This window comes from Nothobranchius furzeri, chromosome 10 (assembly GCF_043380555.1).
Source record: "Nothobranchius furzeri strain GRZ-AD chromosome 10, NfurGRZ-RIMD1, whole genome shotgun sequence".
Lineage (NCBI taxonomy): Eukaryota > Metazoa > Chordata > Actinopteri > Cyprinodontiformes > Nothobranchiidae > Nothobranchius > Nothobranchius furzeri.
In genome coordinates, this window is record NC_091750.1 from 36834589 (window position 1) to 36899588 (window position 65000).

General features: G+C 43.5%; 7 protein-coding genes across 15 annotated transcripts in view; 4 read left to right on the top strand and 3 right to left on the bottom strand.

The window, feature by feature from the left end:
• LOC107386300 (dematin) overlaps window positions 1–1672 on the bottom strand; it is a 23842-nt gene extending 22170 nt beyond the window's left edge. The window contains exon 1 of one of the 4 annotated variants that reach the window (XM_070555604.1): window positions 1509–1672. In XM_070555604.1, the coding sequence (XP_070411705.1) occupies window positions 1509–1657 (149 nt within the window). In that variant the 5' untranslated portion in view covers window positions 1658–1672. The remainder of the gene's footprint in view (window positions 1–1508) is intronic. The other 3 variants (XM_070555606.1, XM_070555609.1, XM_070555608.1) reach the window with 3 other exon arrangements.
• A 1483-nt stretch (window positions 1673–3155) lies between these two features.
• Window positions 3156–7715, bottom strand: rsph14 (radial spoke head 14 homolog). The gene is made up of 7 exons (XM_015960339.3): window positions 7597–7715; window positions 6872–7494; window positions 5950–6052; window positions 5020–5138; window positions 4644–4872; window positions 4437–4573; window positions 3156–3583 (listed from the first exon to the last, which is right to left on the bottom strand). Exons 2-7 carry the CDS (start codon window positions 7029–7031, stop codon window positions 3321–3323), a joined length of 1011 nt encoding a protein of 336 aa, XP_015815825.3. The 5' UTR covers window positions 7032–7494; window positions 7597–7715; the 3' UTR covers window positions 3156–3320.
• A 2853-nt stretch (window positions 7716–10568) lies between these two features.
• Window positions 10569–12561, bottom strand: srp19 (signal recognition particle 19). The gene is made up of 5 exons (XM_015960338.3): window positions 12362–12561; window positions 11564–11639; window positions 11410–11481; window positions 11226–11334; window positions 10569–10999 (listed from the first exon to the last, which is right to left on the bottom strand). Exons 1-5 carry the CDS (start codon window positions 12397–12399, stop codon window positions 10869–10871), a joined length of 426 nt encoding a protein of 141 aa, XP_015815824.1. The 5' UTR covers window positions 12400–12561; the 3' UTR covers window positions 10569–10868.
• A 1891-nt stretch (window positions 12562–14452) lies between these two features.
• LOC107386136 (serine/threonine-protein phosphatase 2A catalytic subunit beta isoform) lies at window positions 14453–29610 on the top strand. Its single transcript, XM_015960337.3, has 8 exons — window positions 14453–14844; window positions 15949–15987; window positions 17749–17919; window positions 24640–24813; window positions 24933–25022; window positions 25849–26010; window positions 26359–26477; window positions 28925–29610. The coding sequence occupies exons 1-8, from the start codon at window positions 14743–14745 to the stop codon at window positions 28995–28997; spliced, it is 930 nt and encodes a 309-aa protein (XP_015815823.1). The 5' UTR covers window positions 14453–14742; the 3' UTR covers window positions 28998–29610.
• Window positions 29611–32894: 3284 nt separating this feature from the next.
• Window positions 32895–39479, top strand: shld3 (shieldin complex subunit 3). The gene is made up of 3 exons (XM_015960336.3): window positions 32895–32968; window positions 33557–34261; window positions 39136–39479. The coding sequence occupies exons 2-3, from the start codon at window positions 33713–33715 to the stop codon at window positions 39337–39339; spliced, it is 753 nt and encodes a 250-aa protein (XP_015815822.1). The 5' UTR covers window positions 32895–32968; window positions 33557–33712; the 3' UTR covers window positions 39340–39479.
• A 3925-nt stretch (window positions 39480–43404) lies between these two features.
• On the top strand, window positions 43405–59694 carry LOC107386134 (phosphatidylinositol 3-kinase regulatory subunit alpha). Of its 4 annotated transcripts, none has more exons than XM_015960333.3 (16): window positions 43405–43828; window positions 47758–47887; window positions 50428–50520; window positions 52536–52607; window positions 52680–52817; window positions 53221–53419; window positions 54053–54135; window positions 55309–55414; window positions 56257–56355; window positions 57674–57854; window positions 57936–58061; window positions 58136–58278; window positions 58537–58713; window positions 58786–58860; window positions 58941–59111; window positions 59372–59694. In XM_015960333.3, exons 1-16 carry the CDS (start codon window positions 43637–43639, stop codon window positions 59559–59561), a joined length of 2175 nt encoding a protein of 724 aa, XP_015815819.1. In that variant the 5' UTR covers window positions 43405–43636; the 3' UTR covers window positions 59562–59694. The 4 variants fall into 4 exon arrangements, with proteins under 4 accessions (XP_015815819.1, XP_015815820.1, XP_054586343.1 ...); XM_015960334.3 differs by having other exon boundaries at window positions 52680–52796; XM_054730368.2 differs by having other exon boundaries at window positions 52536–52796.
• Window positions 59695–62237: 2543 nt separating this feature from the next.
• Window positions 62238–65000, top strand: part of ccdc180 (coiled-coil domain containing 180) — a 10023-nt gene continuing 7260 nt past the window's right edge. For all 3 annotated transcript variants that reach the window (XM_070555610.1, XM_015960330.3, XM_070555611.1), the window contains exons 1-10: window positions 62238–62429; window positions 62705–62790; window positions 62863–62945; window positions 63273–63382; window positions 63588–63707; window positions 63866–63976; window positions 64078–64173; window positions 64251–64414; window positions 64498–64605; window positions 64701–64780. In XM_070555610.1, coding sequence (XP_070411711.1) covers window positions 62376–62429; window positions 62705–62790; window positions 62863–62945; window positions 63273–63382; window positions 63588–63707; window positions 63866–63976; window positions 64078–64173; window positions 64251–64414; window positions 64498–64605; window positions 64701–64780 — 1012 coding nt within the window. In that variant the 5' untranslated portion in view covers window positions 62238–62375. The remainder of the gene's footprint in view (window positions 62430–62704; window positions 62791–62862; window positions 62946–63272; window positions 63383–63587; window positions 63708–63865; window positions 63977–64077; window positions 64174–64250; window positions 64415–64497; window positions 64606–64700; window positions 64781–65000) is intronic.

Here is a 65000-nt window from a genome sequence, read left to right on the forward strand (position 1 = left end):
TTTTACCCAGCGGTCAGCCCGGCGTATCTCTGTTTCAGAAGCTCTGGTGTTGTGCAGAGTTAACTCCGGTTGTAGCTAGGTGGCTAGATCCGTTAGCTTAGCTCCCACCTCCGCATTAGCTTTGGGTTAGCTTCAGGTTAGCTTGTAGCTAGTTCGACCGGGTGTCGTCAGTTGATCCCAGCCTTACAGCCCCACCCTCAGCTCCACCTCTCTTCCCTTTTGTGGAATTGTCTGGGCTTGACAGAACCTGTGACACGGTCAAAATGGCGGTGGTGGCCACCTCCCATTTGTCCTCAAAAACGTGTTATTGGAGCCTATGGAAATGAATTGTCCAATATTTATGTTGATGGTGTGATCCCACCTCAGCTCTAAATCTGTTCCTTTGGAGTGTTTTTTTAATCTCAGGACGATCAATTATCATTAAAGAGATTTTTTTCACTAAATATAAATAAATATTTCCGCCAGATTATCGGAGATTAAATGAATCAGTTTGTTGTTAAATAAATAAACCTGATAAATTAATTCTGACAGAAGGTTTGAGGGACCCTTCTGAGCGTCGGACATTCGGATGGTCCAGAGGAGAACCTCAGAGCACCAGGATGGAGTCGGACATCACAAAACCAATCAGCTGTTTTCCTGCTGTTTCCATGCCGATGCCTTTTCACTCCCTCCCAGCAGAAGCTGTCGTCTATTAACCTGCTGTGTTTCAGTAACAAACTGCACTCGTAGTTTAAAGGACTACAACTCTTTTTTTATCGAAGGTTTGAAGTAAAAAACTTTATTGATAAAATCAGATTTGACGTGTTTATTCATCCAGCGGATCTAAACACTCAGATAAATAAGATTAAAGGTGAATTCTGGGCTCCACGTTGTAGGAACAGACCAGTTCTGGTCCAGAACCCTTCAGGCCCAGGTGTGATCGCTCTGAAACCAGTCAGGACCATTTACTGGTTTCTGACTGGGAGGACTGGAAAAGGCCCAGTCAGATAAACACAGAACAGTTTCTACATTCTGACTTTACCAGAAGGTCCAAAACAACAACAGCAGCTGAACAGAACCACTACAGAAGCTCCAGGATCTGATGGCTCACCAGCATCTGAGTCAGAACCAGAACCAGAACCACCAGAGACAGAAAGACGAGAAAAGGAGAAAAATATGAATAAAATATAATAAACGTGTGTGTGTGTGTGTGTGCGCGCGCGCGCGTGTGTGTGCGTGTGTGTGTGTGTGTGTGTGTGTGTGTGTGTGTGTGTGTGTGTGTGTGTGTGTGTGTGTTACATAAAACCATCCTCCCTCTCTAATCCACCCCCTCATCCAGCAGCTTCTTACATAATTTCATCTCGTACCTGACCGAAAACGCCGGTCGGACCCGCAGACTGGTACCGGGCTCCAGAACCGGGAAAGGGTCTGAGGCCCACGCAGATTCCAGATCAGTTCTGAACTTATTCGCGCACAAAAACAGACGCGCGTGAGCGCGCGCAAAGAGGAGGCGTGAAGGTGAGTCTCACCTGCTCGGTCTCGGTGTTCGTGAGAAACATCCAGCAGCTCCTCTCCTCGCCGACTGCTGCTCTCCGCGTTCACTCCCACATAAACGGCACGTGCGCGTGCATGCGCTCACGGCGACGGTAACCCCCGCCCCCTCTCCGGACTGATCCATGTGCAGCGGGGTGTGTGTGTGTGTGTGTGCGTGTGTGCATGCGTGCGTGCGTGCGTGCGTGTGTGTGTGTGTGTGTGTGTGTGTGTGTGTGTGTGTGTGTGTGTGTGTGTGTGTGTGTGAGTGTGTGTGTGTGTGTGACGCTGTTGTTCACCTGTATGATGTCATTATCTGACAAAAATATTAGTTTTAGTCTTTAGTTATCGGACTGTGTGTGTGTGTGTGTGTGTGTGTGTGTGTGTGTGTGTGTGTGTGTGTGTGTGTCGGGTGGGGGGGGACAGTCTAACTACGGTGTTATATAAAGAACATTCTCAGGTCACAGGCAGATATCTACACACATCCAACATATATTATATTATATTATATTACATTATATTATATTATATTATTATATTACATTATATTATATTATATTATTATATTACATTATATTATATTATATTATATTATATTATATTATGTTATATTATATTATATTATTATATTACATTATATTATATTATATTATATTATTATATTACATTATATTATATTATATTATATTATATTATATTATATTATATTATGTTATATTATATTATATTATTATATTACATTATATTATATTATATTATATTATAACTGATTTTATGTGTTGAAGTAAAATCAACAAAATGTTAAAACACTTAAATGTCCCTCCTAAACCTTCACAGGTCAGAGATTTATCCTTTGTCCAAGCTAATCTAGTGTGTGTGTGTGTGTGCGCGCGCGCGCGCGTGTGTGTGTGTGTGTGTGTGTGTGTGTGGTGGGGAACCATGCAGGACCTGACCCACTCAGTCAGTATCATACAGATCTAAGCTGGCGTCGGTGACCTTAATGTGACCAAAGAGCAAATTCATTCAGAGCAGCAGGTCAGAGACAAACTCAGGACTCGGAGAAGAAAAGAGATTTTTTTACAGCGTCTATCAACATAAAAACCACACGGCGCGTCACAAGCAGAATAATAGATAAAGGATGGTTTTAAGATAGACGGATGGATCCGGATCCAGTCATTCAGAGCAGGACGTTCACAATGACAGGATGAGGTTTTCCCAGGATTTCAGATGCATTTAAATATTATTCAATTTAAACAACACGTTCTAATGTATAAGTCGCTATCGTTATGTAAGGAGTACAAGCAACACGGCAGAAAGGGCTCCAGAAAAACATTTCCTACTTTAATTAAAATATCTATAAGGCCATCATCCATCACATTTAGATTCAACAGCAAGTCAGAGACCCAGAAGTTCTTTATGCACACGCGACAACAAATAAACAAACAAAAAACGAAATAAAAGTCAATCATTTCTTTTCCGACTTTTAATGAAACAATAAACTTTGAATCTGAAGCGTCAGATGGATTCTTTTGCATCAAATCTGCTGATTTAAACTTAATAAAGCTGTTAGACTAACAGAAAAAAGGGGATATTTGTTCTGAGAGGATGAATGCTCATGAGATAAATAATAATAAAGAGTTACAAAGGAAACTTGAGCATTTAATAACTTTATTATGTTTTTATGATTAAATCTTAGTTTTCATGTTTAACGTTAAAAACTCCCAAAACATTTTAAACCAAATTTTAAAGAAAAAGCTAAACTAAGAATATTAATCATGTATCCAGCTGATTTTAACCCCGGGGGTCAGAGGTCAGGGAGTCCAGGTCACGACCCTGATGGTGGTCTGAGCGACCCTCTGGATGTCCTGGTCCTGGTCCCGACTCCTCCGCTCCAGCAGGGGGAGCTGCTCCAGCAGGACTCTGCGTCCGCTCGGAGCTTCAGCCAGAGAGGCCAAGGTCTGTAGGCAGTAGAGGATCAGAGCCTTCCTCCCCCTCCTCTCCTCCTCCTCCTCCTCCTGGCTCAGAAGCTCCAGGAGGATGGGGAGGACCTTCAGCCCCAGAATCAGATGTTTACCTGCAGGGGGAGGAGCTTAAGGTCAGTTGATGCAGCTTGGCTCAAGTCTTTGCAGGTTTTGGGCTAAAGTTGTTTCACATCAGAACCGACCCACTCTTCAGCTCAAGTCCTTTAGAACTCGTAAAAGATTCTGGAAACGTCTACTTTTCACTTGTGTCCCCGCTTACCCGGAGCAGCTTTTTAAAATCTAAAATGTTCTCAATCAAAAGCTCAGCTGGTGATCAGAATCGGCCGACAGCCGGGGTGATCAACCAATCCAGATCTCAGAAATCTATTTTTGTTTTAGCCCATGAATACATCGTTGCCAAACAGCAAGAAAAATCCAACATTTTTCCTGCCTGTGAACTCACCGTCACTAAACATTAAAGAACAAGTCACCCCCCTACCAGAGTCTCACTCCACCCACATTTGCTGTTTGAGGAAGTGCTTGTTTTCGACAGGCGGGAAAACTCATTTCAGGTTTAGTGTAAAAACACGTAGAGGACTGTTACTGCTCGTCAGCAAACCCGACGCGGTGAAGAGGAAGAAAACCGTCCGAGTTTAGCGAGCGTCACATCCTTCTTCCAGGATGACAGAAGGAGCATCAAATGTGGAGAAAGCCACTGTAAATCTGGCCGTGTGTTAAGTAGCAGCTACGCTGGGGAAGAAGAGACTCTGCAGTGATGTCATACATGTCACAGCTGACATGTATGACATCATGACAGCAAAATGAGTTCGCTCTGGAGTAGCTGGGTTCTTTAAGTTGGCCAGAATCTTCAAACAGATCAGAAACTAAATCAAGTCTGTTGGTTATAAAAATCGATATCGGCCCTTGAGGACTTGGGTCGGGGTCTCTCTGACGGACACCAGACACCTGAGGTGAGGATCACAACATTCATGATGACTCCTGCTGCGTTGGTCTGGAGCTCCACGTCTTCGTCCTGCAGCAGAGACACCAGGACAGGTAGGAGCTGCTGGTCACACACCTGTCGCTTCCCGTCCTCAGGTACGCTGAAACCAGCAGGAGACAGAGTCAAACACACACACACACACACACACACACACACACACACAGCTGAACCTGAGCTCCAGCAGCACTGCACACGCCTCCCTGCGGATGTCCAGGGAGTGGTGGGACAGTCTCTGACCCATGAGATGAACTCCGTTCAAAGACAGAGTTGGCAGAGGGTCAACTCTGGAGCAGCTGCTGAGGATGGAGAGGAGTAGCACTTTCTCCTCCTCCTCCTCTTCCTCCTCCTCTTGGAGCTTCAGCATCAGTCTGGGGACCAGTGTGTGGAGGACGTCTGCTCCTGTGGACATTTATGCTGAATCAGCAATTTTGGGTTCAGGTTCAGACCCAAACTATAGCAACAGTTCTAAGAACCTGATTGGACCTCCTCAGCAGCTCCTTCTGCAGCTCAGCTAGCTTCTTAAATTTCTGGTTGTTGTTGATTTACCTGCAGGAAGCTCAGCCAGGTGGGTCAGAACCAGGTAGACGTTTCTCCTGCAGGAGGACGAGGGGTCATCCAGCAGCTCCCAGAGAGGAGGGAGGAGAGAGGAGGAGATCAGGAACAGTCTGCAGGACCAAATAGATGAGGATTGATTTCTGGAACCTCAGACTGAACTTGTATAACAAAACTCCCCGAGGTTAAAGGTCACATAGTTTACTTTAGTTGTGACCTATTTTTCTGGAGCTCAGGAGAGAAAAATCTTTAAAACATGATAATCCAATAAAATCAGCTCCTAAATGGAAGTCTTATGCTCCAGGTCAAACAGGTGAGTTCAGGTGTGACCAGTGGTGTGTGAGTGCTGCCCTCTGCTGGTGAGATCCTGGTTCCACAACAACAAACAGCTTCAGTCAAACTGGTATTGAATTGTATTCAACACACACACACACACACACACACACACACACACACACACACACACACACACACACACACACACACACACTTTATTGTCTAGTGACTTTATAATATTCTATATAGCATTAGGATTTATTTATCTGTATTAATAAACTTTAAGGAAAGCCAACTTCATATATAAAGCACTTAAAAAACTGGCAACACTGAACAAAAAGCTTTCAGCTGTTTTGTTTTGATTTAGTTTTTTTAATTAATTTAGCAGTTATTTAGTAGATAAAATGTTTGATCTTTTTAGTCGTTTTCTCGTCAAACGTTTATCCCAATTTTTTTCTGACGTCATTTTGGATTACGTTTTTATTCTTAATTTTTTTTGTTTAGTTTTTGTTGTTTTTTCATGTCTATGATTTCTGTCCCTGGTTTAGCCTTCTTGACCTTTGTGACCCAGCAGTTTGTGGTTCTGATGGACGAGTTTCTGTCTCAAACATCGCAGAACCAACAGTGGACCGGTCCCGAAGGACTTACCTGCCCAGGCTGCGGGTCGTCAGCAGGCAAAGCAGCTCGCAGGTCTTTGTTCTCACTGATGGATCCTGATCTTCTAATAAAACCTTCAGCTGCTCCAAAAATCCTGCAGAAGAAGAAGCTGGAGCTGTTTATTCATTTTGTTAATATCTGGTATCAAAGGTTTCTTAGTTCTCATTCAGCCATGAAAAATAAATGTCACAACAAAATGTGTAAATGTTTAAATACTGGCACGAGCGACCAAATAAAAACGTTAAAATCATTTCTGTTAAAGATGGTTTTACTCAGATTTGAGCTGCTGGAGCTTATAGAAAATAAAATAAATTATTTATAATTCTGGATGATTTTATCAGCTTTAACAATGATAAACTTATTTTATGAGTTTATTTGGTTTCTGAATCACAATGAAAATAAAATAAAAGCAAATTCATAGTTATTTTTATTAACTCATCAGAATTCTTTAATAAAGAAATGTGATCAAACACGTTTGTCTGAGAAGAATTCCCAGAAGGTCGATTGTTCAACTGATGTGACATAAATAAAAATACAATGATAAGTCAGTATTTACATAGCCTATCTATGGTTTCATTGTTATTAATATTAATATGGATTTAAGGGTTTTCCTGTGTGGATTTAAAATGTGATCTAAGTTAATCTCATGTCCCGATCCGAGTTCGGCCCCGTTTCATTTGCTCTTATAATCTATAATGTATTTACTTTATAAATAAACATTATGGGCTAAATAAACTTTATTAATGAGCCAAAGAATTTTGAACATTTCTTATAAAATAATTTGATCTGAAAAGAGTTTCATCTTTCTGAAGTTCACCTGGAGCGGATCCGCCTGTGCTCCAGGTTGCTATGGTTACGCAGCGCGATTCTCACACATGAATAACCGACCGGGTCTGTGGTGGTTCGGGTTTACCTCCGGTAATGGTCTGGTAGAACCGCTCCGGCTCGTGGACCAGGTCACAGAGTGACGTCAGAGCCCGCAGTCTGCCGGAAGTCTCCGGTTGCTGCAGCTGTTCAAACAGCTGGGGAACGGCCCGCCGGCCGTAGGCCACCGAGGCCCGGTCCGGGTCCATCGAGATTCAGTAAAGTAAACCAGAACCAGGTCCGACCGGTGGGAGAGCCGCGGATGTTGCCATGGAAACAGGAAACTCCAGTGCTGCGTTCAGGGTCCGGGTGGAAGTCCGGCATTTCAGCACGACTTCAGTCACACACACACACACACACACACACACACACAGACACACACACACACACACACACACACACACACACACACACACACACACACACACACACACACACACACACACACACACACACACGTGCGCGCCACTCTCACATGATGAGCTCCGGGTTAGATCCGGATTTGGGCCATGTCAACAATCCACCAATGACAGCCCACGAAGAAGGTATCAGGAGACGAAACTTGGCAGGTAAAGAGATTTTCACATCATATTTCTCTTATAATAGATGACCCGCACTTCCTGGGAACCCTGCACCCGCACAAACGGGACGGCCACCACCTCCTGTCCCAGCCTGCGCAAAAGAAAAGAGGAATTACAAACGAATTTAAAATCACTTAAAGCAGCTGTTTTCCTCTCTGGACTCCCGCGCTGAGAGTTGGGACGCCTCCGACACCTTGCAGAGGTCCGTGCAGAGGCGATCACCCACTGAGGCGCAGTTTGAATACAGCAGCTGACGCCAGAATGCAGCGCTCCGTTTTACACCCACGGCGCCCTCATGAGTACGGAAGCCGGTATGCGCCAACCCACCTAATTTGAAGCAGGCTTATGTCATCCATAAAACACACAAACAAATAAATAAATAAATAAGTTTCCGTTTCCGCTAAGTAGGAACCGCCCAGGGACCCAAAAGGACCTGTAAAACCATGTGTAAAACGGAAATCCCCTCTGGGGCGCCAAACAGGAAAGAACGAGCAGAGACATCACCGCTTTGCTGGTGGACTAATGAGCGCCAACAGAAGTTGTACATCGAAAACATCAAAAGAAAGACTTTTTAATCAAGAAATCTCACGCTTCGGGAACTTCGACATGATGATCAAAAGAAAGACGGTGGAAGTCGGCAGGAATGAAGAGGTAGAAAGAGTTATGTCAAGTGAGTCCGGTTCAGGTGGCGCGCGCTGGCCGTCAAAGCCAGAATTATTTATTAATTCCGCATTATATCCGAGTGTTGACGGTACACGGAACAGTAACGGTGAATCGAAATGTCGTGAAAATGTCGAGAGACTTCAGGTTCTCACTTTGTGCCTTTTTTACGCCGATCAACCCAAACCAGCGACCGTCGACACCAGCGCGCCAGGATTCGACGCGCATAATTATTTAATAGGAGAATACAACAACGGGAGCATAAAATGGTTAGATGAAGCGCCACAAAAAACAAACGCGCTTAAAGACTGTTATGTGCTTGGTTCCGGACGAGACATCAGAAACATAATTCGTCACTATGGAAAGAACGTTGAAAACAAACCCGCCTATCTGATGATAAATGCCTGGATATTTGAGATTGAGCCAAAATCTCTCTATGTGTATCTAGTCGGAAAAAAACTTGGAGAAGAAAATATGAACGAAACAAAACACCAAATAGAAAACGTTTTTAAAACTCCAAAAGCAGAGTCTTATGCTAATATTGTTGAAAATATTTCAACAAATGATCAAAAACATTTCATTTACCAAGTTGAAAACACATTTAAAGGTCAGTCTTCAAAAGCTGGGATGTATGCTACCTGGTACTTAGCTGCTTCAGTTATTTCCGAATCTGCCAGAAACTTTAGAACATTTCCTTTAACTCTTATGGCCCTCGATATGAATGATAAGAATTTTTGGTTTGAGACAAAATCATCATCTGATCAAACTCTAAATCCTAAAACCCATCCAATGGCCAGAGGAGGAACCTGGATCAACCTCATGAGAGGATTCAATGGCGCAGCAGAAGACTCACAAAATCTCGTTGACGTTCTAAAAAGAGAATATGATGTGATTAATAAATGGGTGAATAGAGATCAAGAGAATATAGAGAACATACCGATCAGATTTACTACAGTAGCTCGCGAATATGCGATACTGGCAGAAACAGAACAATTCCAAGATGAATACAAACACTTGATGAACACCGTAGCATCTGGAGGACCTAAAGGTAGCGATGGTGAGATGAAGTCTCGTGATTGTCGAAAGAACCGCTCCGCCAGCGATCGAACCGCCGACGAACGAACCGCTCCGCCAGTGATCGAACCGCCGGCGAATAAACTGCTCCGCCTATGAGGTTCCGAATGTGCCAAAAATGTGTCTATATGAGGTTCAAACTGCCGGCGAATGAACTGCTGCGATCGAACTGCCGGCGAATGTACTGCTGCGAATGTACTGCCGCGATCGAACTGCCGGCGAATGAACTGCCGCGATCGAACTGCCGGCGAATGAACTGCTGCGATCGAACTGCCGGCGAATGAACTGCTGCGATCGAACTGCCGGCGAATGAACTGCTGCGATCGAACTGCCGGCGAATGAACTGCCGCGATCGAACTGCCGGCGAATGAACTGCTGCGATCGAACTGCCGGCGAATGAACTGCCGCGATCACACTGCCGGCGAATGAACTGCCGCGATCGAACTGCCGGCGAATGAACTGCTGCGATCGAACTGCCGGCGAATGAACTGCCGCGATCACACTGCCGGCGAATGAACTGCTGCGATCGAACTGCCGGCGAATGAACTGCTGCGATCGAACTGCCGGCGAATGAACTGCTGCGATCACACTGCCGGCGAATGAACTGCTGCGATCGAACTGCCGGCGAATGAACTGCTGCGATCGAACTGCCGGCGAATGAACTGCTCCACCAGTGATGGAACCGCCAGCGATGGAACCGCCAGTGAACAAACCGGTCTGCATAATCAAAACAAGCCTATGATGATTTGACATGATTGTTATCTTCATTATATGTGTTAAATAAAAACTTTGACTCTTTTGATTGTTTTGGATGTTCTTGATCACATGGCTCAAACAGAACAAAGAACAACATTTATATTTATGCAATCAGAACATTAAGCAGCAGTAAAGTGTTTTGTGGTTTTAGGAAGTTGAGATGAAAACAAAAACTCCCAAAAAATAATCCAGACTGCCACAAGCTGCAGGAATAAACAGACGAAACTAAAATGTTTGCAGCTGAAAAATGAACCCTGAAGAAACTCAGAAGTTCAAGATCTGACCCAGTCCAGTTCTCATCCCAAAGATCAGCCGTCTTCTGGTAGAAAATAAAAGATCATCTGGAGGACCTAAAGGCGAGACATCCAGAAGATCCAACAGGCTCCACCTTCCAGCAGCAGCAGATGTTCTCCTTTCATCTTGAGCTGTAATAATTTGACCTGAGCATCCTCAGCGCATCTTCATCAACACCAGTGCCAACTACATTAAACGCTTTTTTCATCTCTGATTCCTGTTTTGGTCAAATGACTCAAACAGCTGAACAATGAAGAAAATTTTCTTCTTTTATGTGAAATGTTATATCGGTTTTATTTATCTAACCAGAACACAGAGGAGCAGTAAAATGTTAGTAAGCATTAAAAACTCCAAACAAAAATAATTCAGACTGAAACATGCTGCAGGAACAAATATTACCCAGTTTATTATAGACAGGTGGGTTCTGGTCCAACAGAACCAAAACAACAAAAAGGACCAGCATAAGGAACCAAGTGTGACTGATCTGGAACCAGGAGACTATCTCAAAAGTTAAATCTCGTTATTTTCTCACATCCTCTCTGCTCTTAATCAACTTTAACTGAAAAAGAAAAAACAGGTGAAACTAAAACGTTTGCAGCTGAAAAACAAATCCTGAAGAAAACTCCGAACTCCAAGATCTGACCCCGCCCAGTTCTCATCCTAAAGATCGTCTCTGGGAGTTTATTTCTTCTTCTTCTTGCTTTTCTTTCCTCCTTCTCCCTGCTGAGAGCTGGTCTCGCCTCCTCCGCTCTTCTGGGTTCGGGTCTTCAGTTTGGGGATCATCTCGGCTACGTAGAACATCACGTCTTTACCTGATGGGGAGAAAAACGTTTAATCTGTCGGTTCTGTAACAAAACCAGCAGCAGGCAGAGCTGCCCCCAGCGCTTTATAAGGATGGATAAGGACATGCATAGAACTGGGCATAAGCAGAGCTCTGTCAGAGAAGCTTAAGTTGGGTTTTAGTAAGTATTCTATGTCAAGTTTTTGAATGATTCCCCAGGTGATGTGTTTGGTAACAAAATATTCTGACAGACTCACGAGACCCAAATTTGTCCTGACACAAGCTTCCATCTGCCTGCTTGAGCTGGACTCTGACCCGGCCCCTGAACTGGACGTCCCTGTTCCACTCCCGAGGGTGCATCTTGTTCTGGAAACCGCACAAATAAAGTCCAGTGAGATCACACAACCTGTGTGTGTGTGTGTTTGTGTGTGAAGGCTTTACTTCTACGTAGACGTTCATCCCTGCAGCCGCCAGAACGTCTCTGATCTCAGCGCAGGATGGATTCTCCACCGCCTAAACAAACCAACAAACACACACACACCTTTATTTTTGATGATCAATCAGACTGAGACAAGAAGAAAGCAGCCAGCATCACCTTCCCAGAGGGGATCCGGCGTCCTTCAGCGAGTGTTTTCTTACTGTTGATGTAGATGGGATAGAGGCAGATAAACCTGAAACACACGACAGTCTGGTCACATCCAGTCCACCAGCACATCCTGGTTACATTTTTATTCTGTTCCTTTAAAGTGCTCTGATGTTTTATTGTTATATTGATGTTCATTATTTAATGTTTTAACTAAAAAGCGGTTTCTTCGAGTTTTGTTTTTAACACAAACACATTTACAGAGCATGGTTTAAAACATTTAAATAATCTGAAAAATTTAACCAGGTAACGGACACATACACAAACACACACACACACACACACACACACACACACACACACACACACACACACACACACACACACACAAAAGAAATCATCGTCATAAAAAAATCACCGGATTTAAGCAGCAGCATATCTGATATTCCGTATAAACTTATCTGTTCAGTAGCTATACTCATGCTGTGTCCAAAACAATACAAAAATAATCAATCCAAAAAATATTTACAAAAGAACGAAGACTAACTTTTACACGTCATGCTTAAAAGCAGACCAACGGAAAAAACTTAGTATAAAACTCTTAACTTTGTTGCTATCTGCGGGATTAAACTTCAACTAACGCATACCGAATTGTAGAGTCGCTGTTCCCCGTTAATATTTGCCCAGTAGAAACACTCGTTTACCTAAAAAACACCGGACAGTCTTTATTTTCCGTAGATTTGTTTAGTTTTGAATGGAGGTTCGCCTGAGCCAAAGGTTAGCTATTAGCTTTAGCTAATCGAAACTTACCTCTCTTTATCAGCGGGGTTTTGGGTAAGATGCGCCATTTCTGGAGTCAGACCACTCAGGAAACTATTAGCGCCTTGATTTGTTAGTTAAACTAAACACAGAATATAAATATGTTCATAATATTCTGTTACTTATCAGCCACGGCTAACACACAGCACAGCGCTACTAATCATCTTCTTCTTTGACTTTTAAAGCGGATGATGACATACCGCCATCTACTGGCATCAGGGGGTTACGTCAACCTCCATCGTTGATATGAGATGGTTCCCCCAAACTAAATAGGTAAAAATTATACTAACTTGTTTAAACTACACAGAGTGGCTTTTTTACAGGTAATAAATCAATTTGAAAATAATTTCCAAAGGATTATAAGCTTGTTTACCTGTAATGGAACAATATTTGACAGTTCTCCTCTTGACATTATAAATATACAAAACATATGCTTTCCTTTTACTAAAACACCTTGACATTGAAATGTAGGATTGTTGCGTAATAAAACTGATGGAAATCTGAAGAGTAGTTTAATCAAACAATGTAGGAAACCGGACTGAAATTCAGAAAACACAATCTGTATAACTGCAACATTTCCTCTCACAGTCACCCTGTTTGCCGGGTATAGTTTGATTAATGAATTTCAGTCACAGACAGTGGACACAAAAACATGTTTTTATTGTGGTTTAAAATATATGGAATTATTTTATGTTATTTTGTGGCAAAAAAAAGTTGCAGTTTCTCATTCTGTCTGCAGCCTGTGTGTTCCCATAATGTGTTGCCCATGCATACATGGATTGCCTCCCACTGACCAAAAACTCAAGACTCAAGACAACTTTATTAGTCCCCGAGGGGCAATTTGAGACAATTCATGTAAACCTTTGGCTCACACACACACACACATACACACACACACATGCACACACAAATACACATGCATACATGTAACTATATGCACGCACACATACAAGTTATGCACACTCCTATCGGCACTAAGAATTAAGAAGAAGCACAGCTCTGGGAACAAAGGAACTCCTCCTCTGTGTTTTACAGCATGGACATCGAAGTTGGCGTTTGGAGGGCAGCCACTCGAAAACAGTATGAAGAGGGTGTAATGGGTCTTTAATTATTTTCTATGCTAACTTCCTGTATGCTGGTCACATTGAGAAGTTAAGTTTTGCAGTGGTAGTCCAATGATCTGAGAGCACACCTTGACGGTGCTTTGTAGACGGTTTCTATACTGCAGGCTGACAGAATAAAACCAACAGGGGATGGAAAATGTGATAACACTCTCTATAAAAGAATAATAGAAAGTCAGTAAAATGTCCTTCCTGTCTCCAAATGAATTCAACTTCCTCAGGAGGTAGAGTCGTTGCTGGCATTTTCTGAGGATGTCCTCAGTGTTGGAAGCGAATTTCAGGAGGTGATCAAAGGTGGTCCCTAGATATGTATACTCTTCAACCAGCTCCACTGGCTGTCCATGAATGATAGTGGAGGCAGCGGTAACCAGCGCTCTCTGTTTGTTTGAGAAGGACACCATCTCCTTAGTTTTGGTCACATTCAGCTCCAGGCCTGCTGTGTCACACCAATCCACAAACTCCTGCAGGACCTGCCCGTGCTAAACAGTAGGGCCTGACAGAAGCGACAGGAGCACAGTGTCATCAGCGTATTTTACCATATAACTGTCAGGCTGGATGGATCTACAGTCATCTGTATGGAGAATGAAGAGTAGAGGAGACAACACACAGCCTTGTGGGGTGCCAGTGGAGGTGTAAAGAAGGTCTGTTAACTGGAGACAATAAACTGTCCCTAGATGTAATTGAATGTGTGACTGGTTGTTTGCCTTTATGTGTCCCTGTGATGGACTGGAGGCATGTCCAGATGTCCTCTGTCTGTCCCCTGGTGACTGAAGTGGGTAAAGATGAGTGAGTGAGTGAGTGAGTGAGTGAGTGAGTGAGTGAGTTACAAATAAACCACATAATGTGTACCTAGAGCAGCAAGCCCTGGTCTAGGATCAGCATCCCGGAAAAGACGATGAACTTGTTGTAGTTCGTTACTTCCCCGCGTGGTGTCGCTGGTGTTCCGAGTCTGCGCGCTGCTGAAGTGCCCGGATGTTGTTGCAGCTAGCTCTTTTAGCCTCTGCGACGCCGCTTCGATCTGCCGCAGCGGAGACTTTCGAAGATTTCGACTCCACTGGCTCATTTAAACTGGTTTTAATGTCGGTAACTTAACATTGGTGGTTTATCATGAGAGAAGTTGTCTGAAAGGGTCGTTATTTTTAGGACTAATCGAATATTTTTCAACCGGACTGGATCGGGTTAACAATACGACAAGCTAAAGGCTGAATCAGTTCGCGTAGGGACCGGACGCCGTTTTTTATTACAGCTGAAATGGAAGATAAATCTTTTACTAAAGAATTAGACCAATGGATCGAACAGCTCAACGAGTGCAAGCAGCTAACGGAAAACCAAGTGAGGACCCTCTGTGAGAAGGTAAGCGCTCATTTGATTCCGCTGACCTCAATTTATAAGCGGCCTGGTTCTCAGCGGCCCCGACTAATTTCTGGAAAGGAAGTAACGTGTATTTTGGTTTTTATCTCCCTATTGACCCGTCAGCCGCAGGTCATCCCTGTTTATTAGTACTAGAAATGAGAAATTATTCGTATTGTTTTTGGTGTTTGAAGATCAGAGGCTAGTTTTATCAGTGATGACGGTTAACCAACAGTCGTAGTTTGAGCACCAACAGGCCGAAAATCGCACCTTAAATGTCTAGTAAATAGATGCAGCCCTCGTTACCATCCACCCGTTTTTTTATTTGACGTGGTTTCCCTCGGTTTGTTCCATGCGAAATATTATGTTAAAATCAGTATTAAGTCAGCGTCTTTAGAATTGGTTTGTTTGCGTACGTGCGGGGTTTCGCACCGCACCCTGTCTGTATTGATTTATCGTTTATTGCATAAACCCATCCTACCTCCCAGTTATTAGACGCGTCCGCATTTTTGCTGTCGCATAATAAATTAGTTCTTATGACTTTTTGCATCGTGTTATTTTTTTAAACATACATTATTATAATTGAGTGACTTTAGCGGTTTTTCAGCTGAAATCAGGAACCAGCTGAGGATTCAACAGGCCAGATAAACGTGGAAACTTATGGAGCTGCAAAAGATGATTTTTATTTATTACTAAAGTAAATAAACAGCTTTTGTGTATATTTATGTCGTTTTGCTGAGCAACACTTTGAACTAAAGAGTTAAACTATCAATCGATTTTGATGCCTTTAATTATGTTTCCTTTTCATAATTAAAGCTTTTTTTCCTGTATTATTTTGTTATTATTGTGAGCTTACCAAATATAAAGAATCAAAAACTGAACCACTGCAGAGAGGCTCTTTATTCTGATGTTTTTGCACATAAACAACAACAAAAAACCAGGTTTCACCATACATCCTGTTTGTTATTCTACAGGAACTGGGGTCTTGCCTGGCTTCCAGCATGTTTTCACCCATGATGCAATAATTCTGTCCTTTTTAAACTTTTGGTTATGTAAATAAAAACACACAAATGTGACCAGTTTAATAAATTTTTGTGTTCTTTTCAGGCAAAGGAGATTCTGACTAAGGAGTCCAACGTTCAAGAGGTGAGTTTGGCCCAAAAAAATCCTAATAAGTCGCCTTCTTCAATACTGCATACATCCGAGTTAATTTGCAGTTTTTGTTCCTGTTGGGGGGGGGTTATCTATGAGGAAATGGAAATCCATTTGAAGAGATTATTCCGTTTGTTTCTAAAACGGTCAGGGTCAGTTTGTGTTATTTTATCATCTTGTGTGTTCCAGTCACACCAGAGTCTCTGGGTTGTATGTTCAAACTTTTAGTAGAACAAACCAGAGGGGCTGGCTTCCCAAACTCAGTTCCTCTTTAGTACCGACCAAATATTTAGTAGGAACTGGTACGGAATAAATATGTATTTTTTGTTGTGAAACTTCAGTATTGTCTTGATAAATTGGCCCTAATAATGAGCCGAACAGCTCCGCACGCCGTGTGACTAAAGGAAGCTGCTCTCTCACACACCATTTATGGCAGGAGTTAATGTAACATTTCAGATAAGATTTGTGTTGCTAAATATGACAAAACAGCAATTTAATAAAGCGCAGCGTCGTTCCTGGTGTTGGTCTGTGAGCCGAAACATGAACCGATTTCATCTGCTGCTGCCAAAAAAAAACAACCAGACTCAAGTCCACAACCCTCCTGCGCTGCAACAGCAACACGGCGGCGTCACCAGGATTGTTTTTTGTTCTGCCTCTTTAAATTTGTATGTTCTAGGGCTGCACGATATTAGGAAAACCTGTGATATGCAATAACGGTGATTAATATTGCAATGACGGTATTACTTGCGATAAATATAAACTTAATTCAGGAACAAAAATAATCAAAAGCAAATAAATAAAAAAGTGACAAAAATATCATAGAAATGAAAAAAGCTAACTTAAAAAAGTTTACTTTTGATTTGGACTAAAAGGTAAAAACTAACTTTTTTTTATTCATTAACTGCCAACCATTTCCTGATCAGAAAAGCCCTTCACTTCCAGCATTTTTACTCCTTTTTTTTATAGAGTGACAGAATGTTGCACGCTAGGATGATGTCGACACCAAAACAACCAAAACAAAGCGGAGACTCACCTCTTACATCAGGAAGAATCCGCGTGTTTCGAGCGTTATCCGTTCTTTAATAATACGTTGTTGAATTGTGATCGTCAGAAGCTTTTCCGGTTCACGCCTCACTTTTTTTACAGCAGCGGCCCAAAACGATCTCCTAACACGTGGATGTTCTGCTTCCTGATCACGTGACGTATGCGGATGAAGATCGGCTTTAGAGCTGAGATGTTTGTTCTCACGGTGCGGGGGCTCGTCCGACGCCCACACAGTAAAAACATGCAAATGACGACTGGCAGTTAATGAGTTAATCTTATAGTTTACTGTTTGCATTGAAAGTTTGCCATTTAGTTGAGTCTAATAAACATTTAAGTACTTTTTATTAATGATGCGTACGTTCTGACCCTTCGTCTCTCCGAGCGCGTTAGGAAACTTGGCCACTTTAGTCGCTTGTTTTGGGTTGTAATGCGAAACTTAAAAGGTCAACGTATCAAGTCGGAGACTCTTGGATAAGTGAATCGATTTTTCTTCCAAATCAGTGAACTGGAACAGGATCGGGGGTCCAATAACTGATCTGGTGGAGCTCACCACCACACAAGAGGTGATGTGCAGCAAAAAGCACAGAAACAGTAATTAAGGTAGTTTAGGCCTTCTACAGAGATCATCAGCAGCGTTCTGTATTCATGCTGAGTTAACTGCCGTGTGGTGGATGTTGGAGTGACCCTGTGATGGTGTGACACCCCCTCCAGGTGAGATGCCCGGTGACGGTGTGTGGGGATGTCCACGGTCAGTTCCACGACCTGATGGAGCTGTTTAAGATTGGTGGGAAGTCCCCCGACACCAACTACCTGTTCATGGGAGACTATGTGGACAGAGGCTACTACTCTGTGGAGACGGTCACTCTGCTGGTCACGTTAAAGGTAAATCACAGGTTAATGAGCCACATTCTGCCGTTTGACCAGAAACTAAACAGTTTTTAATCGTCAGAAAAAAACTTTCATATTTTCTAAGTTCGTAGACGTTTGTTTTTCTCCTGTTTTTGATCAGATTTAATGTTCAGAAACGCTTTAAAGCTGTGAGGGTAACAGATCTGATGAACAAATGTCTGAACTCGTTCTTCCCACCACTCCAAATCTTCTAAAAATAATCCTCGTTAGTCTGATTTTCTTTGAGAGGCGTCTCTGAGGTTTTGGGTCAACATGAAAACAACCTAAAGCCAAAAGGAGGCCTGTTGCTGCATTTAAATCTGTTTCTCGTGAGGTGGTCCCAGGTGGGCCGAGTTACGGGCTCCACTTTGTAAACCGTCGGGGTCGATGTTATTTCTGACATGCAGATAAAATCTGTTTTATTCAGTAAATCTACAGTTCAGTGCTGCAAAGTTCAGAGTTTTTCACCCAGACGGTCACCAACGCCAACATCAGACGCTTGTGGGTCTGATGTTTGTGTTGGATGCTGCTGTCGGTGTGTTGATGGGTTTACCGTCCAGCTTTACTGTATCGGTAATAGGGTTGTCACGGTAACCGGTGTAGCGGTACACCCTGGTAAAAAAAAAAAAAGTTGACAATAATAACCGTCTTGTTTTTAAAACACATATTATCTCGGTGGGTTACCGTGGCTGCGGTGTAGGCGCGGTGACCCTTACCAGCCACCGTATCATCTGCTGAAGTTGCCGGCGGCACATGCGCACTTTGTTGTTTACAACCAAAACTTTCTTGAAGCTAAAGCTGAAATAATGTCCAAAGGAGGAGACGGCAGCACTCAGGACATTTATTATCCCTCAAAGAAGACAAAGTGGGAAGTACGGGCATCTTTTGGATATCTGAAGAATGCCGAGGGACAGTTGATAGAAGACGGCTATCCTGTTTGCAGCACGTGCAGAAAAAGTGTCTGTGAAAGGCAGCAACGCTTCAAATCTCATGACACATCTGCGTGACCATCGCCCACAACTCTACAGTCAACGCAAGGCAAGCTAACGTTAGCGTTTCAGCTAAAATGCGTGATCCGAGGATTTGGGTTGAGGGAGAACGCAACGAGTCGCTATATAAAGCAGCCGCAGCGCCGCTACCTGCATATAAACCGTGTCGCGGACACCCCCATGTTGAAATGACGCTATGCATTACGGGGCTCCCAGGGGCAGATAAGAGTTGGTCTCTCTCCGAGAGTAATTATGAATTTAACAACGATTACTGCCTGATGACATTTTCCCACATCTGCAATATCTTGCAAATACTGACAGCAAGAATTATACAGTGGCATTTATAACAAATAAATGCAAATAAATTGATGTTCGCAAAATGTTGCATAACATTTATTGAGTCGTGTCAAGGTGCTGTAGGAGCGTGCACTAGCACCGTGTCCTCAGAGATTAGTTATTAGTTATCAGCGTGAGGAACTTATTCTACCTTATTTATAAACTATTTATTTACAGGTCCATCAGTTAATGTAATAATTGTCCCAACCACAGCTGCACCCCCCAACCCGGTCTCACAGCAATCAGTAGGCAAGCTGCACGCGCACATTTAGCCATTTTTAGTGGCCCAGGAGTCGGCAGGTGCGGTGTGTGTCACTCACTCTGGTTAATCCAACAGGAAGCCGACTCTGAGAGCCGTTTCTTTAGCGACCGACACATCACCACATCATTCTCTTTCCTAATGTCCTGAAGAACAGTCCGGAGCACAGGCGGAGTGTTTAGCTAACCTGCAGGAAATGTCAACGACAGTTATCCAGAAAGTAGCTAAGGGTTACCAGAGATGTTTCTGAGGTGTTCGCTAGGTACTTTTAAGATTTAAAAAGTCAAGAAGGGAGTCTGAAAAGCTGCTAGAAATTAGGGCTGTTGCGGTTGAGGAATTCCCCCTGCGGTGATTCAGGGTGGCTTAATATTGCGGTGTGCGATATTATTGCAGCACTTTTTTTTATTGCAGTACTATCTAAACATAATGTTTACACATTTAAAAAAGGTTAAAAACTGCCGTGCCTTCTTTTATAACACTTTACCGAATGCAGATCAAAGGGCAGTAACAACACAGATCGCAGTAACGTTTGTTTCTCCGACAGTCCGACTGAACTTAAAAACAACAAAATTCAGGACAAGGTTAAACTTTTAAATGCAAATTTGGCTGCAGCATCTAACAAATAAGAAACAAGTCCCCATTTTGTTTAGTTGTTTAAAATCAAGCATAAAAAATTACATGTACCGGGCGCGGGGCACTATCATTTCACTTTCACACACACAAATGACGGTGCTTTATAGCTCGGTCACGTCCTTGTTACCCACAAGGAAAACCAGCATGTTAACCATATACGGTTTGAGAGAGGATCTGAGAGTGGGGGCAACATTTCCAGCAACATTGAAAACCCTCTCGGATGGTGCGCTCGTTGCACTAACGCACACGTACTTGCGTGCGACTCTGGCGAGCAAAGGGAATCTCTCCCGGTTGTTGCTCCACCATGTCAGGGGGGTTTCTTTAGGGTGGATGCATTCCTCCTGCAGGTAGCGAGTGAGCTCCAGCTCGCCTCAAACTCTCTTCGGGACGGTTGCAGAAGCAGTGCTTGTCCGGGACTTCAGTGGGTCTCCGAGCGTTTATTATTACTTTTTTGCCGCTGGTGGCAGCTCTGTCTCGGCCAAGGACTCTGGCTGCGCAGCAGCTGACGTACTGAAAACCAAAGTGCTCCCAAAGGAGCGAAGTAACGTTTCGTTTTGATACCAGTGCAGCCATCCTTCTCAACATGCATCATTGAGTTGAACCAAGTTCAGTAATCGCGGTGGGTTTCTTCATACTGCGATATTTCATTTTTGCGGTTACCGTGACAGCCCTACTAGAAATAGCGTCAAAGTCACTGAGGCCTAGTCCACACGTAGCCGGGGTTTTTTAAAAACGAATATCCGCCCCTCCAAAAACTTGCATCCACACCACCGCGTTTTACAAACAAACTCTGTCCACACGTACCCGGATAAATACGTTGTTAAGTACATGCCAGACCTGTAGGCGGCAGTACTTCCCCCGTTCTTAACCTCGTCCTTCATCTGTGGTCTTCCGCAAGGAGCAGTAATTCCGCTTGCAAAAACAAACAAGCAGAAAGCGCTTGGACAATTGATGGATCGGGTAGTGACAGAGCGCAGCTCTGAAGGATGCCGGCTAGTGTAAACACAGGTCGCACACGTGATGTCAGCATTTTTTTGTCGCGGAAAGTGACGTTGCGGACCTTAAAACTCCGGTTTTGTCCGTCCACACGCAGACACCCAAAACGGAGAAAACGCAGATCTTCACTTTGGCCGGAGTTTTTAAAAAGATCCGTTTTCGTGTGAAAAAACTCCGTTTTCGTGTGGATGACAGGCCAAAACGTAGAAAAATATCTATGTTTTGGCAGATCCCCGGCTACGTGTGGACAGGGCCTAAGTTGGCAACACTGTGGGAGGAGCGCTTCATTTGCAACTCAGGGCAGCACAAGTGGGAGAAGCAAATAATCGGCTTGTTTGTATAACCGTTCAAAACTCAGATCGTAATTGTGATTAAAATTTGATTAATTGAGCAGCCCTAATCTCTCTTCTGATTGGCTAACAGCAGCACGACTCTACCACTGACTGTTTGCTCTGCAACGTTGATGTTTTATCTCTACAAATAAAACAAGCCTGGAGGAGTTCTGCTGTGTAGTGGAGTTGCTAATGCTAATGGTTAGCTTCTACTAGCAGAGACTGTTTCCTGGACTAAACCAACAACAGCCTTCCCCGTCGTGAGTCAAGATGGGTGAGTCCATGAACGATAGTGACAGTGTGACATAGATCTGTCGGGATTTTCTAATCCTAGAGTTTCACCGTCTGTTTTTTATCAGCAGCTAATGCAAGAGATAGGTGTAGGAGACTATTCTCATTAGCGATGGGTACCGAATTGGTACTTTTTAAGGTACCGACCGAATTCCATATTACCGACTTAGCACAGATTCACGTCAATTGAAATGGTGCCTCGTTTCGGTACAGGGTCCGAAATTAAATTTTTTACTCACCGGCCAAGTTAGCTGGTAGATGATGAAAATCTACCGGCCAAAATTCTAAATGATTTAGATCTACCTAAAGCATGTTATTCTATATTATGATGATTCCAAACAAGAGTGCCAAAATAATTAAAACATCAATTCATAAAAACAACTCTTATGTCATTTTTACTATTTATTTATTTATTTTTAGAGATGTTTTTATGAACTCTTTCATTGAAATCTAGTCAGACTCCTTGTTTTCTCTGTCCATGAAGTCTGGCCTCCTGCTTCTGACACCGTCTTTGTGCCAAAGCATTACAGCCTCATTTGGGTCCTAGTCCTTGACCTCTGGAGAACACAGCTGCAGCATGAGAATATCTGAAAATGTGTCAGGGCTAGGGTTGTCACGGTAACCGGTGTAGCAGTAAACCCCGGTAAAAAAGTTGTCAATAATAATAACCGTCTTGTTTTTTTTTTTAAATTATCTCGGTGGATTACCGTGGCTGCGGTGTAGGCGTGGTGACCCTTACCAGCCACCGTATCATCTGCTGAAGTTGACGGCGGCACATGCGCACTTTGTTGTTTACGACCAAAACTTTCTTTAAGCTAAAGCTGAAATAATGGCAGGAGGAGACAGCAGCGCTCAGGACATTTATTATCCCTCAAAGAAGACAAAGTGGGAAGTACGGGCATTGTTTGGATATCTGAAGAATGCCGAGGGACAGTTGTCTGTGAAAGGCAGCAACGCTACGTGGCCATCATAATGTAGCCAGTCTCACGACTCCGCCATCTCCAGTTCGCCACTTTTCACAAAATCTTCTGGTTGCCACTGGTCCTGCTGGTTTTTCTTCCAGTTCGACGAGTTTTGCTTTGGAAGGCTGGCTGACTCCAGTTAAAAACCGCCACATTTCACCGCTAGTTTTAACACAAAGCTAACTTGATAAACTGATTGAATGGGATAGGTGGAAATGACATTGGATGCAGCGTTCACGTTTCGCGTACGTTTGTGTACGTTGCATGCAGGCAGGAGGAGTATCAGAAGTTCATGGAAGATGACTGATAAACATAACTAACTTGGTGCAAACATTTACTCGCCAGGTGGCAGATAGAGCTCAAAAATTTACTCGCCAAATGGAGAAATTTGCTCGCATTTGGCGAGTGGCGAGTGTTAATTTCGGACCCTGTTTCGGTACCCGTCCTTCATAACGAGAACTTGCCAAGACAGCTGCGCATGCGCAAGAGCGTTATGTCGTCGGTCGCTGTGAGCCAGTTGTAAACAGAGCAGCATGGTAGAAAGAACGCACGCTAACGCTTGGGTCCACTTCACTAAATGTGATGGGTAACTGGGTGATGATGAAACCAACGACAACGATCTAAGTGAGACATCCTCATCTTAATCTGCTCCGGTAGGTAAATAAACTGTTTAAGATAACGTTAGCTTGATTTGTTAGCTTCCGTTTCGCTAATGGTGCGTTCGCTTTCTCCTCGGAACTCTGAATTTCCGACTAGAAGAACATGAATGCGCTCTAAAGTTTGGCTTCACTTTACTAAATGCGACGGGTGATTGGGTGAAGATGAAACCAGTGACAACGATCTAAGTGTGAGGCATCATCGTTTTAATCTGCTCCAGCAGCTAAATAAACTGTTTAAGATAACGTTAGCTTGATAAATTAGCTTGCATTGCTGCCATTGTTATCAGCCAATGGTGCGTTCGCTTTCTCCTCGGAAATTCTGAACTTCCCAGTAGGAAAAATCAAATGAAAAAAGATGGCAAAAGGAATGAAGATACACAGTAAATTTAGTTCACAGTAAAGATGTTTGCTTCAGTTTAATTATCAGCTTATAAAACTACAAGGACGACGTTAAAATACAAACAGTTGTATGTTATTTATCGTGATATTTATCAAATATGGTTATATATTGAGAAAAATATATATTTAGTTATAAAAGAGAATTAAAATATTAAACACTCAAAAGTATCGAAAATTGGTACCGTTAAGTACCGGTATCGATTCCTAGGTACCGGGAATTAGTACCGGATCGATTCCTAGGTACCGGGAATTAGTACCGAATCGATTCAAATGTCAAAGGTGCCCATCCCTAATTCTCATGTTCATCCTGCATGAAACACTCAGAATCAGAGATAATCATAATAAAAATGGTTTCTCAGTGAGGGACTTCTAAAACGGGCGCAGAAACAGCTGACTGCGAGGAAAGTATCAACACTCAGAGGACTGTTTGTTCTGCACACACTGGATGGAAACACATTTGGTCATGTGACTCATAATGTTGCTAGTTTACCTACCCGAGAACATAAAAGACTCAGAAGTTCAGATTGGAAAAGGTTTAATAAAATAACAGTTCAGCGACGGAAACCATTACTGGATTTTTATTAAAACCTGTGGTGTTTGGATCAGCTGATTCTGGGATGTCGGGATTGGCTGTTAGCAGGACGAGTCGAGTCATGTCAACCTGAATGGAGCCAATGTTCTGGGTTTTAGCTCCAGTTTAAGGCTCTCAGCTTGTGGATTGAGGGATCAAAACAGTAATGCCTTTAGTTTCTGGTGGAGAAGGTTACAGGAGGTCATCTGTTCCAGCGTCAAACATTTCATGAGGACAAGCATTTGGCTCCTTCACAATAAAAGCGGGGTGCTTGTCTCTGTGTTCAGGTTCGTTTCCCGGAGCGAATCACCATCCTGCGAGGAAACCACGAGTCTCGACAGATCACCCAGGTGTACGGATTCTACGATGAGTGCCTGAGGAAATACGGCAACGCCAACGTGTGGAAGTACTTCACAGACCTGTTTGACTACCTGCCACTCACCGCGCTGGTGGATGGACAGGTGGGACGGCCAATGGGGGCGTTGTCTGTATCTAACTCTTTTCACACGTGTTGAATGGAGTTAATGAACGTAAGAAATGAGAGTGGAGGGAAATTCAAACCTGTTTGTTTTTATTTCAGATCTTCTGTCTCCACGGAGGCTTGTCTCCTTCCATAGACACTCTGGATCACATACGAGCTCTAGATCGCTTGCAAGAAGTCCCACACGAGGTAGGAACACACGAACGCACCTTTCTAGTCTCACAAACGCAGAACCCCACCATGTTCAGGGGCCTGAAGTCCGAAGCACAGAGGCCACGTGTGCTTCAGATGGGAGTCTGACCTAAAACCACATGAACCTGAGTCGCTTAAAGGTGCACAGAAAGGATAGCCCACGGTCAAAATAAGACTCAAGGTTTCACCACAGCAGGGTATCCGCGGGTCCTTAAAAAGTCTTAAATTTGCTTTTCTAAATTTAAGGCCTTAAAAATCCTTAAAAATGACAAATAATCCTTAAATACAGTTTTCAAAGGTCTTAAATTACCAAAGACCCAATGAACAAGAATTTCTAGTTAGTCTTCAGCATTTTTTGTGTACGATGTTGGCGTAAGCGGAACCGTACACATGCAGTTGGTTGTGAAAGGGGGCTATTTTTAGATGAGCACATTAGCTGGTTAAGCTAGTGGGAGCTTGCGCCATGGGGAAGGGCAAGTTTAATGGTAACTGGATGGCTAATCCCACGATCGTGGCGTGGTTAGCACCAGTTCCAGGCAATAGCTGGAAATTATAGCTTAAATTTAATTTTAATAAATAGCTTAAATTTGGTCAAATTGGCCTTAAAAAGTCTTAAATTTGGCTCCCTTAAACCTGCAGATACCCTGCACAGTCTGACGTTTGTTAACTCACTCTTGTTTTTACACAACACAACATCGGTCTAGTCCATCTGAAAGCAGGAGGAGGTTTGGAGACGAAGGCTCTAAAAACCGACTCCGGAGATCTTCTCCATCTCAGTCAAAGACCTTTGTTCAGCGCTGACTTCCTGTCTGCTCTCCCTCAGGGTCCCATGTGTGACCTGCTGTGGTCCGACCCAGATGATCGCGGTGGGTGGGGCATCTCCCCCCGAGGTGCCGGCTACACCTTCGGACAGGACATCTCTGAAACCTTCAACCACGCCAACGGCCTCACGCTGGTGTCCCGCGCCCATCAGCTGGTCATGGAGGTAAAACTCGTGCAACAGAAGGACATGATGTCCACTGCGTGTCCTTCAGTCAGACTGGACAACTGATGTTTGTGTTTTAGTTGCAGATGAACCGGTTTTATTATAAATATGTTCAAATGTATCATGATGGATTTATTTTTTTTCAGATCCGCCAGATTTGAAGCTTTAATCTTTTTAAATGTTCTGACTTTTAAGTTCTTTTACTCTGAAATCAGGGGCACGTTTATTTATAATTAATGAGCTCTGAGAAACAAGCCTCAACTTCCTGTTTCCTGTCTGACACTGTAGGTCACATGACCCATCAGTCAGCCGGGGCCGGTTTTAACTGGACTGGTTTCTGTTTCTTAGGGCTACAACTGGGGTCATGACAAGAATGTGGTGACCATCTTTAGTGCTCCGAACTACTGCTATCGCTGTGGAAACCAGGCGGCCATCATGGAACTGGACGACACTCTGAAATACTCTTTGTAAGTAAAACAAAAGGCTTTCCTGCAGGTTTAAAGGCCGCGAGGGCCGAGAGGCGCTGCTGGAATGAACGTGATTTATTCCGACGGGGTCGGGGTAAACTTTAGCCGAGTGAAGTGGTTTGTTCTTCAGTCAGATTCTGTAAACGGCAGCTAGACTTTAACGTGTAAAAGCTGAGATAAATGACACAAAAGGCACCACTGAGGTAAGTGTTTCAGGTTCTTTCATGTTTTTAGATCACATCTGATTTCAGGAGTAAATGCTGAGTGAAGGAAAACGTACTCCTGTTTTAACCGGCAGTAGTGATGGAATCTGTGTTTCACAGGATGTACTTGAAGGCACCACAGCGGTTTCTGAATAGAAAAAATCTGTACAGACTTTTAGTTTGTTGGGAATGTTTAAACTAGGGCTGCACGATATTGGGAAAACCTGCGGTATTCGATAACAGTGATTAATACTGCGATGGCGATATTACAAATAAATAAATAAATAAATAAATAAAAACTTAGCTCAGGAACAAAAATGATCAAAAACAAAGAAATTAAAAATTCATGAAAATGAGAAAAGCAAAATATGTGAGGAAAGGGAAAAAGAAAATTAACAAGAAAAGACAATCAGTGGACCCCATCAACATATAAATATTGGACAATGGGTTTCCATAGGCTCCAATATCACGTTTTTGAGGACAAATGGGAGGTGGCCACCACCGCCATTTTGACCGTGTCACAGGTTTCGTCAAGCCCAGACAATTCCACAAAAGGGAAGAGAGGAGGAGCTGAGGGTGGGGCTGTAAGGCTGGGATCAACTGACGACACCCGGTCGAACTAGCTACAACCTAACCCAAAGCTAACGCGGAGGTGGGAGCTAAGCTAACGGAGGTAGCTACCTAGCTACAACCGGAGTTAACTGTGCACAACACCAGAGCTTCTGAGTCAGAGATACGCCGGGCTGACCGCTGGGTAAAACCGGGTGGAACACAGAGGTCTCCGAGACCTCCACAAGCCGGCAGCCGCACAGCAGACAAGCGCCGCTGCGGTCAGAGATGCGCAGAGCTGCCGCTGAGGAGAACCGGGTGGAAAGGTTTCCATCCCAGAGCTCCACAAGCCGGCAGCCCGCGCAGCAGACAGAAGCCGCGATCAGACAGAGATGCGCCGAGCTGCGGGGAGGGGATAAGGGTGGAAAACATCGGTCTCCCGAGAGCTCCACAAGCCGATAGTGGGAACTCAGCTCCACCAACATGTTATATTTCAACCCATTTTCTAAAGTGCAGCATTATGTTAAATGCACTGGGTTTTACCCTATTACATTTAAATTTCATGGTTAAACAGTACATGTTAAAATCTAAGCTCAGCTCGGCAGTGACCTAAAATACATAAATATAATTTTACTTACCGAAAAAATGAAGTGGAGACTCCTTGGACGCTCTATTAGTGCAATTAATGCCACAGCAAGTCATTTTGTCCAACAATTGCACAAAAATATCCAAACAAGAATACACACAAACACAGAGACTCAAAATGCCGGAGCAGTTTCCAGGCCAGACCGAGGCTCTACTGAGGCCTTTCCACGGAGCTAGCTCTGTGGTCACGTGGGTCTGATGCTCATTAATTATACAGAATTTTAGGCTTTTAATACACTTAAACAGAAGAGTGAGAAAACATTCACCCCCCTCAGAGTTGTCATGAGTGTAAACTAGATCATTTAAACCAAAAACATGTTTTGGTACCAGGCTGTAAACATGTTTATTTCTGCTGTGAAATTGGTATTTTTAACATGGGAGTCAATGAGGATTTGCTCGCTTCTGACACCAGCGCCTAGTGGATGAGGGTGGAACTGCAATTTTTGGTACTTCCGGGTTTGACTCATTTTTCACCCACATTGTTGGTGGACCCCTGGAAAAGCACAACAAAGCTAACTCCGGTGTTTGCTAACCATCAAAATGAAGTGCCGTCCGCCTTGGGGGCGGGCATCTAACCTATGAGAACCCACCCGATTGGCCAAATGGGTGAAGAGCTCCATTTGATTTGTTAAAATACATCATGCTTCTGTTTGACAGAATGCATCATGTGTAGCTGACCCTTTATTGCGATATTTATCTGTTCTTTGCGTATGCATATTGTGCATGCTGATATCGCGATAACGACATATGTACGATATATTGTGCAGCCCTAGTTTAAATAAAACCATTTTCAAGGTTTAATCCACATACCGGTGAGTCATTTTTCATTCTGCAGCCAGATCTGTGCAGATCATTCTGGTTTAAACTGGTTTTGTTTCAAACTAAAAAAGTACTAAGATTTTCTCATTTGATTCAAAGCACATTAAATATTAAAAATAAGTTACTTGCTTAAATATAGATTCAGTTTCATCTGTATTACTGATTTATGTTTTTGTAATGCATCTTTTTAACAGGAAGTTGTAACTAATGAGCCTTTTTCTCCTCCCACAGCTTGCAGTTTGACCCCGCCCCCCGCCGCGGAGAGCCTCATGTGACCAGACGCACTCCCGACTACTTCCTGTGAACGTCCATCCCCTTTCCTCTCTGTCATCCACTAAGCTCCACCCCTCCTCCACCATCACACCCACCTTCTCATTTTGGATGGAAAGAAGCTATTACTATTGGTGATGTTTCTGTACCAGGGCGACGAGTGATTGGCTGAATTTAAGATTTTATCAAAGAGCAAAGTCTTCTCTACGGTCGTGTTGTCGATATGCTGTCATTAATCTGTGCTTCTGAGGAAAAACAACACGTAACTACGATCTAGTTCACTTTTATTTTTATTTTTGTTTCTTACATGTCACAAATGAGATAATAAAACTACGACGTGGACCAAATGTGCCATATTCTGATCCTTAAACCTTCAAGGGTTTCTTTTCAAGTTTCTTTAGTTTTATTTTTTTTTAAGACTCTATAACCCAAACAGTCACCACAAAACACTTCTGATGGCAAATGTGCTTCTTTGTTGCAAGAGTTTTTGAAAATAAATTTCAAGAATAAGGAAAAAAGTTGCTTCTAGTAGTTCAGCTGTCAGTTTTAGGTGTCCAGGCTGCAGCCGGGGGGTCATCTCCGCAAGTATGTTACTGTAATTTGAATTAAGACAACAGACGTATGAAATAAAATGTCCTATTGACGAACTCCTGGGAGCGGTCTCATTTCTTCCAGTGCTGATGGGTCTAGTTTATCATGTTCCTTATTTATAAAGCAGCCAGATGTGATTTAATGGTCTACATAAAAGTTCTTTAGGTGTGAAAGTCAGTTAAATGACAGACATTTTGAAACATTGAGAATGTTGAATCTTTAATCTGAAGAAACTTCTTAACATCTATGGATATAAACTTTCCAAAATCAGCTTTTGTCCCCTGCACTTTTTATCGTCTAAAAACAATTTTATGCTATATTAAATAGACACTGAGCACTAGGATCGAGCAGAAAGCAACTGCTTATGTTGAAGCCTGTTTCCCAGTAGAACCGTCCATAAGCTCTGCTGATACTTACCGTGTGATGAGCTGTTCCTGCCTCCTGTGTACTTGACAGTTCTGCGTTCCTGACATTGCAAGAAAGAGCCTCTAGGCTGTAGACTTAAACATTTTTTGTATCCTTACAAAATACGTTCATGTTTACATCAGGTGAGTGGCCTGTTCTAGGTGGACAGAATTCTCAGTTGCTGAATAAAAAGGTCCTTCTCAAAAAATTAGCATATTGTGATTAAGTTAAATTCTAATGTACTGATAAACATTAGACTTTCATATATATTAGATTCATTACACACAACTGAAGTAGTTCAAGCCTTTTATTGTTTCTAATATTGATGACTTTGGCGTACAGCTCATGAAAACCCAAAAGTCCTATCTCAAAAAATTAGCATATCATGAAAAGGTTCTCTAAACGAGCTATTAGCCTAATCATCTGAATCAACTAACTCTAAACAAAAGATTCCTGAGGCTTTTAGAATCTCCCAACCTGGTTCATTACTCAAAACTGCAATCATGGGTAAGTCTACCCACCATACTGCTGTCCAGAAGGCCATCATTGACACCCTCAAGCAAGAGGGTAAGACAGAAAGACATTTCTGAACGAATAGGCTGTTCCCAGAGTGCTGTATCAAGGCGCCTCAGTGGGAAGTCTGTGGGAAGGAAAAAGTGTGGCAGAACACGCTGCACAACAAGAAGAGGTGACCGGACCCTGAGGAAGATTGTGGAGAAGGACCGATTCCAGACCTTGGGGGACCTGCGGAAGCAATGGACTGAGTCTGGAGTAGAAACATCCAGAGCCAGCGTGTACAGGCGTGTCCAGGAAATGGGCTACAGGTGCCGCATTCCCCAGGTCAAGCCACTTTTGAACCAGAAACAGCGACAGAAGCGCCTGACCTGGACTACAGAGACGCAGCACTGGACTGTTGCTCAGTGGTCCAAAGTACTTTTTACAGATGAAAGCAAATTTTGCACGTCACTGGGAAATCAAGGTGCCAGAGTCTGGAGGAAGACTGGGCAGAGGGAAATGCCTGAAGTCCAGTGTCAAGTACCCACAGTCAGTGATGGTCTGGGGTGCCATGTCAGCTGCTGGTGTTGGTCCACTGTGTTTTATCAAGGGCAGGGTCAATGCAGCTAGCTATCAGGAGATTTTGGAGCACTTCATGCTTCCATCTGCTGAAAAGCTTTGTGGAGATGAAGATTTCATTTTTCAGATATTTAACCTCAGATTTTATAGGGATATTATGCATTTCTTTTAACCGTGTGTCGTGAATGGCTAAGTTCCCATTTTTTTAGATTTAGGTTCAGACCTGAAGCATCAGAGAAGAGTTGAATCTTTTGGATGGCTATAGAAATTTGTTTCGAATCCTTTAAAAAAATAGTGGTGTCATCTGCAAGTTGACTTATAACTAGATCAGTGCCTAGAACATTTAGTTTTGCAATGTTATCACAGTTTTTTAAACACAATGCCAACATTTCGGTGACCAGAATGAAGAGATATGGTGAGATTGGGCAACCTTGTGGGATTCCAACATTAATATTAAATCTAGGGATGGTGTTTTCTGGGTCAGGTGCTTTATTAATCGCTAATCTTTTGATTGCCTCGTCTAGTTCGCTCATCGTAATTTCCTTTTCACAGGTATTTTGGAAGGAGTCGTCTATTTTAGGGATGAAGGAATCAATATGGTTTAGAAATGCATGAGAATCTGGGGCTGAAAATTTGGAAGTATATACATTTTGGTAAAAGTTGAATATTTCTTGTCCTATTAATTTTTCATCCGTGGATTCAACATTATTTATTAGTAAAGAGTTTATAGAGTTGCTTTGTTGTCTTCTTTTTTCTAGGTTACAGAAATAATGTTTTTCTCACCTTCCTCAATCCATTTGGCTCTCGATCTAATGAAGGCTCCTTTAGTTTTTTGTATGTACATGTTATCCAACTTTATTTGAAGGGTTAGAACATTTTGCTTGTCTATTTCAGATGGGTTAGGTTTCAGCAATATAAGTTTAATTTTTGTATGATGTCTAATTCTAAAACCTGAAGTTCGTTTTTATTGCTTACTAAATGAAATGGAAAGTTGTCTGATTTTGTATTTTAAAAATTCCCATTTAGCGGTTGGACTGTTTAACTCTTTTGAGTTTACAATATCTGTAAAATGTGACTTTATTTTTTTTTTTACAGTAATGGCCATTTTGGAGAAGGCAAGAGTTAAATTTCCAATATTTGTTTATTCTATGAGTGTTGTTTTTTGGTTTAATTTTAATGGTCCGTTAGTGGGGCAGCAGATATATCAGAGATGAAGTCATAAAATAAAAGTAAGTCATTAATAATAAGCCAATGGTCGATCCTTGATTTATTAGCTGAATTAAACCATGAGAATTTCTGAGTGACTGGGTGTCTCCATATATCCATAAAATTATGTTCAAAACAGGTCTGGACTTTTCAGCAACACGAATCAGTTTACCTGTAGGCATACAATTATGCAGTTGGTAAAGAGCAAGTCACCCCCTACCAGATTCTAACTCCACTCCCACTTCATGTTTCATCATAGCATACCTCTTAGCCAATAGCGGGGGCAGATTTAAATTAGAATACAGGGCAGAGTTTTTACCTGACAACGGCACAACACTGACAGTTTAGGCAGAATATTTAAATTTTAACTAAGATGCACTGAAGTGCCAAATTATTGACAACACCTGTCTGCAGCACGATTAGACACTCGTTTATTTAGTTTATCAGCAAAAAAAAAGTTTATTTGGGGGTGACTTGCTCTTTAACCATCAACATAAAATAACAGGGAGAAGAACAGGTGTATAACAGGGAGCTTAAAGTAGCAGTTTAAAATTAAAGAGACCTAAAGGAAAAGTAAAGCTGCAGTTACGTTTTTCGGCTGTTTTCTGTGGTCTTTTTAGTACTGTCAATGTCCTGTTTTCAATAAAGATTTCAATAAAGATCAAACATCGCGAGAATTTTCGAGAAAACATCTCTAATTCAGTTTTTTTCCCCCTACAGCTTTTGAAGGTTTGTGAATTCGACCTAAACTTTAAAAAATATCTTATTTGTGTTTGCAAAATGAAAGTTAAGTTACAGTTAAACCGAGTACTGTTTTTTTGTTTCGGTAGCGTGTTAACATCAGTGACTGTAGAAAGAGAAAGGTTAGCATCATGTCGGAAAATGCAAAAAACATTAGCTTCTGTTCGCTTCGTGTTTTTTAGTCAGCTTTATACTTAGTTTAACAGGTTTGTGGTTTACATCAAGATTCCGATAAACGTTTGAAGAGATTTCTGTCTAATTAATGTGATAATCAAAACAGTTTGGAATGCAACACTTCCTGTTTCTGACTCCAGAGTTCAAATGTCCTGACTGATCTCTAGTTTAAAGACAGCAGATTTGGCTGAAATGTGAACGTTAAAGCTTGAATAAGATTTGGTTTGTATTTTACGTTTTATTTCCTTGTCAAGGTGAGAGAAAAAGCAAACATTTGTAAAAAGTAGAAATGTTCTTTTATTTTTCAAAACTTTTTCATCGTCATTCTGCTGAAAATTTAAGAATAAACCAACAAAGCATTTTTCTCTGTAAGATCATCTAAAGAGCTGTTTGTTTCCACAGGTTTCTGCTCCTCCATGAGGAAGCAGATGACGAGGAGAAGAAGAAAAAAGAAGAAAATATCATTTCTATAGCGCCTCTCAAGATAAAAATCACGAGGCGCTTCACAAAAACAAGAGGAAGGTGGTCCCACCAACCCCTTGACTCCCACCTGCCTGTATGGAGGATGTGGTTCTGCATTATCAGTCTGGATCAGCAGACCAGCTCAGCTGTCTGTTAGAAAGGACAGAAAAGCTTCTGAAGCCTTTCACCTGTCGGAGCCCCCCAGCCTTCAGCCCCTGGTTCCCCATCTCCACAGCAGCCCACCGGCTGCCCATCAGACCTGCTAAACCTGCTCCTGTCATCACCTCGGGGGATTTCCTCGCTGGCACAGAATCCCAAAACAACATCATAAAGCAAGTCTGTGCAGAAACTCCACCAGATGATCCAAAATCAAACAAAGACCCTCTCTTTGTCTCAGAAACCCCGAACAGTCTTCTCTTAGTGAAAGAAACCACCCCAACGTCTCCAGGAAAACAACCTCAGATGGACAGAGATGCTTCACCGATCAGACGGTCCTGGAGCGTCTTCACACAGAGACGGGTTCTGCTGCAAAACCCACAGTCTCTTTCCAGACAGTTTGATCACATGGTGTCCGTCCATGGGCTGCACCTCCGCCAGCGGGCCAAGTGGGTCATCACCCAAGACAACTGCGGGGACATCGAAAAGGTCAGACCATGAAACAACCCTGAGCCTGTGTGCACAGAGGGCTGCTTTAAACCACAGCCCTGGTGGAAAATGAAAGCTGTATTTATTTGTTTCTTATATATTATCAGTTCACCAAAAAGTATTTTAAAGAAAAAGAAAACCCAAAAAATTCCTACTGAACTGAGCTAAACTCGAATGCATCGGCACCGTCTTCATTTTTGCCCGTGTGTTGGGAGTGGCGCTGGTCCAGTTGGTTTGTTTTAAATAAAAGACAAAAATAAAAGTTTGGTCCGCATAGTCGGTAGTAAGTCGGACCTGTTCCCGGTGAGGGTTGGACTCCGCCAGGGCTGCCCTTTGTCACCGGTTCTGTTCATTACCTTTATGGACAGAATTTCTAGGCGCAGCCGTGGTGTGGAGTGTGTCGAGTTTGGTGGCAGGAGAATCTCGTCTCTGCTTTTTGCGGATGATGTGGTCCTCCTAGCTTCATCCAGCTCTGACCTTCAGCTCTTGCTGGGTAGGTTCGCGGCCGAGTGTGAAGCGGCTGGGATGAGGATCAGCACCTCCAAATCTGAGACCATGGTTCTCGACCGGAAAAGGGTGTCTTGCCACCTCCGGGTCGGGGGAGAGGTCCTACCTCAAGTGGAGGAGTTTAAGTATCTCGGGGTCTTGTTCACGAGTGAGGGTAGGAGGGATCGGGAGATCGACAGGCGGATTGGTTCGGCGTCTGCAGTGATGCGGACGCTGAGCCGATCTGTCGTGGTGAAGAGGGAGCTGAGCCAGAAAGCCAGGCTCTCGATTTACCGGTCCATCTACGTCCCAATCCTCACCTATGGTCATGAGCTTTGGGTAATGACCGAAAGAACGAGATTGCGGATACAAGCGGCCGAAATGAGTTTCCTCCGTAGGGTGGCCGGGCTCAGCCTTAGAGATAGGGTGAGGAGCTCGGACATTCGGGAGGGACTCGGAGTAGAACCGCTGCTCCTCCGGATCGAAAGGAGTCAGCTGAGGTGGTTTGGGCATCTGGTCAGGATGCCTCCTGGATGCCTCCCTGGGGAGGTGTTTCGGGCATGTCCTGCGGGCAGGAGGCCCCCGGGTCGACCCAGGACACGTTGGAGAGGTTACATCTCCAATCTGGTCCGGGAATGCCTTGGGGTCCTGCCGGAGGAGCTGGTGGAGGTGGCCGGGGAGAGGACGGTCTGGAGCTCCCTAGTTGGGATGCTGCCCCCGCGACCCGGACCCGGATAAGTGGAGGAAGACGACGAAAATAAAAATTCAATTCAATTCAAGTTTATTTATATAGCGCCAAATCACGGCAAGAGTCGTCTCAAGGCACTTCACATAATAAACATTCCAATTCAGGTCAGTTCATTAAGCCAATCAGAAATAATGTTTCCTATATAAGGAACCCAGCAAACTGCATCGAGTCACTGACTAGTGTCAGTGACTTTACAGCAATCCTCATACTAAGCAAGCATGCAGCGACAGTGGAGAGGAAAACTCCCTTTTAACAGGAAGAAACCTCCAGAGAATCCTGGCTCAGTATAAGCAGCCATCCTCCACGACTCACTGGGGATGGAGAAGACAGAACCCCCCCCCCCCCCCCCCCCCCAACACACACACACACGCACGCACGCACACACACACACACATGTCTATAGTTATATTGTGATTTCTTGGTAAATATTCTATTTGGTGAGAGATAAAATTTATTGTATTTATCCTAGTGAGTCTATAATTAAACGGGTAAACTAGTAGTAGCACATCCAACGTCAAGGAAAGCAAAAAGAATTACATTACTACAGATTTCACCATTAAACATTAAAACAAAACTCTTCCCAGTTCAAACATAAAAACCCAAATCTGTTCAGTCTTCCAAACAAAACTCCAGAAACACAAACCTCTTTAGAATTTCAGACGTCCCAGCACAAACCAGGACAGGTGTGTGATTCACCTGTGGATGTTCAGCTTTACAACTTTTTCATCCAGCACGGTCACAGAAACCAACTCGGCAGCTTCGGTGACCTCACAGGTGGAACAGACAGCTGAACCGTAAAAAAGATATGATGGTTTGTGTTTCTGATGCGGTTGTGGATCTTTATCTCTCTCTTTAGGCCGTTTTTCTGCTGACTTCAGTCATTTTATCTCAAAGACTCATCAGAAATTTTCATGTCTCTCAAAACAAGTTTATTCCTTTTCTATGGCTCCATCCGGTCATCTTTATTAACTTCCATTATCTTCTTTATACATTTTATTTTATTTGGGGTTTTCAAAAGGTCTGAACATTGCACATGTTCCCCATCTTTTATTTTTACGAAGTAAAAACTATAATAGCCTATCAGATTTTTTTAATGGCATTACCTCTGAACTGATGCTTGTTGTTTTGCCCTCTAAGATTGTTTGATCAGCATCATTTCTATGATGAGTCAAATATTTAGGTGGAAGATTTAGATTTGAATTTTTGTTTAGTCAGAGTTTGAAAATATTTCAGTAAAATCAGGAATAATAATAAGAAGAAATGAGCACTTTATTTAACAATGAAAGAAACTACAACAGCATCCTTTCATCTATTCTGTTTATAATAAAAAATATTATTATAAAATCCATTTTATTTATAAAATCATCGATTATACAGTTTACCACTTTGAATTAGTTTAGTTTTGTAACTGAGAAAATCTGCGTTTTCAGTAGGGATGTGAATCTCAGAGCAACTCACGATTTGATTCGATTCAGAATCGATTCTCAATTTAAATCGATTCACAATCAATATTAAAGGGACATTATGGAAGTGTGACAGCCAGAACATGTATAGAAATAATAAATGTCTTCTTCATACATTCTCCTGCAACGCCCTGGTCCTGTAGAATGAGCCCTGGCATTTTTAATGTGATTGCCTGTTTTTCTGTAAAATCACAGAAAAAGAGAGATGCTCGGGTCGAGCAGGCTGCTTCATGCGCGTTCACGCTCAGGCATCGCCGTAGCATTTGCTATCCGTAGCTTTAGCAGCAGAGAGAGAGGCAGTGCTACTTTGTCGCTGTTCCTAACGCCTAGTGACAAAGCTAGCTACATTTCTGAGGACCCTTAGCTACTTTCTGTAGAACTTTCTTCTAGATATTTCCTGCAAATTAGCAACAAAATAGCCATTTTCACTCCGAACCGTTCTTTGAACGTTGTTTCAGCTGTCATCAAGGATATAAATGTTACAGATACAAAAGACGTCACTGGCGCTTTAGCTCACCTAGTAAGACGTCGGACTCTCATGCAGAAGACCTGGGTTTGATTCTGGATGTGAACATAGTTTATTTAGAGTTTCTTTTTTACATTAATGGTATATTTTTTTACAGTAAGATGCCCAAATTTTTATTTGAGACTCGCCGAACGGCATTGAATTCACAGATAAAAAAGATGTGGGTTCAACTTTTATTCTGGAACAATTTTTCAAGCAAGGGAAGGGAATGATCTGAGCATGCAGGAGGACTGACCCATCATAAACCTTTGTCGGCTGTGCTGAAGAGAAAGGTACAGAACCACATTATTTAATTAATTAGCTGCGCGTTCTCCTGTCCTCTGTCCCCCCCCCCCCCCCCCCCACACACACAAGGGACTGTCTCAGCTGTTATTTTCGTTAAGGAGTGTGCACGTACAGCATGTGCGCCTCGTGCACGAGCCTACTATTGAAGCTGCCGTTACTCTTTTGGCCTGAGGGGGCAATCACGAGCATAAAAATTCAAAACTTTGTAAAGTCCCTTTAACAAAGAGTGTCAGTTCCAGGATGAACTACTTTGTTGTGCAAGTTAGTTAAAGCTACGGGACATTTTTTATTTGACTTTAAACTGGTCATGCTAAAAAAAAATACAAATTTACAAGGTAAAATAAAGTGATTCTAAAACTCCAAACAGACACAATCTTTTGACCAAAAGGCAACATTTAGTTTTGCTTACCTTGTAAAATATAACAAGTCTGTAGTTACCCAACAGTAACTTTGAAAGTAATATGGTCAAATACTTTTCAAGTATGTGTAGAAACAAGTTTAACATTTGAGTCCTCAACTTGAGCTTGAGATCAGTGGACTCAGTGGTCTCCTTTAAAAAGCAGCTGAAGACTCACCTGTTCAGGCTGGCTTTTGTATGACCTTCTTCACCTCTCTCTCTTTATTCTGCTCTCCCCACCTATTCCACCTTCCTCAGGATCCACTGATTTCCCTCTTTCCTGTTCACTCTCTCTCTTTCTTAACATTTTTTTAATCACAATTGTTTATTTTTTGCTCATTTTAATATATTTTTAAACATTTTCTAAATGCTTTTTTATATTTTTACATTTTTTTTGTTTCTGTGAAGCGCCTCGTGATTTATATCTTGAGAGGCGCTATAGAAATGATATTTTCTTTTATTTTTTTCTTCTGTTTAAAAAAAGTGCCTCAGATTTCTTACAAAGAAAAATGTTTTCTCTCATTTATCAGTAACTTCAAATAAACACGTGAGTAATCCCGAGTACTCATTTATCAACTTGGAAAATAAATATGAGAATATCTCAAATTTCTGAGTATGGAAAAAAATGACATTCTAGTCCCCTCTTATCAGCAGATTCAAAAATAAACCATCCCAGTTTATGGGACCACAAAAGTAAACGGAGTACTGACTCTCCTAACAAAGACTAAAAAAGTGCATCTCAAACCTGGAACATGCCAAACATTTGAGTTCCTGGAATCGATTCGGAACTTTTGTGAATCGATTCTGAATCTTTATAAATAAGAATCCCGATTCAGACTTGAATCGATTTTTTTCAGCACCTCTAGTTTTCAGTTTGAAGTAAACTTTGTGATTTAGAGGAACCTGATAATTAAAACATTCATTGACGTTTTTCTTTCCTCCTGCCTCACCCCACCCCCCCACCCCCAGGTGTGGCGCTCTCTGAGCCGGTCTGTGCAGAGCTCCAGGCTGCCGACGTGCAACGCCAACATCCAGAGGGAGCGGGCGGAGATCTGGGTGTTCTGTGATCTCCTGTACTCGGAGCAGGTGGGACGACACCTGAAGGATGAGCTGAAACTGGTGGGAAGAGTCAGCCTGTCGGTTCATAAACTGGGAAACATCTTCAGCATGTAGAGGAGGTCCAGCTGGAAGCATCTGCCGAGATGCAACACATCATCTGGTCCGATGGGATTCCTGTTAACTTTATTTTCTCTCTAAGTGTTTTCTCCCCAGAAGAAGCTACAACGATGTTCTGCTGAGCTGTGGTGGCCTCATGGAGGGGGCCATCATCTAGCACACTGCTGCTAACCACTTAAACATTCTCCCTCTCCTGATAATAACTTTTTACTCTCTTTGACGTTGAATGTGCTACTACTAGTTTACCCGTTTAATTATACATCCACTAGGATAAATACAATAAAGTTTATCTCTCGCCTAATAGAATATTTACTAAGAAATCACAATGTAACTATAGACACATTACTTTGTGTGTGTGTGTGTGTGTGTGTGTGTGTGTGTGTGTGTGTGTGTGTGTGTGTGTGTGTGTGTGTGTGTGTGTGTGTGTGTGTGTGTGTGTGTGTGTGTGTGTGTGTGTGTGTGTGTGTGTGTGTGTGTGTGTGTGTGTGTGTGTGTGTGTGTGTGTGTGTGTGTGTGTGTGTGTGTGTGTGTGTGCGTGCGTGTGTGTGTGTGTGTGTGTGTGTGTTCTGTCTTCTCGATCCCCAGTGAGTCGTGGAGGATGGCTGCTTATACTGAGCCAGGATCCTCTGGAGGTTTCTTCCTGTTAAAAGGGAGTTTTCCTCTCCACTGTCGCTATATGCTTGCTTAGTATGAGGATTGCATCAAGTCACTGACACTAGTCAGTGACTTGATGCAATTTGCTGGGTTCCTTATATAGGAAACATTATTTCTGATTGGCTTAATGAACTGACCTGAATTGGAATGTTTACCATGTGAAGTGCCTTGAGACGACTCTTGTCGTGATTTGGCGCTATATAAATAAACTTGAATTGAATTGAACTGTGATTGCTTCAGTAATAACACGACTCCAGACCCTACAAAAGCCACATGCTGTGATTTCACTGCTTTTTGCCTTCTCTGAGAACAATCGTTTCATCTGTCTCATTCAAAGAAGTCTGATGAAAAACTGCATGACTGTTCAGACTGAGGGTGCTTTAAATATCACCAGATCCGGATCTGATTTAGCGCCATAAATGAAAGTCTCTGATTAGAAAACAATCTGACTGTGAAATGGGCCACTTGGACATAATCCACACATTCAGTCATAGTAATGAATTATCTACAGATCAGGACAGCTTTAGGGTTTGGTGCTGAGACACTGAATGCAGCAACGAGACAAAAGTCCAACAAAGACAAACTACAATAGGAACCAACGCCACCATGGCCGTAAAAACAGAGGCTTCTTTAACCCAGCCGTCTCCGGTTTGCTGGGCTGTTTTATTCATGTGAGGAGTGTTTAGTCTGCGTTTTTATTATTAATGATTCTGAAATGCACCTCGAGTGGTTTGAAAATGGCTTCCTTGCTGAGAATATGTAGATATTCTAATCCTAATCATAAAACTCCATCAGGGAAAAAGCCTGTGTACTTCTGGATCAGAGTTTCATGTTTATTTATTTATTTTTTTATACGTTTTAACATTTTTGATGCTGATTTGTTTAATGGAGGGGGGAGGGACCCTCAAGCAGAATCATCTATATGGGTCAAGTCTCTTGTGTATTTATGAATTTGGTTTCAGATGTCGGTGTTTGTGTATTTCATTCTGAGGCTAACGTCTGTGGTTTGAATAAATATTAATATTTTTCATAATCTTGATGTTTGGTGATGTGTGTTCTGCAAAAGCCGCAGCAGCAGTCTCCTGGCTAGCACACACACTCACACACACACACACACACACTCACACAGCCATTCCAAAGCCTCTGAATGAAAGAGAGCAGCATGAACACAGTAAACCCCCACACTCTCCCTTGTTTCTATGGGAACCAGTCCCCACATCTGCGTGCTGCATTAATATCTAGGTTACCGGATATGACGTAGGTGCCATGCCTCCTTGTCCATCTCTAATCAGATGTTTAGTTAATCCTCGTCGCCTCCTAGCACTCTACACGTGACAAGACAACGAATGCTCATAGCTAACTTATCATTAGGGGGTTACAACATCCCAGCTCAAAAGTTGAAGTGATCGTGTTTTTGGTATTTTCACGTCACATCCCCGTCTTGCGTTTTATTGTGAAAGACTAGTTGGAGTCTTCCAGTTCTCCTCCAGCTCTTCGGTGTCTCCCAAGACAAAAACATCGTCTAAATAAGTTTTACGAGGCGTTGAAATTAGTAATCATTGTACGAAACAAATAAAACGTTACAAATTCCCCAAAACATATCTATTTTGCTTTAATACAAAGATTTTACCAAACTAACGTGTTTTATTTTGACGGGCTCTACCGGAAACGGTTCGAGTGCCGCTGACTTGACGTCATTCTGCTCTCGACAACGAGAACGACAGAGCCGCAGGCGTCTCCATCCCGACGGTCTTCGACAAAATAACGGAACATCTGAGTTGTGAAGAAGCTCTTGGGGTCGTGTCCATGAAGATCTCGACTCCTTTCACGGCTGGAGATATTTGTTTGTGAGAACTTTTACAGTTTAAAGGTGAGAGAGCGTAAAAGCGATCCACGCGAGCTAATCGGCTAAGTCAGCTAACGCTGGCAGTCTTTGTGGTTCCCGTTTCCTGAAGCGATTTTCGGCTGTTTCTGCTCCGCAGCTGCTTCTGTTCGTGATGATTTAGAAGTAAAAAAGCAGAAAACTCAGGTTTTTTTTAAGGGTAAGGAACTTTGTCAAGGCGAAAGTAATTTTAAATATATTTTAGCTCCTTTTCCAGCCTGGTTTTCTAAAACTCCAGCTGTATGGGGGTGGGGTGCGTCTGCAAAGTATGTTAACTTACAATAACCTTTTCATTAAATTAGTATTTTTTTTTGTCAGAATTGCGTGTTTGACGGTTAGTTTTTTTTAAATTTTCTACAAGCAATTTCAAACATTTTCGACAAACGTATTCTAAAATATCAGATTCAGTAAGATTAATATCTTATTTAATGAACAAAATAAATTTTCAAAAAATGTTGGAAATAAAAAAAAGAATGGATTAATTTAATGTCGGAGATTATAAAAAAAGTACTTGTTTTCACCATTTAGTTTTTGTATGTTATTACTTAGGAAAATTTCAATAAAAATGTTAAGATTTGTTTAGACTTAATTTTTTTTTTGCTAAAAAAATGTCAAATTAAAAAGTCATGAAATGTTTGCAGAGAACTAAAATCCTTTCAGGATTATATTTAAATTTATTATTTACAGTCATATTTATCAGCAAATCTTAAATTTTAATACATTTGATAAAAATAATGATGTGATTTAAAACGCATTCTCAAACTAAGAATGGGTTACAAAGTAATCCTGAAGTTGACTTGTTATTGAAATAAATCCGAATGGATTTCTTCGTATTATTTTCTTATAATGAAAAGAAACAGTTGTGTTAAACCGGAAACTTTGCTGCTGTTTGAAGCGTTGGACAAAAAACACAGTTGTGGATTTTTCTGGAGACCGCTCACATTCACTCTACTTGCACAGATAGATGAATTGGGTTTTAAGTGTTACTCTGATTTAAGTCGATCACGTCCAGCTCTTATTTTAGGAAGCTTAACTGGGCACATCTCTCTGATCATTATTTGATATTTCCTGTTTCTGGAGATGTGATGCGAGTTTTTAAGCGGACTAACGCGATGCTGCAGGTCAGTCTGACATTCCTGAAACTTTGGTTCTTTAAAAGCCAGAGAACACAATGAAACGTCTTAATAAACCAGACTTATTAATGCATGCAGGTAATCATTTCTCTGGTTTAGTGCTTACTGCTGATCATTAGCATAGATGATGAATGTGGTCCGCCGTGCTGCTTCCTGGGGAAACCCAGCATAACAGTTGCTGAAAATACAAGCAGGAAATGACGTCTTCCTTGTTTGACATCTCGAGCTGAAGATGTTTCAGTGAGCAGATAATCTGATGCGGAACGTGGCAGCCATGTTTAAGCTCTGAGCAGCTTCTCGCTAACCTCTGATCTCCTCCCGTCCCTCAGGTGGAGCTGGGGCCTCCACAGATGTGGCCCGTACTTCCTCTCAGACTCCTGTTCATGAGGGCTGAAGATGTTTGTGTGACGGAGCGACTGTGGATTGGCCTGGAGGGATGACAGGACTTTAGCAGACATGGAGACAGGAGAGACGCACAGACAGATGGAAACGCCATATTTCCACCGCCACCATTCTCCACAATAGACCTCTCAGGACAACAGAGAAACTATTTTTCTATTATTTTCTACCCAGAGCTGATTCTTTTTTTGTGACTGACTGAAGCCATATTTAAGGAGACATCAGGATGAGCTCGGAGGGCTATCTGTACCGAGCGCTGTACGACTACAAGAAGGAACGGGAGGAGGACATCGACTTGCATGTTGGCGACACGCTGCTGGTCAGTAAAGGGGTTCTTCTGGCACTCGGCTGCAGCAGCGGCGCCGAAGAGCGGCCGTCGGAAATCGGTTGGCTGGTGGGCTTCAACGAGACCACTCAGGTACGACATCGAGCTGTCCCGCCTCGTCATCCTGGTCTGTTTGACTCACTGGAGAGTTCTGGTATTTCTGGTTCTCTAGTAGGAACATCAGGGTTGGGGTGTGTGTGAAGGGACTGCCGCCTCCACTGTGCCTCAATTATAAGAGATCCGCGTCCAAACTACTGCGGCAATTCGAGAGAACAACATTTAAATACATTTAATTAATGAATGATGGACCAGAACATACGTGCTGACCCGAACAGGCAAAGGGCTAGCGTTAGCCTAGCTTAGATGAGCCATCGCTATAAAAACAAATCAGCTAACTGGAGCCAAGAGCTAAAGAACAACAGATCATACGAACCTCATCATCATAGCGGGGGACAGGACACCGTTGTAAAACTTAAGTTTAACACTTTTATTTTCTCATTTAGATTAATTTAAAGGGGCATTATGGAAGTGTGACAGCCAAAACATGTATAGAAATAATAAATGTCTTCTTCATACGTTCTCCTGCAATGCCCTGGTCCTGTAGAATGAGCCCTGGCATTTTTACTGTGATTGCCTGTTTTTCTGTAAAATCACAGAAAAAGCGAGATGCTCGGGTCGAGCAGGCTGCTTCATGCGCGTTCACGCTCAGGCATCGCCCGTAGCATTTGCTATCCGTAGCTTTAGCAGCAGAGAGAGAGGCAGTGCCACTTTGTCGCTGTTCCTAACGCCTAGTGACAAAGCTAGCTACATTTCTGAGGACCCTTAGCTACTTTCTGTAGAACTTTCTTCTAGATATTTCCTGCAAATTAGCAACAAAATAGCCATTTTCACTCCGAACCGTTCTTTGAACGTTGTTTCAGCTGTCATCAAGGATATAAACGTTACAGATACAAAGGACGTCACTGGTGCTTTAGCTCACCTAGTAAGATGTCGAATTCCCATGCAGAAGACCTGGGTTTGATTCTGGATGAGAACATAATTTATTTAGAGTTTATTTTTTACATTAATGGTATATTTTTTACAGTAAGATGCCCAAATTTTTATTTGAGACTCACCGAACGGCATTGAATTCACAGATAAAAAAGATGTGGGTTCAACTTTCATTTTGGAACAATTTTTCAAGCAAGGGAAGGGAATGATCTGAGCATGCAGGAGGACTGACCCATCATAAACCTTTGTCGGCTGTGCTGAAGAGAAAGCTACAGAACCAAATTATTTAATTAATTAGCTGCGTGTTCTCCTGTCCTCCGGGCCCCACACACACACACACACACACACGGGACTGTCTCAGCTGTTATTTTCGTTAAGGAGTGTGCACGTACAGCATGCGCGCCTCATGCACGAGCCTACTATTGAAGCTGCCGTTACGCTTTTGGCCTGAGGGGGCAATCGCAAGCATAAAAATTCAAAACTCCGTAAAGTCCCTTTAAAGTAATTTATTTCCTCATATGAAACGTTAGCGTGTGGAACCTTACAAACACTAGATTTGATGGTTTACAGGCAGATTATCATCTGGTGTCAGTGTTTCTGATTAAATGTTTGATAGTTTTAATATTTTTCTTTTGAATTGACTCATTTCTACTGACCTACCGTAGAACACGACCCCTTTTAGGTGAAAACTGTCTGAAAGTAACAAAACGGAGTTTAGAAAAAGTCGTTTTTATGATGGTTTGTTTTTAAACAGACGCTAGCTTAGAAACTCGGACATTAATATGTTTGATGATTAGCTAAACGTTTTAATACACAGAATAAAACCCTGATGGCTTTTGGCTCTCGTCACCCAGCTCCGCCCTATTCTGATGATGTCATCAGTGTGGCTTTTAAACAGCAGGTAGTTTGTTTTGCTGACCGACTGGTTTCCACCACTGGCTGCTGTTTATGAATCCCATGGGGAGCGTTTAGACCAGAGATCTGCTGACATCAGCTGATTAGACGCAGTCACACCAACGGCAGCAGCCAGCATCAGAGCTGTGGCCAGAAACCCGTCTCCTCAGCTCTGGTGGAGTTGGTTCTGGCTCAAACACAAGGCCCAGTAGAACTTCTGGTTCATAAATAAAACTAGAGTTTATTCTCGTTAGTGTTTCCTACAGAACCAGGTTGTTTTCTGAAACATCCCAGAGCCGGACTCGTCCTGATCCCCTTCAGGAGGAGCCCGGCTCTGCAGAGATGAGATCAGCTGTAACGTGATGCTGAACCTGCTTCTAAATCCAGCCTTCATCCTGCATGGAGGCGTCATGGAACACGGAGCTTCAGTCTGTTCTACGGTCACACGTCTACGGTGGCGGGTTATAGAGTTGAGAACATGCCAACGCCACGCAGGATTCAAACCTGCAACCTTGTGTATGCACTGTACCAGCTGCTCCACCATGCAGTCCGAATCTGGGGCTATGGTGGTTTTAAGGTTAGGAGTTCACCTTGTGATCAGAGGGTTGCCTGTTCACAACCCAGGCTCTGTCTGTGTCCTTGGGCAAGGCACCTCACCTGGCTGACTTCAAAGCAGCGCTGAACAGATGCAGCCATTTACTCTAAAATATCTGAAACTGATATTATTCTCATTCTGACTAGGGATGGGCACCTTTGACATTTGAATCGATCCGGTACTAATTCCCGGTACCTAGGAATCGATACCGGTACTTAACGGTACCAATTTTTGATACTTTTGAGTGTTTAATATTTTAATTCTCTTTTATAATTAAATACATATTTTTCTCAATTTATAACCATATTTGATAAATATCACGATAAATAACAAACAACTGTTTGTATTTTAACATCGTCCTTGTAGTTTTATAAGCTGATAATTAAACTGAAGCAAACATCTTTACTGTGAACTAAATTTACTGTGTATCTTCATTCCTTTTGCCGTCCTTTTTCATGTGATTTTTCCTTCTGGGAAGTTAGAATTTCCGAGGAGAAAGCGAACGCACCATTAGCTGATAACAATGGTGGCAATGGAAGCTAACATATCAAGCTAACGTTATCTTAAACAGTTTATTTAGCTGCTGGAGCAGATTAAAACGATGATGCCTCACACTTAGATCGTTGTCGCTGGTTTCATCTTCACCCAATCACCCGTCGCATTTAGTAAAGTGAAGCCAAACTTTAGAGTGCGTTCATGTTCTTTTAGTCGGGAATTAAGAGTTCCGAGGAGAAAGCGAACGCACCGCTAGCAGAACGGAAGCTAACATATCAAGCTAACGTTATCTTAAACAGTTTATTTACCTACCGGAGCAGATTAAGATGAGGATGTCTCACTTAGATCGTTGTCGCTGGTTTCATCATCACCCAGTTACCCATCACATTTAGTGAAGTGGACCCAAGCTTTAGCGTGCGTTCTTTCTACCCTGCTGCTCTGTTTACAACTGGCTCGCAGCGACCGACGACATAACGCTCAAGCGCAGCTGTCTAGGCAAGTTCTCGTTATGAAGGACGGGTACCGAAACGAGGCACCGTTTCAAATGACGTGAATTGGCGCTCAGTCGGTACTATAGAATTCGGTCGGTACTTTTAAAAAGTACCGAATTCGGTACCCATCGCTATTATGAACCCCAGGGAATTCTGGGAAGTTTTTACCAGAGGTATAAGGTCACGTTTAGCACAAGGCATTATGGGTATTGTAGGTGTTATTCTGGTTTTCCATTGTTTTTAATGATCTAAAATTACAACTTTGCTCAGGAACATTCTGTCATTTTTCTGCCTCCCCCCTCCCGTGGGGCTCCGGTACACACACCAGCTGTCAACAACAACATGGAGTCAGATTAAGGTTGTCGGAATGCTCAAAATGATTCCGGATGGTTTAGTTTAGGTTTTCCTCTCTCATCCTCATGGTTCATCCTGTCGGTTCTCTGACTCATCGTGACCAAGTGTCACCAGATAAAAATTTTGCGATAATTCACTAAAGTGTGCAGAAAAACCTGTTTCCTCTAATAAACGTCTTGTTTTCATTCTGCTGCATTCGTCAGGAAAAAGGAGACTTCCCGGGAACATACGTAGAGTTTGTTGGGAGGAGGTGGATGTCCCCGCCCACTCCGAAGCCCCGCCCACCCAGACCACCATCTGCATCATCAGTGAGGATGGACTCGGAGTCAGAGAGTGAGTGTTTCCATGTGGAGGAGTTATCCTGCTTCCTGCTCGTCGGAAATAACTACCGGTCTGTTCCGGTCGTTAGAAATCCTGAATGTGACTAGAAGTGTTTAACCGTGAAAAGCTGCTCGCTGTGACTCGGGTTCCTACTGCTGCTCCCTAACCGGGCCTCTAAAGCCAGGTCAGAACTTTCCAGGTCTGTTAGACCCGGATCCAGAATAACTGCAGTGTTTCCCCTAGGAATTTTTCCAGCTGTGGTGGTGGTGGGGTGTGTGTGTGTGTGTGTGTGTGGGGGGGGGATTATGAAACGTCTCACCTTTATGTTAATACTGTTTTATCTGATGCACTCCACTCTGAACTGCATCAATCTACTGCTGCATTTTAATAACTAGTATTAAAGGTGAATACACCAATATTTGCACAAGAATAATTTCTGTTTTAAACCCTCAGTGACACACTTTGCGGGGGGGGGAGGGGGGTTGGTATTTAGTTTTTCTTGGCATCTGGAAGAACATCTCCTTCTGCCCCCTTTATTTTGGTCCAAGCTCATTACTGGACTGGCCCTGTTAGATACCTTCTACACCCCTGCTTAGTAGACTTAATGAAGTATTTTTAAGCCAGTATAAAAATGACTGAATCACAAATTTACATATTTGGCATTATTGACCAATATCTTTGATTTAATTTATTTGTTAAGAGCATCAAGAAGCTTTACAGTGAACATTATAATAAAGTACATGTTTCTAGTGCAGAGAGGAGACGACCCATAGAAGCACTGATCTGATCTCATTTCAGAGAAAAATAGAACAGGTCAGATGCACCAAATAAATAAAATTACTAACATAAACTCAGGAATCTGTTTCTTTGCTTCGTTGTTCTGGTGCTGAAAACATCACTAATGCGGATCAAAGGAGACACACAGATGAATGCACCTCTTATTTATTATTGGGAAATAAGTGGGTGTGGTTCACATCAATACATTATTTTAAATCTGAAATTGATATGGATTGATCAGAAGTTGCTGTGTGTATTGTTTATTTATAAACTATTGTTTATCTGAAAACTATTTACAGAGCAGCCTCAGAACTGAGATTAAATATTTTTGATCACAACAGTAAAGGAACTGTTAAAGAACAAGTTTTTCAGTGAAATCAGAACATTAATATTTAAGTGCATTAATTAATACATCTGAACTCATGCAGTAGGAACTAGGAAATATGAAATACTAGAACCATTTTATTTTAATTTGATTTAACTGATTTTTTCCTAACTTTGTTGGCATTTTTCCCACACACAGTTAAACAAAACAATGTTGATTAAGGTGTGTGTGTGTGTGAGAGAGAGAGAGATGGAGAGTTAAAATAATTTTAAAATTCCCGACCGGAGCGGAGGCAGTGACCGACACATGCACGAGCTGTTTTCAGCTCTGTCTTGTCAAATGCACCACGCACGTTACCAAAAAAGTAACTTTAAATATTAAACCGATAAAGAAGCGAGCTGAAGAAAACCTAGGGAGTACCGACGAAACGTGAGCAACAGTGAAGCAAGCACAGAGAGATCCGTTACTGTGTGTGTGTGTGTGTGTGTGTGTGTGTGTGTGTGTGTGTGTGTGTGTGTGTGTGTGTGTGTGTGTGTGTGTGTGTGTGTGTGTGTGTGTGTGTGTGTGTGTGTGTGTGTGTGTGTGTGTGTGTGTGTGTGTGTGTGTGTGTGTGTGTGTGTGTGCGAGTGTGTGTGTGTGTGTGTGTACGTGCGAGTGTGTGTGTGTGTGTGTACGTGCGTGCGTGTGTACGTGCGTGTGTGCGAGTGTGTGTGTACGTGCGTGTGTGTGTGTGTGTGTGTGTGTGCGTGCCGGACTGAGCTCCCGGCTGCAGTTTTGTGTGTAGGGAGGGGCGGGCGCTCAATGTGACTGGCCAATCACAGAGCGTGAAGACAGTTACCCAATGAGGATTTTCCTTCAGCACGATTACAGATATTTACGAGTTTTACTCGTTTCATGCTCGTATTCGTCAAAAATGCTTTATCCGTACGCTCATCCCTAGCTGTAACCACCCTGCCCTGCCTCCTCCTCCTTGCTGCCTGCTGGCTGTGATCACAAGCAACAACAGAATAGTTCCCACTGCTTCTTCAGGAAATGGCGCAAAAAAAAACAACAAAAAAAAATCAATAAAACTTCTTGTAGGCGTGGCGCTGCCCGCCACGGCTACGCCTATGTAAGGGAAACACTGAACTGAATCCTCCATTTTCAGAGCCGCTGGTGTTTAGTCACAGCTGCTTCACCAGAGAACAAAGGAAGTGTGTGTGTGTGTGTGTGTGTGTGTGTGTTTTACCTCGTTACCGACTGGTTTCCTACAACATAACATGTTTTCTAGTCTTCACACTTCCTGCTGAGTGTTGGAGGGTTTACGTGAGAATACTACATTACCCATGAGCCTCAGCTTTTCTGCTGCAGGTAACGGCGGTTCAGTCGTAGACCATCGGGTGGTTTTGATGAAGTCAGATGTTTAACTGTTTCTCCTCATCTGTGTTGTTGTTTATTGTTTGTTTTCCAGGCTTCCTGTTGCCAGATCTTCCAGAACAGTTTGGGCCCCCAGACACCGCCCCCCCTCTCCTCAGCAGACTGATGGAGCTCATAGAGACCAAAGGTAGTGACGACTACGTTTGTGTTCTGATTTCAGCTCCAAAGAAACAAGAAATTTGGAGAAATTATCAATAATCAATTTCTTTAACCACTTCTTGCATTGCTAGCATGCTTTTATTTTTTAAATCTCCAAGTGAAAGTCACTTCCTCATTCTGGAGGCTAAACTCCAGTTTGTCTCACGGCGTTATAAAAAGCCAGATAAACCTCTGTTATACGCTGTTAGAACACACACACACACACACACACACACACACACACACACACACACACACACACACACACACACACACACACACACACACACACACACACAGACATGTTTTAAAACAAATGCAAATGAATCCTGTTTTATTTAGGTTGTAATTTATGTCAGGGCTGCATGTTGGCGCAGTGGTTAGCACTGTTGCCTCGCAGCACGAAGGTTGCAGGTTCGAAACTCGACTGCAGCCTTTCTGCGTGGAGTTGCGTGTTCTACCCAAGCATGCGTGGATTTCCTCCGGGTACTCCGGTTTCCCCCACAGATCCAACATGCCCTATAGGTTATAGATTGTAAGTCAAAGCGTCTGCTAAATAGGGTTGTCACGGTAACCGGTGTAGCGGTAAACCCCGGTAAAAAAGTTGACAATAATAATAACCGTCTTGTTTTTAAAACTATATTATCTCGGTGGGTTACCGTGGCTGCGGTGTAGGCGCGGTGACCCTTACCAGCCACCGTATCATCTGCTGAAGTTGCCGGCAGCACATGCGCACTTTGTTGTTTACAACCAAAACTTTCTTGAAGCTAAAGCTGAAATAATGGCCAAAGGAGGAGACGGCAGCGCTCAGGACATTTATTATCCCTCAAAGAAGACAAAGTGGGAAGTACGGGCATCTTTTGGATATGTGAAGAATGCCGAGGGACAGTTGATAGAAGACGGCTATCCTGTTTGCAGCACGTGCAGAAAAAGTGTCTGTGAAAGGCAGCAACGCTTCAAATCTCATGACACATCTGCGTGACCATCACCCACAACTCTGCAGTCAACGCAAGGCAAGCTAACGTTAGCGTTTTAGCTAAAATGCGTGATCCGAGGATTTGGGTTGAGGGAGAATGCAACGAGTCGCTATATAAAGCAGCCGCAGCGCCGCTACCTGCATATAAACCGTGTCGCGGACACCGCCATGTTGAAATGACGCTATGCATTACGGGGCTCCCAGGGGCAGATAAGAGTTGGTCTCTCTCCGAGAATAATTATGAATTTAACAACGATTACTGCCTGATGACATTTTCCCACATCTGCAAAGCTCACTGGAAGAACACAAACCGAGGACGATATTTTCCTGATATAGGGTCTATTACTCAAGTAAGGGTAAAAAAGTATCTGATTAGAAGGCTACTTGAGTACTGAGTATCATCTGATGTAATATTTTTAAATGATGACATCAAACAGACAAAAAATAAGAAGTTATGGGCAAATATTGGTATTTTAAAGACTAAAGGGGAAAAATGTAAACAAATAAACAACATAATTACAAAATAACACATTTTAGGCTAAATTTAGACACAAACTGAGGACAATATTTTCCTGATATACAGGGTTTATGTAGTTGTCTGAAAATGTAACACGTTTAAAAAAATACCGCGATAATACCGAAAACCGTGATAATTTTGGTCACAATAACCGTGAGGTTAAATCTTCACACCGTCACAACCCTACTGCCAAATAAATAAACATAAACATTTCCCTGAATCTGAACCAGGATTTTAGAGATGGTTCTGTTTTAAGTTTAGTCGAGTCTCGCTGTGAGAGCTGTTGAGGTTTTTCGTTAAAGGAAACCTCCTCACACGAACTGCTGTTGCTCTGCAGAGGCAGGAGGATGTTGAACCGACAACCCAGAGAGATCAAACTCAACAAAACGTTAAAGGTAGCATAGAAGTTCCTGGAAATCTACATCAAAGGGCCAACCCCTTTATTTCAGGCTCCTCCCCTAAGCAATGACAAACCGTCAGAGGAGGCGTCTGATTCCAGCGTGTGTTTCAGGTGTGGAAAGCCCCGGGCTGTACCGCTGTCTGAGTGGAGGAGCTCTAGACGCCCGACATCTGGCCGAGACCGGTAAGTCGGACAGAACCGTAACGGGCTCTGCCTGTGGCGAATCCCCGGCTCTTAAGCTTTGTTTGTTTTCAGATCTGGAGCAACTGGACGTCCCGTCCCTCTGCGATGGAGTGGTCCGGTTCCTACAGGAACTCCCATGTCCCGTTCTGCCCCCCTCCCTGCAGGCTGACATGATCCACACTGTCCAAGGTCTGCAGAAACCAGAACCTGGTACTGGAAAAGCCTCCTGGTCCGGTTTTTCAGAGACAGTCCATCATCAGCTCTTTTTAGGGTTCATCTAAATGAAAATGATTAATGTAAAATTTGGCAGAAACATCTGCAAGTTCTCTGTGGTGGAATAAGAACCTTCAGCTTGGATTTAGTATTAAAGTTTTTCATGAATCAGATTAAATGGAACTAGTTAAAACCGGTAGAGCTGTTGTACACACGAGTCATCAGCTGTTAGCAGGAATGGTTCACTCTCCACCACCACAAGGTGGCAGTGCTGTGCCAAGCTGCAGGGACCAACAACCGGACTCTGTAGTCAGACTCTAGGTCCAGCATCAGAGTCCTCCGGTTCAGTGACCAGAACCATCTCCAAACAAATCTCATCCCCGACCGTTTCTGTCTGCAGAAGTCCGAGACCCAGAGGACTGTGCCCAGGTACTGAGGGGAGTGGCCAGTTCACCCTCATGCCCCGCCCAGTACGGTCTGACCCTGTTCAGCGTGATCCGACACCTGGCACGTCTGTGTCTGCACGGCTCCAGAAACCAGCTGAGTCCAAGAGGTGTCGCCGAGAACTTCAGCCCACTGCTGTTCAGACATGTTCCAGGGTCAGACATGCACACACACACACACACACACACACACACTACACACACACACACACACCTTCAGAAAACTATGAAACTCTAGAGTTCGACAAACCTGACAGATCTACATCACACTGTCACTAACATTCACGCACTCACCCATCTTGACTCACGACGGGGAAGGCTGTTGTTGGTTTAGCGTCCAGGAAACCGCAGAGAACGCCTCTGCTAGCAGAAGCTAACCATTAGCATTAGCAACTCCACCACAAAGCAGAACTCCTCCAGGCTTGTGTTATTTGTGGAGATAAAACATCAACGTTGCAGAGCGACCAGAGTCAGTGGTAGAGTCGTGTGGCTGTTAGCCAATCAGAGGAGAGACGTCCAAATATCAGGAAATAAGACTCTACATCCCGCCGTGGTCTGCCTCTCTCTCCTCCAACTGACTTCTCCAGCATTTTGTCCCCCGAATACAACTTACAAGGCATTCATTCATTCATTCATTCATTCATACTAGAGACCACTGTAAATGTATTGATTAGATGTATTTAATGTTTAGGTCGTGATGTTAACGTCTTACTAAAAACTCTTGATCTGGGTGTTGAGCTGCTGCTGGAGGAGGTCGTGACCTTTAGCTCTGCTTCTGTCTCTGTTCAGGTCCGAGTCTGGTCCAGATCCTCTGGTTCAGGTCCTGGAGGTTCTGATCACCAGCGAGCTGAACATGAACCAAGCTGCACCAGGTAACGGAACCACCCAGCTTATATTATGGTCTGTATGAGCGGTAGCAGCTGGTTCTGGTGTCACCAGAAGCAGCCGTTTCTCGGTCTGATGTGTTTATTGTTGTCACTCAGGATGTCAAACAACAACAACAATAATAGTCTAAACATTTCACCAGAGCTGTTTTATTTGAACACAAACTGACCAACATATCATCATCGGAACACCATCCGGTTACCATGGTGACGCCAGATGTGTGGGACTGCTTAGAGACCAGCTGAGGATGAGGAGGAGACTCTTCCTCCTGAGTCAGGCAGACCAGCAAACAGCAGCCGAAGCGATGACATCATCCATCCACCGGCTGAGAGATGCAGCGGAGGAGGGGAGGAGGTGTTGCCTCGGTGACATCACTGCCTTTGTGTGATTGGCTGAGGGCAGCAGTGATGTCACACATCTCCAAGCTGCTCTCCTGAGCTTTGAACAGGAGCTGAGAGGGAGACGTATGGGGGGGTTAGGTGGTCTGCTGCAGGAGAACGGGCCGATCCGTGGTTCTGACATCCTGAGTTCTGCTCAGCTGAGTCCAGAGAAATGTGTGAAGCAGTCAGGAGGTGGTGTAGTCGGACTGGGACGACGTCAGTGTTTCCTGAGCAGAACCGGAGCGGTCGGCAGGAAGACTTGAGATCCTAACGGAGGCTTTTGTATTTTATCTGGAAACATGGAGCGAGAGGACGGCTGCAGGTCCAAGTCCGAGTCGGTCCGGGGACGAGACAAGATCCTATGTTACATCAGCATGCAGAGTCCAGGTAGGACCTGAGGAGGTCTGGGTTCTGATCCGGTTCCACAGCCACCAGAGATGGTGAAGAACCTGTGTTCCTAATGATGGCTGGTTCTGTTGGGTCTAGAGATGCTCTGATTCCGGTTCTGTACTGCTCCGGACCCGTTTATCCTGCCGTGACTGAGCTTCCTTCTGACCTCCGGATGATCCGATATATAAAGCGTTCTCCCGATGCTCCGTTCTTCTTCTGGACCCGTTTGGTTTTAGCCTAAACTCTTAAACCGCATCAGTCAGCAGAGCAGCTGTAGTGGACCCATCATGAAGATCCTGTAGAAGATAAAATATTAAACCCATGACGTGATGACGGCCATCTTGGCTCGGTGATCACCTGAGCTCACCTGTTCACCTGTTTGTGTTTCAGCTTTACCTCCGAAACCCGTCAAGTCATCGACTCCTGCAGCGTCCAGCAGCTTCAACAACAGCATGTCTCTACAGGACGCCGAGTGGTACTGGGGAGACATCTCCAGGTAACGCATGCACACACACACACACACACACACACACACACACACACACACACACACACATCTAGGGATGGGTACCTTTGACATTTGAATCGATCCGGTACTAATTCCCGGTACCTAGGAATCGATACCGGTACTTAACGGTACCAATTTTCGATACTTTTGAGTGTTTAATATTTTAATTCTCTTTTGTAATTAAATACATATTTTTCTCAATTTATAACCATATTTGATAAATATCACGATAAATAACATACAACTGTTTGTATTTTAACATCGTCCTTGTAGTTTTATAAGCTGATAATTAAACTGAAGCAAACATCTTTACTGTGAACTAAATTTACTGTGTATCTTCATTCCTTTTACCGTCCTTTTTCATTTGATTTTTCCTACTGGGAAGTTAGAATTTCCGAGGAGAAAGCGAACGCACCATTAGCTGATAACAACGGTGGCAATGGAAGCTAACATATCAAGCTAACGATATCTTAAACAGTTTATTTACCTACCAGAGCAGATTAAGATGAGGATGTCTCACTTAGATCGTTGTCGCTGGTTTCATCATCACCCAGTTACCCATCACATTTAGTGAAGTGGACCCAAGCTTTAGCGTGCGTTCTTTCTACCATGCTGCTCTGTTTACAACTGGCTCGCAGCGACCGACGACATAACGCTCTTGCGCATGCGCAGCTGTCTAGGCAAGTTCTCGTTATGAAGGACGGGTACCGAAACGAGGCACCGTTTCAAATGACGTGAATCGGTGCTCAGTCGGTACTATGGAATTCGGTCGGTACCTTATAAAGTACCGAATTCGGTACCCATCCCTACTCACATCTGTGTGTTTGCAGAGAGGAGGTGAATGAGAAGCTGAGAGACACGGCTGACGGGACGTTTCTGGTGCGGGACGCCTCCACTAAGATGCACGGAGACTACACTCTGACTCTGAGGTAGAGCTCTCACCTGGGGGGGGGGGGGGGGGGGTTACTCGGGTAGAAGTGTACTAGTACTAGCTTCAAAAGTATAAATGTTTATAATTGTTGTCCAGTCACCATCAAACTCGCTCCATCAGGATGGAACCAGTTACCTGAACTGGTTTTTGTGTTTTTTTTTTAATAAGCTGAAATGAAAACCAAGTTTTTAAATCTAAGGAGTAGAAAGTAAAACGTTCTCCCCTGTGAAGCTTTTCCAGGGTATCCGCAGGTCCTTAAAAAGTCTTAAATTAGCTTTTCCAAATTTAAGACCTTAAAAATCCTTAAAAATGACAAATAATCCTTAAATCCAGTTTCCAAAGGTCTTAAATTTTCAAAGACCCAATAAACAAGATATTTTTATTTCTATAAAATTTTCGTGAATTTCTAGTTGGTGTTCAGCATTTTTTGTGTACGATGTTGGCGTAAGCGGAACCGTACACATTCAGTTGGTTGTGAAAGGGGGCTATTTTTAGGTGAGCACATTAGCTGGTTAAGCTAGTGGGAGCTTGCGCCATGGGGATGTGCAAGTTTAATGGTAACTGGATGGCTAATCCCACGTTCGCGACGTGGTTAGCACCGGTTCCAGGCAATAGCTGGAAATTATAGCTTAAATTTAATTATAAAAATAGCTTAAATTTGGTCAAAGTGGCCTTAAAAAGTCTTAAATTTGGCTCCCTTACACCTGCAGATACGCTGTTTTAAACGTAAACACGGAACACTCGCCCCTGCCGTCGGCTCTCATCCCTGGGACATGTCCGCCGAAATAGGGACCCACATTACCGGAGGAAACGAGATGGCGCTAAACACCAGACCCCGTTTTCTAGGTCCAAACGTCTTTTGTTGTCCGTGACTTCAGCTGGTGTTTTTCTTTTTGGGACCCTTGAGTTGAAGCGGTAGCAGCCGGCTGTTTCTCCTCTGATGTTGTTGAGCGGAGAACGTCACACCTGTGGTGTTCTGGTGCCGAGCACGTGATGACTGGAGGACCCAGGGCGGTGCGGCGGTTGGGTGAGACCGACAACCGGTTGGTCCGATGGCCGGTTTTGGTCTGAAACGTGTTGTTGGTGGAGGTTCTTGGACAAATGCGGGAGAACCGCTTTATTTATCAGATTAAGAGCTAGAACGTGTTGGAACATTTGTTCTATCATGTTTTAAACACATTTGTCTGTGACACCTTTGGTTATTGAGTTGGACCCGATCCGAACCGGTGCTGCAGGTTCTGTTTTAGGTTTGGGGTTCTTAGGCCTGGTTCTGTTGGGTTTGTGTGACCCGGTTCTGATCCTCCTCTGATCTGCAGGAAGGGAGGCAACAACAAACTGATAAAGATCTTCCACCGGGAAGGGAAGTACGGTTTCTCCGACCCGTTGACCTTCAGCTCGGTGGTGGAGCTCATCAACCACTACCGACACGAGTCTCTGGCCCAGTACAACCCCAAACTGGACGTGAAGCTGCTGTACCCGGTCTCCAAACACCAGCAGGTCGGTACCGCCGGGTCGGCCGAAACTCTGTGAGCTGCCGCTGATCTGCTGGCTCTGATTGGACTTGGTTCTGCTGTTCAGGACCAGGTGGTGAAGGAGGACAGCATCGAAGCTGTGGGGAAGAAGCTCCACGAGTACCACCTGCAGTACCAGGAAAAGAACCGCGAGTACGACCGACTGTACGAGGAGTACACCAGAACATCTCAGGTAGGCGCTCGGAACCAGAGACCGGACCGCACCGTCCGATCCCAGACCCGAACATCTCCTCTCTCGTACCACAGGAGATCCAGATGAAGCGGACGGCCATCGAGGCGTTCAACGAGACCATAAAGATCTTCGAGGAGCAGTGTCAGACTCAGGAACGCTTCAGCAAAGAGTACATCGAGAAGTTCCGCCGGGAGGGCAACGACAAGGAGATCCACAGGTAGGCCGTTGCCATGGTAACTGTAGCCCAGACCATAAAAGGATTAGAGGAGGAGCACACACCCACAGGGATGATGTCTGGTTTCCATGGCGGCAGAGGGAGCAGGATGAGCCCGCCTTTCTGTCGGCCAATCAGATTGTTTCATTCTTAAACCCGTTTATAACAGCTGGAAACCGGTTCTGTTGTCGGTTCTGTTTGGATCTTCGATCCCATCCTGGTATCTAACTTATATTCTGACTTCCCGTTGTGTTCCCGAAGGATCATGGAGAACTACGACAAGCTGAAGTCCCGGATCAGCGAGATCGTGGACAGCAAGCAGCACCTGGAGGCGGACCTGAAGAAGCAGGCGGCCGACAACCGAGAGATCGACAAGAAGATGAACAGCATCAAACCGGATCTGATCCAGCTGCGCAAGACCAGGGACCAGTACCTCATGTAAGCGACACCGGGACCGGGATCAGGGGCGAGCCGAGGGTCAGAACTTCTGCTGAACCTTTCTGTTTGCAGGTGGCTGACCCAGAAAGGAGTCCGGCAGAGGAAGCTGAACGAGTGGCTCGGCCTGAAGAATGAGACCACTGAGGAGTAAGTCTCTCAAACACACACACGTGGTTCTGGTTCTGTCCCTTCCTGGTGTCCTGACCCGTCTTCTGTTGATCCCTCAGTGAGTACAGCATGGTGGAGGACGAGGAGGACCTTCCTCACCACGACGAGCGTCTGTGGCGTCTGGGAAACATCAACCGTAATCAGGCCGAAGCTCTGCTGCGGGGGAAGAGAGACGGGACGTTCCTGGTCCGGGACAGCAGCAAACCGGGCTGCTACGCCTGCTCTGTGGTGTAAGCCCCGCCCCCTCCGCACCTATTCATGCTTGGCTTAAGATGGAAGCTTTGGTTTTTCCTATTTAAGGGAAAAAATGAATGGTTAGAGATGTGAAGATTCAAGTTAGGAACGTTATCCCAAAAAGGATTTCTTCATTTGTTTATTTAATCTGAACGTCGGCAGCTTTTATTTTCCTAACGCCGTTTCCTCAGACTGGACCTGAAGCTGCTCTGCGTCCTTCCTGTCTGTCTCACCTGTGTGTCTGTCTCCTCGTTAGGGTGGATGGCGAGGTGAAGCACTGCGTCATCAACAAAACCGGCACCGGTTACGGCTTCGCCGAGCCCTACAACCTGTACGGATCTCTGAAGGAACTGGTCCTGCACTACCAGCACACCTCACTGGTCCAACACAACGACTCGCTCAACGTCACGCTGGCCTTCCCCGTCTACAGCCAGCAGAGGCGGTGACCCCGCCCCCTCTGGTCTCGCCCATCTTTGGTCTTGAGTGGAAATCCGAACCACACTTCATGTTTGTCGTCGTGTCACTAAGACTTAACAAACATTTTACTGTGAAAGTCCCCAAATAAAAGCTTTAACTTCCTGTTGGGATGACGGGAGCTGCTTGACCCGATTCTGTGGGACTGGACCGAACCGGATGCGCGTCCTTCACCCTGCAGGTGGAGATCGCACCAGAACGTTTAACAGCTTCTTAACTAAAATAAATGAAAAGCTTCAAAATAACCTTTTACTGAAATTATCAGCAGTCCCCCCCCCCCCCCCCCCCACACACACACACACACACACGCGGCTCTTTTAGATGCAGCTATGTGCATTTAGGGATGTTTGGACTTATTTCCTCGTCAAAGGAACAAAACAAAATGAGACCAGATCAGATTCTTTGATTCTGTTTAAAAGATGAAAAAGTCACTTCCTGTTTTATTCTGAAAATCGTGAATTCATCTTCAGAGTAAAAGTACATATTTTTAGTTGATTCTTGATCAGAATCAGCTAAAAAGAACCAGAGCAAAGAAACTGGATCTTTGCTCTGGTTCCAGATTGGCCCCCAGTCAGAACCAGAACCGTCAGATTCAGCAGCTTTGGCTCCACTGCTTTCTGCCGGTCATCTAACAGAAGCTGGTTCTGATGTGATCCCGCCCTCCACGAGAAGAGTCCAGGTTCTGTCTTTGACCGACACCTGGCTTCATCAGAACTCTGAACTGGACTTGAGGTTTAACAATGATGTCATAGGTCGGATGATCCTGGGCCAGCTGGTTCAGGTGGACACTGTGAGAGTTTCAGAACCAGGACGCATCAGTGTTTAAATCAGGAGAAACCCAGAACCGGACCGACCCGGTTGTCCCCTCTGGTTCTTTATTTCCCTGAGTGGGTGGATGACATATCAGATCCAGAATGGAGCCGAGCAGAACCCAGGAGAACTGGATCTTCAGGTTCTGGTGGAATGGATCCTGTTTGTTTGGAGTGGAGAGAAAATGTCTTCGTTTTTCCTTTTTCCGACTGTTTCAGGAGAACCAGGTACCGAAGATCAAACTCCTGTTGTCGTGGAAACCACATCTGAGGCTTAAAATACTCAGAAAAGTTGTTTTTGTTTTGTTTTGTGAAACAGCTGATGGATGAAAATGTGCATGAAACTAAAACCAAAGGAAGGAAAGAAAATGTGTTTAATAATAATAAAAAAAAACTTCCGCAGCTTTCATCTGAAAATCTGAAGTTCTCAAACGTTTCACAGGATCAGCAGAACCTCCGAGGACCTGGTTCTTCTGGACCGGGTCCAACAGAACCGTCTGACCTGTGTCTCATTTGTTCACGATGTTTTTATGTTTGAGATTTAAAAGATGCTACGAATTAAAACGAAACCACGCTGTCATCTCGTGTCGTTTATGTAAACTCACACAGAACCGAACCGGCTCTGTTCTAAAGCTCACTTAGAAAAAAACAAAGGATTCACCAGATTGCTGTGATTGGCTAATTCAGGACAGGTTTGGCTTTTTGTTTCCGGGTATGTTGGATACATAAAAATAAAGAATATAAAATGTTGCTGACTCCTTGTGAGACTTTAGTTTATATTTCGAGTTTAATGTCGACTGAAACTTTCGGGTGCCGTTGTGGTAGAAGCGGAACCAGAAAAAGAGTCGATCATATGGAGCGCTTGAACCATATTCATCAAACTACACAGCAAATTTTTATCCAGTTTTGTTTTACTATTTTTATCTTTTTTATTACCAACATTCTTTGCTTTCCTGCTTTTGTTTGTTTTTATGTATATTTTATTGTTGGCCATGTGTTTTAATTTTTATATATGTGTGCAGCACATTCGCCTCTTGGCTGATGGAAAGTGCTAGAAATGAACCATAGCGACACCCAGTGGCCAAGTTAATGTACTACACGCGACAAACATTTACCAATTTACCTTTTTTTTATTTTTTTTATTTAAATCCATCAATCAAACAGTCAAAGACATACAAATATGGAAAAAAAGATGTAATACATACACAAGAGAGTAAAAGGAAAATAAACAAAATAAACAGAAATGAAGAGTAATTAAACAAGTACATTAAACAGCGTACAAGTATTCAGAGTTTTATTTGCTTTTTTGTTCTGTACACAAGAAATGGTGGATATATATACTGTTCCAGTTCTTATTTACCAACTCACCTGGGACGCTTTCTGCTCGTCTCCAATAAAAAAAATAGTTCCCAAATCCCAAACTAGCTTCTAAGCACCAACCCCCAGACTTTATTAGCATCTGTTTGGACCGGACCAGAACTGTGACGGTTTGTTGTCTTTGACACTATGAGATGAAAAAGTAATGTTGTGACGTATTAAGCTTTATACTTTAGTCTCATGTTCATATTATTTGTAATGGTGAGAATATTTGTTCTGGGTGTAGTACCACTCCCGGCCACCAGGAGGCGGGAGAGATTTTGTGTGGTAGCTAGTCCCCGGGCTAAACAGGTTAGAAAACCGCTTAAGTTCCACAACCTGCTTCGACTGGACAGTGGTGTGATAGTGGAAATATCGCATTAATAATTAAAATTCAGAGCAACTTGTGCGCGTGTGTCTGATTTAGCAGAACCATGAACGAACATATGAACCCAACGCCAGTTGCCATGGTGACGGGAAACTTGTGGAGTCGTTAGCAGTAGCAGGTAGCAGCTGAGCTAGTTACTGAGCGGTGTCAGTGAGACTTAAAACTGGGTAAACTCCACTGAACCCGGGAACCCAGAGCTCCGAGCTGACCGCTGGTCGGTACCATCAGCCAACATGAGCAGGGAGGTTCCGAGTGGGGAGGTGAACCGGCAGCTGTTTGACGCTCAGGTGGGTCGAACCGGGCTGTAAAACAGACAGGTCCATTTCCGGTTAAAACCCGGACTGGACGGGTAACAGAACAGGACAGCAGCTCTCCCCAAAAAACAAACAAACAAACAAACAGATGTTTAGGTACTTATGAGTGAGACGTGGAGCGTCTCAATGACCACCTGGTGGCGCTGTGGAGGCCCCTCAGCTGGATGATGGGGATGAAAATGTTTTCATGACTGAAGGTTGAATCTGATGAAAGAAAATCTGGAGACTGATTCTCCTTCTGGTTTCAGACTCAGCTGTCCAAATCACTGCGGGCAGGACGCAGAGACATGAGGACAGAGTGTGTGTCCTCAGCAGACAGTAACACAACCTGCGAGTGAGTGGACACACACACACACACACACCTAGTCTGTTTGACCCTATTTAACCCTGGCCTCCTGTCTCTCAGGTTCTGCTCCTCCTCATGCACGAGGCAGCAGAGGGATGATGAAGGTGACGAAGATGATGTCAGCAGACTTCCTGACTCCATAGGTTCGTGTCAGCTGATGGTTTGAAACATTCATTAACCAATCACAGCAGTGGCTCCGCCCCTTTGTGCTATTTTTGTTTTGAAATTAAAAAAGAGAAACAATAAAAAACATAAAATAATCAGAAAATGTTTAATTGTTTGTGAATCTAAAATCATATCAGCGACTCAGTTAATTAATGATTGTAATTATAATGATTAATGATTGTAATTATAATGATTAATAATTGTAATTATAATTACATTCATCATTTTGTTTTTCTTGCATTTGAGCTTAAAATGCTCTCTCTCTCTTTTCTGAGTTTGGCTGATCTGGTCTTGCTGCTCCTCAGAGACCAGTCACCTGACCTCGGGCATTTTGGATAAACTGGCGCAGAAAACCAGACAGAAACACGATGAAGCTCTGAAGCAGATGGACACACACCTGACTCACCTGTCCCAGGTAACGTGTACACACCTCAGGTAGAACACACACAGGTGAAGGAAGGGCTCAGAGACTCTGCTCAGTTCTCCTGACTTCAGGGCTCTTGATTTTTGTTTGAATAAAAATGTTAAAATTGGAAATCAAATTCTATTTTCTGTTTTCATCAGTAGTTTGTGACTCGATTGATTAATTTTTTGAGTGATTGATTGTTTCTGTTTGTCAGGCGTGCGAGACGGAGGTAAGGACCCTCTGTGAGCAGCTGAAGTCCTCTTTGCAGAAGGCAAACCTCAGATTGGACACCCTGAAGGACAGGATGGGACACCTGCAGCACAGCAGTCTGCAGGTACACCTGTGATGATTTTCTCTAACATTAAACATGATGGAACAGGTGGAACGTCTAGGATTGGTTTAGAAATCTCTGTTACAGGTTTAGTTAGTGTGTGTGTGTGTGTGTGTGTGTGTGTGTGTGTGTGTGTGTGTGTGTGTGCGTGCGTGTGTTAGGAGGTGCTCAGTCTCTGGGAGGAGGTGCACGAGGAGGTGAAGGAGAGGAAGAACAGATTCTCAGAGCTGAACCTCCAGCTGAACGACTGTGAGAGACAACGAACCGATGAGGTCAGAGGTCACATCCAGCAGGTCCACACTGTTGTAGCTGAAACCAAAAAAAGCAGATCTGAGGTCAGCTGATCTGGAGTCAGTACCTGCTTGTTTCACAGCTCAGAGCCATCCTCAGGACACACAGCCAGCTGCTGGAGGAGATCCGCTTCCTGCCTTCATCAGAGGTCCACAGACTCATCCACAAGGAGGCCACGGTCTGTCACTTCGGCCTCCTCCTCCTCCTCCTGTCATATCACCACTCATGTGTTTACACCCCCCAACCCCACTGCAGAAGCTGAATGTAGCCCTGCTGGCGAACCGCCGCAGCATCGCCCAGCTGCTGCTGCACCTGAAGGAGGACAACCTGCAGCAGGAGTTTCTGCTGCATCTGCAGTGGGAGGAGAGGTTGAACAGCTGGAGGAGCATCAGAATCAGTGGGCTGGTGGAACGGTTTAGGTGGGTGGAGGTCCCGGTCCCGTCGGGTCTGAAACAGGATGAGTCTTTAAACTGGTTCAGGACCAGCAGAGTTTGTGTTGCAGGACTTTCTTCAGCAGCGTTGTGGGTCGTCAGCCGCTCTCAGGTCAGCAAATGAAACAAACTCAAGAGGATCTGACACAACAGCGTCGTGACGTCATCCAACAGATCAGGTAACAAATAAGTGTTTTTTTTAATTGGTTGTGTTCATTTATAGCTGCCACCCACTGCTGAGGCTGTCCAATCGCAACATCTCTCTGTGTTTCAGAACTATGGCCCCGCCCACCATCTCTTCTACAGCCGTTTCTGATTGGTTCAACCAGCTGACAGCCGTCAATCAGCAGATCGGTATCTGATTTACAAACCTGTCCTCACACTAAACAGACCCAGGGTCAGTTTCAAGTCTGTCTGAGAGGTTCAGCAGGAAGCAAGTCAACATTAGATTAGATTAGATTAGATTAGATTAGATTAGATTCTCATGTCTCTGACTTTTTAGATGAACTTAATTTTAAGCAGATAACTCTGTGTGTGTGTGTGTGTGTGTGTGTGTGTGTGTGTGTGTGTGTGT

Bases quoted from the DNA above. Each gene is read 5' to 3' on its own strand.
- rsph14 (XM_015960339.3), bottom strand. From the start codon at position 7,031: ATGGACCCGGACCGGGCCTCGGTGGCCTACGGCCGGCGGGCCGTTCCC. The intron at 5,139-5,949 runs GTAAGTCCTTCG...TTGGTCCTGCAG, and splicing joins ACGACCCGCAGCCTGGGCAG to ACTGTTCCTGATCTCCTCCT. The intron at 4,574-4,643 runs GTTCAGCTGTGT...TGCTGGTTTCAG, and splicing joins GCAGTGCTGCTGGAGCTCAG to CGTACCTGAGGACGGGAAGC.
- srp19 (XM_015960338.3), bottom strand. From the start codon at position 12,399: ATGGCGCATCTTACCCAAAACCCCGCTGATAAAGAGAG. The intron at 11,482-11,563 runs GTGATGCTGGCT...TGGTTTGTTTAG, and splicing joins GCCGGATCCCCTCTGGGAAG to GCGGTGGAGAATCCATCCTG. The intron at 11,000-11,225 runs GTGAGTCTGTCA...TCTCCCCATCAG, and splicing joins TCAGGACAAATTTGGGTCTC to GTAAAGACGTGATGTTCTAC.
- LOC107386136 (XM_015960337.3), top strand. From the start codon at position 14,743: ATGGAAGATAAATCTTTTACTAAAGAATTAGACCAATGGATCGAACAG. The intron at 17,920-24,639 runs GTAAATCACAGG...CTCTGTGTTCAG, and splicing joins CTCTGCTGGTCACGTTAAAG to GTTCGTTTCCCGGAGCGAAT. The intron at 26,478-28,924 runs GTAAGTAAAACA...CTCCTCCCACAG, and splicing joins GACACTCTGAAATACTCTTT to CTTGCAGTTTGACCCCGCCC.
- shld3 (XM_015960336.3), top strand. From the start codon at position 33,713: ATGGAGGATGTGGTTCTGCATTATCAGTCTGGATCAGCAGACCAGCTC. The intron at 34,262-39,135 runs GTCAGACCATGA...CCCCACCCCCAG, and splicing joins ACTGCGGGGACATCGAAAAG to GTGTGGCGCTCTCTGAGCCG.
- LOC107386134 (XM_054730368.2), top strand. From the start codon at position 43,637: ATGAGCTCGGAGGGCTATCTGTACCGAGCGCTGTACGACTACAAGAAG. The intron at 56,356-57,673 runs GTAGAGCTCTCA...TCTGATCTGCAG, and splicing joins GACTACACTCTGACTCTGAG to GAAGGGAGGCAACAACAAAC. The intron at 58,861-58,940 runs GTAAGTCTCTCA...TTGATCCCTCAG, and splicing joins AAGAATGAGACCACTGAGGA to TGAGTACAGCATGGTGGAGG.